At 40.1% G+C, this 60,948-nt stretch overlaps 1 protein-coding gene across 2 annotated transcripts; it reads right to left on the bottom strand.

The window, feature by feature from the left end:
* Positions 1-17,969: 17,969 nt before the first annotated feature.
* On the bottom strand, positions 17,970-19,753 carry LOC121970156 (probable protein phosphatase 2C 12). Of its 2 annotated transcripts, none has more exons than XM_042520669.1 (5): positions 19,510-19,753; positions 18,867-19,203; positions 18,692-18,769; positions 18,394-18,617; positions 17,970-18,316 (listed from the first exon to the last, which is right to left on the bottom strand). In XM_042520669.1, exons 1-5 carry the CDS (start codon positions 19,702-19,704, stop codon positions 18,113-18,115), a joined length of 1,038 nt encoding a protein of 345 aa, XP_042376603.1. In that variant the 5' UTR covers positions 19,705-19,753; the 3' UTR covers positions 17,970-18,112. The 2 variants fall into 2 exon arrangements, with proteins under 2 accessions (XP_042376603.1, XP_042376602.1); XM_042520668.1 differs by having other exon boundaries at positions 18,692-18,812; positions 18,892-19,203; positions 19,510-19,752.
* Positions 19,754-60,948: the final 41,195 nt, after the last annotated feature.

Genomic DNA, 60,948 nt, shown 5'->3' with positions numbered 1-60,948 from the left:
AATAAACACACCCAAATAGATAATTAATTAATCTCTTACTCATGGCATTGCCGCCTTGACCATATAATCAAAAAACGCATGTCTGAATTGTAAAAGATTGTAGTTCTCGAATCATTTAAATTATATACATTTAGTACATGTGATTCATGTTTAAAAGGCAAGAAAGTTACTTTTTTCTTGAAAGGATTAACGAGTTGATGAGTTACTTGGGATCGTACATACCGATGTATATGGACAAATGACAACTCATGCATTAGGAGGTTATAACTACTTCATTATTTTAATTGATGATCACTCTCATTATAGGTATGTGTATCTAATGAAATGCAAGTCTGAAGTCTTTGAAAAGTTTAGAGAATTCAGAAGTGAAGTACAGAAACAACTTGGTTAAAATATTAAGATACGTCGATCCGATCGAGGTGGTGAATATTTAAGCCAAGAGTTTCTAGATTATCTAAGAGATAATGGTATATTGTCTCAATGGACTCTGCCTTATACGCCACAACATAATGGTGTATTGGAAAGGCCTAATCGAACCTTGTTAGATATGGTTAGATCAATTATGGATCGTGCAGATCTTCTAAAGACCTTTTGGGGTTATGCACTCATGATAGCTATTTACTTGCTAAACAGAGTCCCGACGAAGGCAATCTCAACTACTCTATATGAGATATGGACTAGTAAGAAACCCCTCATATCTTATTTGAAGATATAGGGATGTCCTGCTTATATGAAGAGGACTATATCAGACAAGTTGGATGCTAAGTCTGATAAGTGTTTATTTATTAGATACCCTAAGGAAACTAAGGGTTACCAATTCTAGCACCCCCTTGGAACAAAAAGTGTTTGTTTCAAGGCATGCTACCTTCCTAGAGAAAGAATTTTTCTTATAGGAAGCAAGTAGGAGTATGGTTGAACTTGATGAAGTTTAAGATACTCTAATAAACATTAATGAGATGTCTAGTCAAGAACCACAACCGATTATGACATAACCTCCTCGTAGATTAGGTAGGACACGCAATATTCCTGAGAGATATGGATCTCTTGTAAAAGAATAAAATGATGTGTTACTCATAGTGGATCAGAAACCTACTGATTACGAAGAGACTCTGAGTAGTTTAGAAAAGGACAAGTGGCTTACAACAATAAAATTGAAAATGGATTCCATGTACGAAAACTAAGTTTGGAACTTGGTGGACCCACCTGAAAGCATTACGCCTATAGAATGCAAATGGATTTTCAAGAAAAAAATCGACATGAATGGTAATGTTATTACCTACAAGGCAAGGTTGGTGGCGAAAGACTATTGTCAAAGGTAAGACATTGACTATCATGAAACTTTCTCACCTATGGCCATGCTTAAATCCATTCGGATACTCCTGACCATATCAAGTCATCATGATTATGAGGTATGACAGATAGATGTGAAAACAACTTTCTTTAATGGAAATCTACTCGAGGATGTGTATATAACACAGCCCGAAGGCTTCACATCTGTTAACAAGAAAAAAAATATGAAAGCTTCAACGGTCCATTTATGGACTAAAGCAAGCATCCAAAAGTTGAAATATCCATTTTGATGAGGCGATCAAACAGTTTAATTTCTCACAAAATCCAAATGAACCTTGTATGTATCAAAAGGTTAGTGGGAGTGTAGTCATATTCCTAATATTATATGTTGATGACATATTATTTATAGGAAATGATTTGCCAGCTCTACATTCAATTAAAGTTTGGTTGTCCAATACGTTCTCCATGAAAGACATGGGAGAAGCAACTTACATCCTCGGGATGAAAATCTATAGAGATAGATTGAAAGGTTGCTTGATCTTTTACAAACATATATAGACAGAGTGCTAAAATGGTTTATCATGTCTGGATCTAAGAAAGGTTTCATACCTATGAGGCATGGAATTTAACTTTCGAAGTCTATGTGCCCACACACAGAAGATGAGAGGATTTACATGGATAAGATACATTGTGCATCTGCAATAAGATCTATCATGTATGTTATGTTATGTACAAAACTCGATGTATCATATGCTTTGAGTGTTACGAGAAGATACCAGTTTGATCCAGGAATGGATCAGATCATAGGGTGTTTGTCAAGATGATACTTAAGTACTTAAGAAGAAATAAGGATATGTTCTTAGTCTATGAGATGGTGATATGACCATACGCAGATATACAGATGCTAGTTTCCAGATGGACAAGGATAACTCCAAGTCCCAGTTTGGATTCATATTCATATTAAATGGAGGTGCAGTTAGTTGGAAAAGTTCCAAGCAAGATACTGTTACAAATTCTACCTGTGAGGTGGAATACATTGCAGCTTCGGAAGTAGTAAAGGAAGCGGTTTGGATCAAGAAGTTCATTACTGAACTTGAAGTGGTTCCATCTATTGTTGAAACATTACTTGTTTACTGTGACAACACTGGAGCCATTGCGCAATCAAAGGAATCAAGGTCTCATCAGCGATCAAAACATGTGCTTCACCATTATCATTTGATCAGGGAGATCATTAGTAGGAAAGAAATACAACTCAAGAAAATTTCCACTAAAAGGAATCTAGCTGATCCTTTGACAAAGACTCTACAACAAAGAAAGTTTGAGAGTCACGTCTGTACTTACAATTTAGGATACCGTGGTGATTGTCTTTAGGCCAAGTGGGAGTGTTAGAATTTTAGGGATGTTCTAAGGCAATCGCCTTACAATTTTTTCTATTTATTTGATAAGTATATATTCACTATTTGAGTACATATTATTTTTTTGATTATCTTAAATTCATTTACTGAATGCCCATAATATAATTCATAGTATAAGAGAATTTGTAATTGGATCGTAACAAGTGATTATCTCTATATGTATAATTATGAATATATTAAAAATTTTCTAGTCATCGAATTGATGCATTCAGACATCATCAATTCTGTAAGAATAGCATGGGTTATACTTCATGGCTCGGCCAAGCAACTATTTTCTCACTGGCTAAAGACATTGGGATGTCGAGAGTTAAACATGGATGCTGGTTATGGTAACTAGTTAATTGGAGTGACTCGTTATAAGACTTCATATGGCTATCTACATATGTATAGATATGTCTGTGAAGTTCTTACTGCAGCACGAGTGCAAGTTTCCTTCGACTTGAGATATACAAGTCATCTTCGTCATGAAGACTTATACTTTGACATCTTAAGTAAGCATCTCATTGAGATGTGGACTCAGGATGATTGGGTATAAATTGAAGTCCTCAAAGGTGTTTGGATAACCCACAGAGGATTCATCGCTCCTTGCGAGGAGATGTATCCCCTATAACCACTCGTTCAAATTTTACTCAAAGTCTTTGGCCAAAGCATCACATGTTAAGAGTGTGAGACTCTTGTACACATGTATGAGTAATTTGAATCTGTAGAACAAGTAAGTATTACTTGGGCTAGGTGTGACATAATCATCTAGTGGGGAGAAGATACATAGACCATGTCCTGAATCAAGTGGGTATAAGACGGGTGAAAGGAATGAAATACGACTCACTGTAGCTGCTGAATGATTTAGAATTAATTCTAAGATCAACTATGATTTTCCGACTAATTGGGGATCATGATGTACTACTAGGTACCACTCATGATCGTTCCATAATTAAGTAGTTAATTATGGACGACTAAGATAAACTGAGAACCTATTGGGTCACACGCACTAACGAGTCTCTAAAAGATGTAAAATAAGTTAAAGAATAAGATTCTTAAATCAAGAGATAAATGATTGGTTGAACCATACATAAGACAAATATAGAAATATTTGTCGTAATGGAAACGCGGATGGGACCATATTGGTCTAATCATGAATTAACCATGAACCAACTTGGTTTAGTTGTGAATCAAACTAAAGAGTTAATGGGTTAATTTTTGGTTAAGGGATAATGGGTTGAATTTGGTCTTTCTAATGCAATTCATTAATGAGGGTGATATATTGATATGGTAGAGAGAAAATTATACACATGAGTGTTGGGACCAAATATGTAGCTAAAGGGGAGGGGGGGTGAATAGCTCGTCGCGATCTCGTGCTCGTCGTTGCTTGTTTCTTAAAAGATATGCAGCGGAAAATACGAAGAAACACACACACAACGCTAACACAAGGATTTACTTGATATCCACCTCAAGAAGAGGTGACTAATCCAAGGATCCACACACTCACACATCCTCCACTATGTAAACACTCCTTTTCGGTAACTACCGAAGGCGGAGAAGCCCTACAATACTCTTAATATAACAAGAAACAAAGAGAAGCAAATACAAGGGAAAACTTACAAGATTTGTACAATGAAACCCTAACCCTAGATTCTTCTTCTTGTTGTAGACACGCCTCTTGACTTGGATGTCTCTCCAAGATCCTTCAAGAACTGGCGATGAGAGTGGAAAAATACTGTGGATAAGCTGTCGTGATCGCCTGTGGAGAAGAGAGGAAGAAGTGCGTAGAAAAGTGCTCGCCAACGGCTTTATCCGCGCCAACGGTCGAATCCCAATCGATCGGATTGCTCCCAATCGATTGGGGAGGCTTTTGGATCGATCGATCGATCGATCCAGAGTGCCTCTGTGCTCTTGGGAAATGCCTGGATCGATCGGCTGATCGATCCAGGGCTTATCGCGCAGAATCGCGACTCCCAATCGATCGCCCGATCGATTGGAGGCTCTGAATCGATCGGTCGATCGATCCAGAGCTGTTCTGTGCGATCACCACTCTCCCAATCGATCAACCGATCGATTGGGCATGAGACAATTGATCGGTTGATCGATCTAGCCCATGTGGACTTGCCCAATCAAGTCCAAGAGTCCCTAAAACCAACATCTGGTCAACCATGACCTGTTGGTACATCACGCCTAGCATCTGGTCATCCTTGACCTGCTAGGTCTCCCTCACCAAGTGTTCGGTCAATCCCTTTGACCTACTTAGATTTTTCTCCTCGTGCCAAGTGTCCAGTCATCCTTGACCACTTGGACTTATCAACACCAGATGTCTGATCAAACTTGATCCATCTGGATTTTCTGTGCCTGGCTTCACTCACCAGGACTTCTCATTTGCCTGACTTCACTCACCAGGACTTTCCATACTACCTAGCTTCACTCACTAGGTCTTTCACCTGGCTTCACTCACCAGGATTTTCCAACTGCCCGACTTCACTCACCGGGACTTTCACCTAGCTTCACTCACTAGGGTTTTTCCTTCTGGCTGGCTTTACTCACTAGAACTTTCACCTAGCTTCACTCACTAGGGTTTTTCCTTCTGCCTGACTTCACTCACCAGAACTTTCACCTAGCTTCACTCACTAGAATTTTCCTTCTGCCTAACCTCCCAGTTAAGACTTTCACCTGGCTTCACTCACCAGGATTTTCCAGTCAAGTATCCAGTCAACCTTGACCTACTTGACTCTCCTTCACAATCTCACCACATGAACAATTGCACCTGCAATATCCATGTCTTGTCTCTATGTATTGTCAAATATCGAAACTCAAACATCAAGACTCGAGCTTGACCCAATTCAAGCTCAGTCAACCAGGTCAACCTTGACCTAGGGAATATTGTACCAACAATCTCCCCCTTTTTGATGTTTGGCAATACCACTTGTAAGTTAGGCTAATCCCATAGCCTCAACTCCTTTCATGCCAATGTAAGAATGTTTGTTTTCTTCATTCTCCTCCTTTTCTAGAAGACAAACTCCCTCTTAGGTAATGAAGGCCTAATTTAACCACACATTCTCCCCCTATTGGCACACATCAAAAACTCTCCCCCTGAAGAGTTACCCAACGTTGTTGACAACTTCACTCGTTGTTCACAACACAATAACGAAGGTCTCATACCCTTCATTATTCTAAATGTTTATCCTTGAGCATATATCACTTGGTATATTCACACACGATTTAAATGAAGGTCTCATACCCTTCATTGTCATCATTTGCTCATCCGTGAGCAAACATCACTTGAATAATGAAGATATCCACTATTCATTACATTCAAATGCCCATCCTTGAGCATTTTTTCTAAAGAAGGTTAACCACCTTCCAAGGTGTATGAAAAATAAATTTTCATGTCTTTAAAGAGTAACTCCCCCTAAAGACATGCACGTAACTTCTGTCATTGCACCAATAATGACTTGGAATCCCTAAACCTTTAGGAAACCCAAATTTAGAAGTTTTGAGGTTCAAAAATTTAATATTGAAACCAAACCTCAACCTAAACCTCTACTTAGTCTCCCTTAACCAATCCATCCTTGTTTTCATCATGAAAACTCCCCCTAAATGTATACAAATGTGTCTTGAGGGGTTAGGAATGATAACCTAGACTAAAAGTGGTTCTAAGTACTAAAATCAGGCTTTCCCAGCCAAAATCAGTATCCCCAATCGATTGGAGTTGGGTCCCAATCGATTGAACTCTGTTGAATCGATCCACTGATCGATTCAGACTGCATGGATCGATCGGCTGATCGATCCAGCGAGCTTTTGCTCGCGAGAAAACTCCTCTCAATCGATCGCCCGATCGATTGAGGCACTTCAATCGATCGGGTGATAGTTTGAGGCACTGAAAAACTGAAATTCAATTTCAGTGAATTTCAGAAACCCCTAGAAAATTCTATAAAATTTAAAAAATTATGAAAATTCATGTAGACATTCCTTAGGGCATATACTATCAAGGAAAAATAGTTTTCTAAGAAAATACTTCATATTTTTCAAGATTGACACAAACTAGAAAACTTATAAAAACTTTAGTGTTTTCTTCTAGTTTGTGTTTAACTTTTCAATAATGAGTACTATCAAAAGATAGTCTTCAACAAGGTTTTCCAAAACATATTTGAAATCATTTTCAAAACCAATTTCCAACCATGTTCTTTGGGCTCAATGCACATGACTTGTACATTAGCTTTCCCAGTGATTGGAAAACACATAAGTATGTGTTTTGATGAACCTAAAACTCAAAAGAATGAACTAAATCAACATCTTGAGTTTTGTTCATCATCCTAACATCTCACTTGTATTTAATGTGTACGAAACCACATACAATTCACCTTATAGTTCTTAGTGAGATGTAAACTTTGGTTTTGCCCTAATCTAGGGATCATGCATATCTACCTAGGCATTTTGAGGTTATGAACATCCACCAAGGATGTTATTTGTTAATAAATGTCATTTGTCCTTAAATTACAAGGAATTAAAATAATGCATAATATGTTATGGCATACATCAAAAAGAAATAATTTTCAAAAGAAAGTTTCCTATAACTACATGATATATGTATGACATGACATAGTATTTTTGTGTTTTTCATAATAAGACATGAATGCAAAAATAAATATGATGTCATGGCATATGATGGGTAAATAAAGCATGACAAATTAGCATAAAAGAAATACCTAGATTATCTATCTAAGTATCCTTAACCCTTAGCTAAATTAAAATTTAACCATAGATTGCCCACTGTTTCCCAAGAAAATCTCAAAATTCAATTTTGTAATTTCTTTTAATTTTCTTAATTTTGTGTCAATTTAAATTAAGTATATTCCTCAAATTTTGACATAAATTACTCTTTTAAAGAGTAACAAATTAAAATAAGGCTTAGACTTGCCTTTAACTTCCCAATAAAATGCCAACATCCCAACTTGTCATTTCTTTAGACTTAATTTCTTGTGCCAATTAAAATTATATCCAAATACTCAAATTTTTGTCACATCTTACTCTTTCTAAGAGTAAGCCATTAATCATTATCATTTTCAAAGGTTAACAATAACCTTGAAAATGCTCTTAGAGTGCCAACTTTATCATGATTGGGTTAACTACCTTTTCAATTAGAGTTGACACTCTCTAACCCATCTAAGGGGTAGAGAAAATGCTCCTAGGAACCCAAAACCTATTGGTGCTCCTTGGATGCTCTAGGTATTCACTAGGGATAACTTCCCTAGATACCTTCCTAGTGACCTTGTTAGGCTTCTTTGAAGCCTTGGTCACATTTTCTAGGTCAACTCTAGGGATTTCTTCTCTTGTGACCTTCTTTGTGACTTTCTTGGACTTCTTAGAAGTCTTAGTAACTTTTGTTGCAAAAATACTCTTAGGAATAACCTTCCTAGTATTTTTGACTTGACCATTTGACCTAGACTCGGTTCCATAGCTATATGGAACCCTATGGTAAGAAATTACATCCTTCTTAGCCTTTGGTTTGTATCCCAAATCTCTATGGCCATTGGATGACTTTTGTTGTCCTAAACCTACGTTATGCTCATTTTGCCCTTTAAGGATATTTTCCATTCTTTTTAGGGTCTTTTTCATTTTATCAAGTCTTGACCTCAAGATTTGATTTTCTTCCCATAAATCCCTAGATTTTGATTTTTCACTAAATCCTTGAGCATTTTTGTTTCTAGGCTTATAATTAAAATCCTTATAATTCTTGCCTAAATTTTTATCTACCTTCCTAGACCTAGGTGTGATAGTCTTAGCATGGAGGGCCATATGTTTTTTTTTAAAGCTATCATGCTCCCTATTTTTGTGGTAAATAGCATTAAAATGATAAAAATTTGAATTAGCATGCTTTTTACCATTATTTAAAGGGGTAGACTCAATAAATGATACCTTTCGTTTTACCTTGGAGGCTCCCCCTTGAGTTGTGCTTCCTCCTTGATCATTGACCGCTCTCTTCCCCTTGGGGCATTGACTCTGATAATGTCCCTTTTGATTGCAAGAGAAGCACACAATGTGCTCCTTGCTCTTCTTTGTTCCGGGGATGGCCTTCTTGGGCTTCACCTTGCCCTTTAGTGCCACTTGGCCCTTCTTCTTGGCCAATTTGGGGCACTTGCTCTTGTAGTGCTCATGTTCCCTACACTCAAAACATATAATATGATTTTTATTTTTAATTGAAACATCTATACCTTCATGTGTAGGGATGACACTTGATCCTCCATTTGATTTAGCTTGACTTGTGGAGGTGGAAGCTTCTTCATCGTCTTCTTCTCTTGACCCGGATGTGGAGGCTTCTTCTTGCTCCGGTGTCAATGATCTACACTCCCCCTCAATCCTAGAGGTGGAGGCTTCTTCATCTTCATCTTGTGCATGGAACAAGGAGTATGCCCTCTCCTTGCCCTCTTCATTGCATTCCTTTGAAGATAAAACTTCTTGGACTTCTTCTTCGGAAGATGAGCATCTCTCACATTCGGAATTCTCCTCCTCTTGGTCTTGCTCCAATGAGTCACCCTCTTTGGATTTTTCTTGGATTGGTACAGTGAAGGGTTCTTCATGAAGTTTGGCCAACTTGCTCTACAATTCCTTTACATGTTCAAATTCTCCAATTTTGCAAAGAATGGTACTTGGTAATAGATTAACCAATAATTTGGTTACCTTGTCATTTGCTTCACGCCTTTGAACTTGTTCTTGGCTCCATTTGCTCTTCTTGAGAATCTTGCCCTTGGAGTTTGTTGGAGCTTCGAAACCTTCCATTAGAGCAAACCATTGCTCTATCTCCATCATAAGAAAATTCTCGATCCTTTATTTCCAAGAATCGAAACTTGTAGAAATATATAGTGGAGGCACCCTTGTGTCGAATCCAAGACCATCTTGGAATTCCATTTGAAGTTGAGCTTGATGATGAAGTCTTTGACTTGATAGAATTTGCTCCAACTTCTACACCCTTTAGCTTTGTTGCCCCTTCCGGCGATGATTCCGGTGAAGAGCGGCCTCGCTCTGATACCACTTGTTGGGACCAAATATGTAGCTAGAGGAGGGGGTGAATAGCTCGTCGCGATCTCGTGCTCGTCATTGCTTGTTTCTTCAAAGATATGCAGCGGAAAATACGAAGAAACACACACACAACGCTAACACAAGGATTTACTTGGTATCCACCTTAAGAATAGGTGACTAATCCAAGGATCCACACACTCACACACCCTCTACTATGTAAACACTCCTTTTCGGTAACTACCGAAGACGGAGAAGCCCTACAATACTCTCAATACAACAAGAAACAAAGAGAAGCAAATACAAGGAAAAACTTACAAGATTTGTACAATGAAACCCTAACCCTAGCTTCTTCTTCTTGTTGTAGACACGCCTCTTGACTTGGATGTCTCTCCAAGATCCTTCAAGAACTGGCGGTGAGAGTGGAAAAATGCTGTGGATAAGCTGTCGTGATTGCCTGTGGAGAAGAGAGGAAGAAGTGCGCAGAAAAGTGCTCACCAATGGATTTATCCGCGCCAACAGCCGAATCTCAATCGATCGGATTGCTCCCAATCGATTCGGGAGGCTTTTGGATCGCGATCGATCCAGAGCGCCTCTGTGCTCTCGGGAAATGCCTAGATCGATCCAGGGCTTATCGCGCAGAATCGCGACTCCCAATCGATCGACCGATCGATTGGAGGCTCTGAATCGATCGATCGATCGATCCAGAGCTGTTCTGTGCGATCGCCACTCTCCCAATCGATCAACCGATCGATTGGGCATGAGCCAATCGATCGGTTGATCGATCCAGCCCATGTGGACTTGCCCAATCAAGTCCAAGAGTCCCTAAAACAACATCTGGTCAACCATGACCTGTTGGTACATCACGCCTAGCATCCGGTCATCCTTGACCTGCTAGGTCTCCCTCACCAAGTGTCCGGTCAATCCCTTTGACCTACTTGGATTTTTCTCCTCGTGCCAAGTGTCTGGTCATCCTTGACCCACTTGGACTTATCAACACCAAATGTCTGATCAAACTTGATCCATCTGGATTTCCTGTGTTTGGCTTCATTCACCAGGACTTCTCATTTACCTGGCTTCACTCACCAGGATTTTCCATACTGTCTAGCTTCACTCACTAGGTCTTTCACCTAGCTTCACTCACCAAGATTTTTCAGCTGCCCGGCTTCACTCACCGGGACTTTCACCTAGCTTCACTCACTAGGGGTTTTCCTTCTATCTGGCTTCACTTACCAGTACTTTCACCTAGCTTCACTCACTAGGGTTTTTCCTTCTGTCTGGCTTCACTCACCAGAACTTTCACCTAGCTTCACTCACTAGGATTTTCCTTCTGTCTAACCTCCCAGTCTGGACTTTCACCTGGCTTCACTCACCAGAATTTCCCAGTCAAGTATCCAGTCAACATTGACCTACTTGACTCTCCTTCACAATCTCACCACATGAACAATTGCACCTGCAATCTCCATGTCTTGTTTTCATGTATTGTCAAACATCGAAACCCAAACATCAAGACTCGAGCTTGACCCAATTCAAACTCAGTCAATCAGGTCAACCTTGACCTAGGAAATATTGCACCAACAATGAGATCATTAATTGACTTGTAAGGTTTTTGGAAAACCTTAACTCAATTTCTCTTCTCCTCTCCTTCTCCCCTCTCTCTTTGCCACCGCCAACAAGGGGAAGCCCTTTCCCTTGTTGCTGTGACCACCATAAGGAAGAAATCTCTTCCTTGTGTGTTTCTCTTCCTCTTTCTCTTGATTCCTCTTCTTCGCTCGTGGCTAGTAACTTCTGAATGAGAGACTTGTACTCAAGGAGTTATCTTAAGGAGCTCAACGTGGATACGAATAGAGGCAAAGTTTAACAACGTCTCTACGGTTGATGCCCTTCTCATTACATGTCATCCGTAAGGTACACTTAGCATAAATTTACTTTCGTAAAAATTTAATTATACTATCATGTTTGGCATGTTGTATCCTTGTATGCATGTGGTGCGTGTGATGTAATAATTTAGGAATTATTATTATTTTATTTTCCACTTTGCATGTTTACAAAACATGTTTTAGCACACACCGCATTGAGCATATCCCAACAATAACAAGACAGACATATTAAATTCTGAATAACTGACTAAGAGAATATGAAGAAGAATATGAGGGAACACTTCCTCCCTTTTGGCTACACTCAAACTCTATTCCAATGACTTCACTCTTTGAGATAGGATGTGAGGTCGATCAACAAGTATATAGATGAGTTCTTCTAATTGGTTATTCGAAATGACTTATCTGAGACGAAGGAGTAGATGGTGGCACGATACCTAGGGGGTTGCACCAAATTTTACAAGATATCCTTAGTTTACATTTATTATGGACGATTTCAGAGGCCATTCAACATGCACTAGCTGCCGAAAAGCAATAAAATCATAAACCAGTGGATAGAGGAGACCAAAATAACCAACTAGTTCGCTTTTAGGATTATCGTCCTACACAGCAGCAACCACCACAAGTTAATTCTAAGACCTGTTTCAGGTGTTATCATTGTGGTGAACAGGGACATAAGGCAAACTAATGTAGGAAACCTACACCTGCTGACCAGAAAGGCAAAACTTTATTAAGCGAGGGAGATGTGGAAGAAGATACAATAGTAATTGGTGAACTAGTGTATGAAGCTGACAATATATTTTGTGGTGATGACCATGAGAATTTGGTCATTCACATGAGTCTACTGACTCCCAAGGGCGATTCAAGGAATGAATGGCTGAGAACTAATATTTTTTACACTATCTGCATCATCACGGATAAAGTCTGCAAGATGATCATCGATAACAACAGTTGTGAGAACATAGTATCCGAAGAGCTTATCTAGAAATCACAGTTGAAGATGGAACATCATCCTAAGCCTTAAGTTATCGTGGCTGAATAAAGACAGAGAAAAAATAGACAGGCGATGCTTCGTACCTTTTTCAAGTAGCAACAAATATTTTGATAGTGCTTAGTATGATATAGTGACCATGAATGTTTGTCATGTACTGTTGGGGCGGCCTTAGCAGTATGACTGCAGCATTATCCACGATGGATAGATGAATACTTATCACATTAAAGGAAAGAAGATTATATATGATAGTGTCATGGCGAGAAAAAACTACTCCAATTCCGGTAGCCAAAATTACTCATATGCTTTCTAGATCCTAGTTTTTAGATGAAATGGAGCATGGAGACATTATCGATGCTCTGATGCCTTTCCAAAATGATGTCATAGCCATAGACGTTTTCTTACTAGCCGAAGTATAGGAGTTGCTAATAGATTTTACCGAATTGATGTCAAAAGATCTTCCTACTGGGCTAACACTTATGAGAGATATCCAACAACAAATTGATCTTGTTCTAGAGTTGAGTTTTCCTAATTGACTAGCATATTGTCTCGGTCCTAAGAAAGCTAAAGAATTGCAGCATCAGGTGGTAGAGTTGCTAGAAAAGAGTCATATCCATGAGAGCATGAGCTCCTGTGTAGTTCATGCCCTACTAATGTCGAAGAAGGATGATTCATGGTGTATGTGTGTTGACAACTGAGTGATGCATCTATTTTATATAGAGATTTTGATATGTTTTGATGAATTTCTTGACCTACTTTGCATGAAAATATTTCATAGTTTCATCTCTTTATACTTCATTTTAATACATTTCCATTTTGAGATACTGCTCTTGTACATTTCTTGTGTTAAGGCAATGAATGGAGCGAAAATAAAGATTGCAAATCAAGTTGAGAGGCTTCTGGCATGGAATATGGGCGCTCATGTCCAATGGCATTACCTGTGTTCCCTTCGACTTTTGATTCAAAGTGCCTGTGCCCAGTGGCATGGGTTGTGCTCAACATCCAGTAGCTAACACGGGCGGCCATGTCCAGCGGCATGCTCTAAAGCAACCATACTTGACATGAGCACTTGTGCCTAATAACACGGCCCATGTTCGACCATGCTCTAAGGCAACTACACCCAACACGGGTACCCATGACACTGGGGATGGCTCGTGTCGGGCCTCCGCTCCAGTACCTATTTAAGTTGATCCCTCTATTTTAAAAGGGGATCTTGATCTAGGGTCATCCAAGGACCCCTAGCAAGCTTCATGAGGCAATCTTGGGTTGATCCAATGTCATCTACTCTTTAAAGAAGGGGGGGGGGGGGATTAGGAGCAACAATGAGTAAGATTCTTTGATTAAGCCTAAGCATTCTCTTTCATTTCTCTAATTTTCTAAATTTGCAATTGAATTTCTATGATTTGATCATGATTGGGATTGTAACCCCACATTTATGGGGTAAACTCTAGATTCTAGGATTATGAAGTAGTTTCATGCAATGTAAATGCTATTTCCATTCATCTATGCATGTTTGATCATTCTTATCCAGTGATATGTGATTTATGATCCGGATCTACTATGTTAATATGATCTCAATGCCAAAAACACAAGAGTCGTTTCCCATGAGGGTTTGTGGATGAGCCGAAAGGAGAATCCAATCCTCCGACCCATAGAAAATCGAGACGCTAAAAGTCGACTATGAAAGTAGATCAGTATGCTATGAGAAACCCTAGACTATCATAGAATTTAATGGATTAATCTTAATTCATCGTCACATAGTAAGAGAATGATGATTTAAGGGTCGTGGGGTCTCATGACAGGGTCCTACTTATGTTACAATCCTTAATTTTTACCGCTCCAAAAGTATGTGATAATTAAGATTAATACGCCGGTATAGTTCTAAAGTTTACACCAGACGCATAAGATAGTCTATCTACACAAGTCAACATTGAGGATACAAATTCAAATGTAAATCAAGTGTTTAATTGTATAGAAGTGAAACTGAAATTTTACAATCGCTCTTTCTCTCCCTAACTGTATCCTTTTCTGCCTTACTATTGTTTCTTTATTGCATTTCTACTGCTACACAGGTTTCCTCTGATTGGACCACTACTGCCCTTACTACCTTTCTAAGTTAGCGCTCTTTCTCTCTCTTTTCTCTTTCCGCTTTAGCTGTTAATTTTTGTGTTCATCATATCTATATAACTGATTTGGTCTGGACAATCAAGTCTGACTAGTAAGCTAGTATTCAATCACCAGTTTCCGAGGATTCAATCTTTATTACTTGATGACATAACCGTACACTTGCAGTTTGTTCACATCCTCAAGCTATCAACAAGATCATAGTAAAGTACCAATTTCCAATTCTTCGCTTGGACGACATGTTGGATCAATTATCCAGTCTAAGGTCTTCTTAAAAATTAACCTTAAAAGTGGATACAACTAGATCAAAATAAGATCAAGAGATGAATGGAAAACAACATTCCAAACACAATATGAGTTATATGAGTGGATGGTCATGCCTTTTGGACTGTCCAATGTGCCCAACATATTTATGAGGTTTATGTATAAGATCTTGTGGCCCTTTATGGGAAAGTTTATGGTTATTTACTTTGATGACATTCTCATCGACAGTCCAACATGAGCATTATACTTCAATTACCTCTGTGTCATTTTTGAAAAGCTAAAAACAAAGTGATTATTTGTTAACAAGAAGTAGTGCTCTTTCTTTACTACATCAATAGCTTTTCTTGGCTTTATTATGGCTGCTGATGGTGTGCACATAGATCAAGCAAAGATAGAAATAATCTTAGAGTGGCCTCAGCTACAGACTTTGCATGATGTCAAAAGTTTCCATAGTTTGATTTCTTTCTACCACCGGTTCATCAAAAATTTCAGCACTACTCTAATTGCTTTCATCATCGATTTGTCTCAAGGGACGAGATTTCAAGTGGTTTGGAAAAACATAGATTAGCTTTCAACTGATCAAACAGAAGATAAACGAAGCACTAGTTCTGACACTTCTTGATTTTGACAAAGTTTCGAGGTTAATTTTGATGCATCTGCATGAGTATTGAGGATGTTCTGAGTCAGTCTGGGTGTCTAATTATTTTCTTCAGTGAGAAGCTATCTGGATATAAGAAGAATTATTCTACCTATGACTTAGAGTTCATATCATTATTCAGTAATTGAAGTATTAGTGTCACTGCCTAACAAAAAAAGAGTTCATCCTGTTTACTGATCACGAAGCCTTGAGTATATCAATGGTAACACATGCTGAGTAGGTGACATGCCAAGTAGGTGGCTTACTTATAGGAGTTCATGTTTATGTAGAGACACCATGTTGGGAGCATGAACCATGTTGCAAATGCCCTGAGTCATCGCTCTTCATTACTTACTACCATAAGTACCAAAGTTGCAAGCTTCGAGATTTTTACAAATATGTAGACAGTTGACCTTTCATTTGGAAGGATAATCAAGGAGGTACATGAAGGTCGCCACCATGATTTTATTTTGAATAATGGTTACCTGTTTCATGGATTACAGTTGTGCATTCTAGATTGTTCATTAGGGTAACAGATTATTAGTGAGCTTTATAATGAGGTACACTTCAGTCATGATAAGACACTGGCTCTTATCTCTGTTGACTTTTATTAGCCTAAGTTAACCAGTGATACAACTCACTTTGTAGACCAATGTTATACATGCTAGTGGTGTAAGGGTATTCTCATTAATTAATGTGGGCTTGTACACTCCTTTATCTGTTCCTGAAACTCCTTGATTTGATGCTAGCATGTATTTTATATTAGGATTACCTCATACCTAACGAACCTCAGATTTTATTCTTGTTGTGGTTGATAGTTTTTTAAAGATAGTTCATTTTATAACTAGCATGAAAACTATGGATGCTGCCTGGATTGCTCATCTTTACTTTAAGAAGATCATGCGGTTACATGGCATTCCCCAATCCATGACTTCCGACCGTGACACAAAGCTCATTAGCAATTTCTGGAAGAGTTTATGGAGAAAACTGAAAACACAATTGAACTTTAGTTGTGCCTATCACCCCAAACAGATGGTCAGACTAATGTGGTGAATCAGAGTTTGGGCAATCTTCTGAGATGTCTAACAAGAACCGAACCGAAGTAGTGGGACTTGATGTTACCTCAAGCAGAGTTTGCCTACAACAAATCGAGAAACATGTAGGTTTGAGCCCTTTTAAGATTGTCTATGGGCGGAACTCGTCTGGGGTTCTGGACTTAGCCCCTATTCCATGTATATGATGATTTAATCCTAAAGTGGATCAAATGACAGAACATCTCCGGAGCATTCATGAGTAAGTGAAATTGATAATTCTTGAGAGCAATACCAAGCACAAGACTCGGGTTGATAATTATCATCTTTAGGTACTTTTTGAGGTTAGAGATTTTATTTGGATTGTATTAACTCGGTATCGTTTCCCTATTGTCGAGTATAATAAGTTGAAGGATTGAAAGATTGGACTGTGTGAAATACTACAGAAAATCAACGACAATGTCTATATGTTATGTTTTCCTAGTCATTTGAAGACTTCTGATGTCTTCAATATGAAGCACTTGACTCCTTTTTCTGTAGATACTGATGATACTACTACAAATTCGAGGATGAGTTCTTTTCAATTCGGGGCGACTGATATAGGACCAATATAGGAGTACCTAATCTTCAGCAGGTCATACATAACTTTTGAGTTGGGACTCAAAATCAGACTTTATCTACGCTCACACGGGCATAATTTCAAAATCTACGTTTGTTACTTAGGAACTCATAACCGTTAAGTTTTAGACACAAAAAATACCATTTATGTTCTTTTTGGAGGATTTGAATATTTGTGTATTTTTTTAAATAATTTCTATTTTATAATATTTAGGGTTTTTTGTTATGTCGAATATTTATGGATGAGGGTTTCTCTAAATAAGTGTCCTATTTAGTTATTTGAGGATGTATCCTCTATTTTTAATAATTTTTTTTTGATAAAACCTAGAGAATGATGAACTACTCTTTATTTATTATTATTATTTTTTTTTGACAATTTCTCTTTTGACATTCTCCTTAATTTTCTGCCTCATCAACTCGTAGGGAAATCATTATCTTACCCAGCATCATACATTAATTATAATCTAATTATTTAATTGATAAATTAATTCACCTTATTTTAACTTTTCCGGTTTCTACCATAATAAACATTTTCAACTATAAAATTTATTAAAACGCCAATTAAATTTATGAAAGTCATTCGGTCAGCCGATCTACTGCTAGGTAAGGGGGTCTAGCACCGGTAAACCCCAGGATTAAAATCAACTATACCCGTAAGTGAGGGTAACAAAAGTCCAAATGATACCCCCACATGACCGTGTAAATGTGATAACTAAATCAAGAAAAAAAATCATCTTCTTGTAAAATTAATTGGCGAAGTCTGAACATCTAAATTATCCCAAAAATAAAAATTCAAATGATTTGCATGTTCGAAGACTACGGCAGAAGTTGCATAACTCGTCGTCGCCGTCTCCTCTTTTTCTCTACAGAGTTTGTGGGAGCAGAAGGCCCTCTCTTCTCTCCTGGAAGAAGACGCAAGCAGCAGTGCAGTCGTCGACTTTTGCCGAAGGAAACTTGGATTTCCACCTTCTTCGTGCCACTTCCACCAGCCTTCTCGACGACTCCTCGTGGCTGCTGCTCGACCAAACGGCCGACACGACCTCTTCGTTCGTCAGCACGTCCCATACCTTCGACACCAAATTGCAGAATCAAAAACAAAATAAAATCGATCGCTGAGCATGAGCATGCATTCTATTATCCTCACCCCGTCCGTTGCAAGAACTACGAACAGATCCCTGTGCGTGAGGTTGTAACGCGAGACTTCAGGGACGGAGATGACGCCGTATTTCTTGAGGTGGAAGTCCCCGAAAGCCCGGGCCATGGCGAGCCCCGGGTAGTTCTCGTCGGGCAGCCACACGCGCTGAATGTGGGGCTCAGACTTGAGCGCGAACACACGGCCGTTGCTCTTCCTTATTCTCTCGGCTTCCCCTGCATGATTCTATTGCCGGATAAAACAGAGTCCAATCCATCAATTAACCCAATTTGGCAAGTTCAGATCTTACGTGGGACGCTGGGCTTTAGATCGGTAGTTAGTTGGATTGCCTCGAGGCGGCGGCCGTCTTCGGATACGGCCGCCAACACTGCTCTCGAATCCCCAAGATTAGCAATGACTAGATCTTTCCCCTGTAGTAATTAATATTTTGGTTATGAGTTTTTAGAAAGTTACATGGGAATTACCTGTGAAATCATGGGAATTGCCTGCCTGCTTTATGATGGAAACTGCTGTAGTTCCACTGTACGTACAATCCAATTCCAGTTTGAGCACGAGTTCTTGGTCCATCGCCCTGAACGCATTGACGCAAGCCTCATTCCACTCGTCGAGCATCTCCGTCGACGACGACGACGAGACCGAGCTTGTGTTACTGCTGCTGCCTTCGTTGGCTTGCTGGAGGGAATTGCGCTCGCCGAGCGTCAGGGAAGGTAGGTAGTCTCTGACGAACTTGCTGATAAAGTGGCCATTTCTCCCATGGCCGTCAAATACCCCGCAGAACAGTCCATCTTCATCTCCATAACCCTTCAGGCAATATCATATAGATAGATCAGGCAATATAAATTGTGAAGGGCACCTCTGTTCTTCAAATTATGTATAGATCGTGATAGATACTAAAGAACATGTCTGACAAGAAACAGCATATATATAAAGAGAGAACCTCTTCTTCTGAGCAGTGACCGAAAGATACACAGACACTTAATTTAGGAAAAGGGCGAGGTTGAAACAGCAAGAACATTGAGAAATTTATTGATCATTTTCAGCACCAAAAAAAATTGTAATTTATTGATCATTTTCAGCACCAAAAAAAAATTGTGCTAAGATAGATACCTTGCAGAGGATAGCAGCATCCTGGTTTAGGCCTTTCTTCCCTTGGAGAGAATACAGGGAAGCAATTCTTCTCCCCTTGGTGCCAGGGCTCAATTCATCATCTAGCCCCACATACACCGTGTTCTCATCACCTTCTTGTTTCCCAGCTGGAGATGCCTTCTCCCCTGCGCAATCAGAAGAGAAGCAAGTCCCCATCTCTCTATCTCCCTCTCTCTCTCCGCAAACCCTCAAATAAACAAATCTTGTTTTTCTTGTGATCGACTTTAATAATAAATTAAAGAATCGCTTTTTACTGAACACTATGTACTCAAGTTTATAAAATATCCATTCCATGTAAAAAAAAAGTTTCAAAATGACTAGATTATATATCTATTTTTAATTTTATTTTTAACAGTCGATTAATATTTTAAAATAGTTAAATTAATTTAGTTCTGTATTAAAACATTCGATTTTTAATTAAATCAGTCCATTAATTTTTTAAATCAATCGAACTTACTTTTTTTTTTATTTTTAAAATCAAAATTAATTTTAAATCAAATTTATTCATAGATCAAATAATCTTAGATTGATATGAAACTATTCCTATGTGTTTATCTATCTCTCTTGATTATATATATGTCCTCAAATGTCAATTTGACATTTAGTACATTAGTAATTTTTGTCCAAAATTGACTAATAGATCAAACGACCTCGAATTGATATGAAATAAGTTCTTATATGTTCATTTACCTCTTCTGATTTTATCTATGCCCTCAAACCTAATATATTGAGAGTAATAATTTTTTGAACATGAATATATTTAAAAAATTTAATTCATACTTAAAAAATTATTGTTCTCAATATCTTAGGTCAAATTGAAATTTGAGTACATGAATATAATCAGGAGAGGTATACGAACAGATAGGAACTAATTTCATGTCAATCTGATATCGTTTGATCAATCAATCATTTTTCCTAAAATCGATTGCTGAACTAAATGACCTCGGATTGACATGAAACAAATTCTTATATGTTCGTTTATCTCTCCTAATTATATCCACGCTCTCAAACTTCAATTTGACCTAATATATTGAGAGCAGTAATTTCTTGAATACGAATACATTTAAAAATTTTAATCCGTGTTCAAAAAATCATTGCTCTTAATATATTAGGTTAAATTGATGTTTGAGAGCATGAATATAATCAGGAGAGGTAGACGAACATATAAGAACTTGTTTCATGTCAATCCGAGGTCTTTTGATCTATCAGTCAATTTAGATAAAAATGACTAATGTACTAAATGTTAAATTGACATTTGAGGACATGGATATAATCAAGAGAGATGCACGAATATATATATGAACTAATTTTATATCAAATTGAGGTCATTTGATTTATTAATTAATTTGGTCTAAAATTAATTTTGATTAAAAAAAATTTGACTGATTTTAAAATATCAGCCGATTGATTTAATTAAAAATTATATATTTTCATATACAACTAAATCAATTCGATTATTTTAAAAAATATCAATTCAAAAACTATGAATTGATTGATAAGGATAAAATTAAAAATAAATATATGATTTAATATTTTAAAAATTATCAAATGGATAAATACGCGTCCTAATAAAAAGTTGATTAGATAAAAAATTGCTAGTTGGGTGGGCACCTTTTCCTGATAGGATTGAATGGCATGATGCCTGTCGTTTTAGAAACCTAAACATTTAACCATCAACATTGTCAGACAAGTGGATTCAGTGGCTGATGAAGGTGCGATTCCTCCTCCCCTTTTCATTCGGTGGAATGGAAAAAATGGAAGTAAAAAACATTCTCAGGCCGGCCAAAGTTGACTTGGTGATTGATTGATTGATCGATTGATAGTAGAAAACCATTTGTGCGAGAAAGAGACATACAACGGTAAAGCACGCTTCTCAATTTCTTAAATTTAATGATTGAACCCATAAATAACCCTGTAAATATTTTTTAGTTTACGCTGATAATCTATAGAAATTTTTTATAGAACCACATCAATAATTAATGGACTTAGATTGAATATATATGACGTTAACTAAAAAAATATATACAAATGAAAAAAAAAATAGTTTGTTAGAAGCTGATAGCCAACCAAATTGTTTGGTATAAGAAAAATATTACACCCACGTTCACGATTGAACAAGGTATGCCATGGTTGACTTGGTGATGTTGAGTAGGTGCAAAATTAAAGGTGTTGACTTGTTGAAATATTATATACTGATTATAAACGTGGTGGGTGACGAACTATGTTGGCTCTTGTTTGATAATTTAAGTGTGTCAATTTCATCGGATTAATTTTAAAGATAAAGATATATTTTTTTTAGTTGTCTATAAAAACACCATTTATATACACTTACAAATAGTCCTCTAAAATATTTACCCCATTTAAATTCGAGCCTTAGTTAGTTTATTAATCCTCTAAATATTTTATCAAAAAAGGTAAAAAAAAAGTGAGATGATTTTACTATTAATTTTTACACATCTATCCCGTAGTGACAACTTGATTATGTCCTAGAGACGACTATTTTACTATCAAGAAGAGAGCTTGGGCTTTCTATATTGAAAAATGATGAGAACTTCTTGTTTTTATAGAAAAACACAGGGGAAAAAAGTACGATATATCGTAGTATATTCTTTGTTTGTTTGTTTGTTTGTTTGTTTGTTTGTTGTATCATTCTTTTGTATATAGGATAGATTCAAGTTTAGTTCCATTAGTTTTTGTGTGTTTTTTATTCAATTTAGTATAGAGTAATAAGATCTTGCAACTTATGAATTGTTGGTGCAACATCCCTCAGGTCAAGGTTGACCTGGGTGACCAAGCTGAGTCTTGGTTTGAGTTTAGATGTTTGACAATAAGAAATTGATTGAAGAAGAGTCAAGTAGGTCAAGGTTGACCGGATACTTGACAGGGAAGTCCTGGTGAGTGAAGCCAAGCAGAAGGAAAACCCTAGTGAGTGAAGCTAGGTGAAAGTCCTGGTGAGTGAAGCCAGGCAGAAGGAAAACCCTAGTAAGTGAAGCTAGGTGAAAGTCCTGGTGAGTGAAGCCAGGTGAAAGCCCTAGTGAGTGAAGCTAGGCAGATGGAAAACTCTAGTGAGTGAAGCTAGGTGAAAGTCCTGGTGAGTGAAGCCAGGTGAAAGCCCTAGTGAGTGAAGCTAGGCAGATGGAAAACCCTAGTGAGTGAAGCTAAGTGAAAGTCCTGGTGAGTGAAGCCAGGCAAGGGAAAATCCAGATGGATCAAGGATGATCGGACATCCGGTGTTGGAAGTCCAAGTAGGTCAAGGGGTGACCGGATACTTGGCATGAATAGAAAAGTCTAAGTGGGTGAAGGAATCACCGCACGTTGGGAAGTCAAGTTCAAGGGTGACCGATGCTAGGCATGATGTACCAACAGGTCAAGGTTGACGGATGTTGGTTTGAGAGGTTTGGAACTTGGTTTGGGCAAAACCAAGTGTTGGATCGATCGGATCGATCAGGAAGCCTGGATCGATCGGTGGATCGATCCGGAGCTTCTAGAGCGAGCAGAGCCTCCGGATCGATCCGTGGATCGATCCAATGTTCAATCGATCGGTGGATCGATTGGGACGCTGCTGGCGATAAGCGCTGGATCGATCCGTGGATCGATCCGGTGAGTCGGAGCGCTCCACGGATCGATCCGTGGATCGATCAAAGCCTCCGATCGATTGGGAACATTCGAATCGATCGGGATCCGACCGTTGGCGTCGATAAAGGCCGCAGGCGTTCATTTCCTTCGGCATCTCTTCTCCGATTCACTCCAGATCTTCGCCAGCTCCTCCACAGCACTCTCAAAGCTCGTGATCGCCAGTTCTTGAAGGTTCTTGGAAGCTCTCCGAGTCAAGAGGCGGATCAAAGGCAAGAAGAGAAGCTAGGGTTAGGGTTTTCTGCATTCATTGTAAGCTTTGTGCTTGTATTTTGTTTCCCTTTCCTTCTTCTTGTACCGAGAGTCTTGTAGGGCTTCTCCGCCCTCGGTAGTTACCGAAAAGGAGTGTTTCATAGTGGAGGGTGCGTGCGTGGTGTAGATCCTTGGATTAGTCACCTCCTTTGGATGTGGATACCAAGTAAACCAACCGTGTTAGCGTTGTGTGATTGTTTCTTTGTATTTCCGCTGCACATCTTTGAAGGAACAAGCAACGCCGAGCAACGAGCGAACGCGACGAGCTATTCACCCCCCCTCTAGCTACTTTTGGTCCTAACAAGTGGTATCAGAGCGAGGCCGCTCTTCACCGGAATCATCGCCGGAAGGGTCAAGCATAACAAGAAAAGCTAGAGGGGTGAAGAAGTTGGAGCAAATTCTTCAAGTTCAAGATTTTATCAAGCTCAACTTCAAGATGCAATTCCAAGATGGACTTGGATTTGACACAAGGGTGGCTCCACCATATTCATCTACAAGCTTCGATTCTTGGAAATCAAGAATCGAAAATTTTCTTATGATGGAGATAGAGCAATGGTTTGCTCTCATGGAAGGTTTTGAAGCTCCCACAAATTCCAAGGGCAAAGTACTCAAAAGGAGCAAGTGGAGCAAAGACCAAATCCAAAGATGTGAGGCCAATGACAAAGTGACCAAGCTTTTGGTCAATTTATTGCCAAGCAACATCTTGGAACAAATTGGAGAGTTTGAAGATGCCAAGGAGCTTTGGAGCAAATTGGCAAGAATTCATGAGATCCCCTCCACTGTACTAGATCAAGGAGAATCCAAAGAGGGCGACTCATTGGATCAAGACCAAGAGGAGGACTCTGAGGTTGAGAGATGCTCAACCTCCGAAGAAGAAGTTCAAGAAGAAGCTTCATCTTCAAGGGAATGCAACGAAGGGAACAAGGAGGGAGCATACTCCTTGTTTCATATTCAAGATGATGAAGCCTCCACCTCTAGGATTGAGGAGGAGCAATCCTTGGTGACACCGGATCAAGAAGAAGGAGAAGCTTCTACATCCGGGTCAAGAGATGAAGAGATTGAAGAAGCTTCTACCTCCACGAGTCAAGAAAAATCAAATGGAGGAGAATCAAGATCGGATCAAGAGGAAGCTTCTACCTCCGGATCCAAAGGAAAAGATGCCACCCCTACAAGCAAAGGTATAAATATTTCAATTAAAAATAAAAATCATATTATATGCTTTGAGTGTAGGGAACATGGGCACTACAAGAGCAAGTGCCCTAAATTGGCCAAGAAGAAGGGCCAAGTGGCACAAAAGGGCAAGGCGAAGCCCAAGGAGATCATCCCCAACACAAAGAAGAGCAAGGAGCATATTATATGCTTCTCTTGCAATCAAAAGGGGCATTACCGAAGTCAATGCCCCAAGGGGAAGAAGGTGGTCAAGGCTCAAGGAGGCACTAGTCAAGGGGGAGCCTCCAAGGTAAAGAAGAAGGTAACATTTATTGAGCCTACCCCTTTACATTATGGTAAAAAGCATGATAGTTCTAACTTATATCATTTTAATGCTATTTACCATGAAAATAGAAAGCATGATAGTGTTAAAGAAAAACATATAGCTTTTCATGCTAAAACCACTACACCTAAGGCTAGGAATGTAGGTAAAAGTCTAGGCAAGAACTCTAAGGATTTTAGATACAAGCCCAAGAACAAATATGCTCATGAATCAAATGAAAAATCTAAAACTAAGGACTTAGTGATAGAAAATCAAGTCTTGAGGTCAAGGCTTGATAAAATGGAAAGGACCCTAAAAAGGATGGAAAATATCCTAAAAGGGCAAAATGAGCATAACCTAGGTCTAGGAGCACAAAGGTCATCTAATGGCCATAGAGGTTTAGGATACAAACCAAAGGCTAAGAAGGATGTGCCCTCTTACCATAGAGTTCCATATAGTTATGGAACAAACCCTAGGTCTAGTGGTCAAGCCAAGAATACTAGGGAAGTCATCCCTAAGAGTATTTTTGCAATAAATGTGACTAAGACTTCTAAGAAGTCTAAGAAAGTCACAAAGAAGGTTACAAGGGAAGCTATCCCTAGAGTTGACCTAGAAAATGTGACCAAGGCTTCTAAGAAGCCCAACAAGGTCACTAGGAAGGTATCTAGGGAAGTTATCCCTAGTGAGTACCTAGAGCATCCAAGGAGCACCAATAGGTGTTGGGTTCCTAGGAGCATCTTCTACACCCATAGATGGGTTAGAGAGTGTCAACTCCGATTAGAAGGGTAGTTAACCCAACTTTGAGGAAATTGACACTCAAGGAGCATTTTCAAGGTTTTAGTTAACCTTTGAAAATGAAATGGAATTATTGATTACTCCTTGAAAGAGTAAAATGTGTCTAATGGTGAAAAATTGATTTTATCTTAAAATGACACAAATTGGGAAAACCTTGAGAAATACCAAGTTGGGATTTTGGTATTCTCTTGGAAATTTAAGGCAATCCGGGCCTTAATTTATGTAATTACTCTTGAGGAAAAATGGAATATGCCAACATTTGAGGACATGTTTATTTTCAATTGGCATACATTAAATCAAGGAAATTAGAAATGCCAATTTAGGCTTTGGCATTCTCTTGTAGCACTTTAGGGCAATCTAGGTTTAAGGTGTAAGTTTAGCTAAGACTTTAAGGATACTTAGATAGTTAATCTAGGTATATTTTATTTATGCTAAATCTTGCCATGATTGTTTGCCCATCATATGCCTGACATCATGTCTAGTTTTGCATTCATGTTTTATTATGAAAAATCCAAAAATACCATGTCATGACATTCATACATCATGTAGTAATAGGATATTTTCTTTTGAAAATTATTTTCTTTTGATGTATGCCATAACATAATCTTGCATTAAGTTTAATTCCTTGTAATTAAGGACGAATGACATTTAACAACACTTATTGACAAGTGACATCCTAGGTGGATGTCTAATAACTCTAGAATGCCTAGATAGATATGCATGATCCCTAGATTAGGGAAAAATCAAAATCCCACATCTCACAAAGACTATAAGGTGACTTGTATGTGATTAGTGCACATTAGATACAAGTGAGATGTTAGGAAGATGAACAAAACTCAAGATGTTGATTTAGTGCATTCTTTTGAGTTTTAGGTTCATCAAAACACATAGTTATGTGTTTTCCCATCATTGGGAAAGCTAATGTACAAGTCATGTGCATTATGCCCAAGGAACATGATGGGATATTGGTTTTGAAAATGTTTTTAAAATGTTTTTGGAAAACCTTGGTGAAGGCTATCTTTTGATAGTAATCACCATTGAATAGTTAGACACAAACTTGAAGAAAAACACTAAAGTTTTTGCAAGTTTTCAAGTTTGTGTCAATCTTTGAAAATATGATGTATTTTCATAGAAATCTAGTTTTCCATGATTAAGTATGCCCTAAATAATGTCTACACGAAATTTCATGATTTTTGAATTTTTGTAGAATTTTCTAGGGGTTTCTGAAGTTGACTGAAATGGAATTTCAGCAACTATCAGAGCTCCGATCGATCCATGGATCGATTGGAGTGCCCGAATCGATCCGTGGATTGATTCAGAAGGGAAGCTCGCTGGATCGATCAGCCGATCGATCCAGGTAGTCTGAATCGATCAGTGGATCGATTCAGAAAGGTTCAATCGATTGGATCCCAACTCCAATCGATCCAAGTTGCTGATTTTGGCTGGGAAGGCCTGATTTTAGCATCTTTGAACCATGGTTAGTCTATGCAACCATTCCAAACCCCTAAAATACATTTGTATACAATACAAGGGTGTTTTCATGTTGAAAACAAGGATGGATTGGTTAACGAAGACTAAGTAGAAGTTTAGATTGAGGTTGTTTCAAATATTGAACATTTAAACCTCAAAACTTCTAAATTTGGGTTTCCTAAAGGTTTAGGGATTCCAAGTCATTGTTGGTGCAATGACAGAAGTCACCACCATGTCTTTAGGGGGATGGACTCTTTAAAGACATGAAAAATTACTTTTCATGAACCTTGGAAGGTGGTTAACCTTCTGTAAAGAAAATGCTCATGTATGAGCTTTTGAACTTGAAATGGGGAGTGGATATCCTCATTATTTCAAGTGGGAACTCAAGTGGTTAGATAATGCTCAAGGTTGGGTATTTGTCTACATTGAGGGAGAAGTTAAGGATAAATGAAGGGTATGAGACCTTCATTATCGTGTTGATCACAACGAGTGATGTTGTGAACAATGATGAGTAACTCTTCAGGGGGAGAGTCGTCAACAAATGGATTTGTTGATGTGTACCCAAAATTGGGGCATGGGTTGATGTGTGCCCAAAGATGGGTTGATGTGTGCCAATAGGGGGAGAATGAAAGGACCTATGAATAGGTGTAAGTTAGACTTTTATTACCTAGAGGGAGTGTGCCCTCGTAGGGGGAGAATGAAGAGCTTAATTTATATGTTCATTACCTAGTGGCATGAAGATTGAGGCTATAGGATTAGCCTAACTTACATGTGGTATTGTAAGTGTTATTGTGGTATTGTCAAACATCAAAAAGGGGGAGATTGTTGGTGCAGCATCCCTCAGGTCAAGGTTGACCTGGGTGACCAAGCTGAGTCTTGGTTTGAGTTTAGATGTTTGACAATAAGAAATTGATTGAAGAAGAGTCAAGTAGGTCAAGGTTGACCGGATACTTGACAGGGAAGTCCTGGTGAGTGAAGCCAGGCAGAAGGAAAACCCTAGTGAGTGAAGCTAGGTGAAAGTCCTGGTGAGTGAAGCCAGGCAGAAGGAAAACCCTAGTAAGTGAAGCTAGGCGAAAGTCCTGGTGAGTGAAGCCAGGTGAAAGCCCTAGTGAGTGAAGCTAGGCAGATGGAAAACCCTAGTGAGTGAAGCTAGGTGAAAGTCCTGGTGAGTGAAGCCAGGTGAAAACCCTAGTGAGTGAAGCTAGGCAGATGGAAAACCCTAGTGAGTGAAGCTAGGTGAAAGTCCTGGTGAGTGAAGCCAGGCAAGGGAAAATCCAGATGGATCAAGGATGATCGGACATCTGGTGTTGGGAAGTCCAAGTAGGTCAAGGGAGTGACGGATACTTGGCATGAATAGAAAAGTCTAAGTGGGTCAAAGGAATTGACCGACACTTGGTGGGAAGTCCTAGCGGTCAAAGGAGTGACCGGATGCTAGGCGTGATGTACCAACAGTCAAGGTTGACCGGATGTTGGTTTGAGAGGCTTGGAACTTGGTTTGGGCAAAAACCAAGTGTTGGATCGATCGGTGGATCGATCAGGCTTCTCCTGCGAACAGAGCCTCGGATCGATCCGTGGATCGATCCAGATGTTCCAATCGATCGGTGGCGCGGCTGCTTCGAGCGATAAGCGCTGGATCGATCCGTGGATCGATCCAGCGCTTTCGAGCGCAGGCGCTCCGGATCGATCCGTGGATCGATCCAAAGCCTCCCGATCGATGGGAACATTTGAATCGATCGGGATCCGACCGCTGGCGTCGATAAAGGCCGCAGGCGCATTTCCTTCGACATCTCTTCACCGTTTCATCTCGGATCTTCGACTCCTCCACGGCACTCTCAAAGCTCGTGATCGCCAGTTCTTGAAGGTTCTTGGAAGCTCTCCGAGTCAAGAGGCGGATCAAAGGCAAGAAGAGAAGCTAGGGTTAGGGTTTTCTGCATTCATTGTAAGCTTTGTGCTTGTATTTTGTTTCCTTTTCCTTCTTCTTGTACCGAGAGTTTTGTAGGGCTTCTCCGCCCTCGGTAGTTACCGAAAAGGAGTGTTTCATAGTGGAGGGTGCGTGCGTGGTGTGGATCCTTGGATTAGTCACCTCCTTTGGAGGTGGATACCAAGTAAACCAACCGTGTTAGCATTGTGTGATTGTTTCTTTGTATTTCCGCTGCACATCTTTGAAGGAACAAGCAACGCCGAGCAACGAGCGAACGCGACGAGCTATTCCCCCCCCCCCCCCCCCTCTCTAGCTACTTTTGGTCCTAACATGAATGACTGCTAGTTCAATTGGCTTAGAACTTTAAACTTTTCAAAAATTAGGCTTTTTAGACCTAGACTTCCAATCCCTAACTAGAGAAATTATTACTTTGGATAATCATAAATATAATTGTTACTTACAAACTAAGACATATAATCTATATATTGATAATTCACACTTAAACATCCTTACATATCTACTCCTCAGTATAGGAACTACACTAAAATCTCAATAAGAACAAACTACACATATATTATAACAAGTAATAACTACTTTAACCCAACACTCACAAATACCAAGGGATTTAAAAAAAAACATAGATTTCTTAAAGGACGCACAAGACTTTTTAAATAAAAGATTTAGCCAGCTCAATCTACTCATTATTCCTACCAAGAAAGAAATTCTACGTCTTTTAAAATTGATAGAAGAAAACAAACCTAAAAACTTTGAACTACAATCCAAACAATTTAACTTTAGGCTAAAACGGTTTTAATACAAATAAAAGACTTAATTACAACACAAATAGCTGGTGATCTTAAAAATATACATACTATAGTTGAAGACATTAAATATAAATGAACAAACTAAATTTCAAAAATACATATTACGAAGTCTTAGAATTTTCTAAATAATATTCAAAAAAATTAAGAAAATGGTTATAGTAAACTTGAATTTACTAGACAAGGAGATTTAGTTTTAATTCAACAAAACAATACCATACTAGCACTATTAGCATCATTACACCGTAGACTCACACTACTAGAGAACAAACTATTCCAAGTAGAAATACAAATACAAAAAATAACCAAACCGTCAGAGTGGAGAGAAAGCATAAAGAACTTAACAAAAGACTTAAGCAAGTTATCCATAGGAAACATAATCCTCATATGACAACCCATAACTTATTCCTTCCTAACCTATTAGATGCAATGAGCCTGATAAGAACTTAAACTGAATATTTAAAGGCCCCTCATGAACAATGAAAGGACATACAGAAATAAATACCACTTCATAGTTATATAACATTATTACAAGACAATGAAATAATACATGTACTTATCAATTAGAAGAACTAATTGATGTTGAAAGAAACATAATAACATTCTCAAATGAATAATAATTAAATTCATTTAATCCAAGAAAATTATATAATCAAGGGATCTTATCCTTCTCAACATAACTTTATAGGCATCATAGGACACAACTTCTTCACCTTCCTAACAGAGGAGAAGAAAAACTAAACCTTATGACTAAAGAGTTAGGAAGAGCACTCTCACAAAGTAGACACAATTATATCCATCTTGGACCTTTCAACCCCTATGGCAGTCCATACTGCTACTACAACAACCACCACATTAGCTTTAACTACCACTTTGGCCTATGATTCTTGCCAATGTTCTCCTAATAAGAAATGTTTTGGCTCTTGCTCTATAGTTTTGCAAGACTTACTGGAAAACTAGTCATACTTGGTTGTACATGCCCAAACCTGGAAGTCTTTAAGGAAGACTTAGGTAATAATCTAGAGAATCCAGAAGACTTACTCTCCTTAACATATCTACTTCAGCTAATAACTGCACAACCAGATATAGAGTCTCTAATTTCAAGATTAGAAAAGATAGAAATTATAAGAAATAATCCTATAAAATATTGGGAACGAGACAAGATATATTGTCGACAGAAAATAATAAACACATATCTCACAATCAAAGCACAAGACTTGAGATATACAAATTGATAAACAGAAGAATGAAAAAAATCATATTAAACAACTACTAAGCCTAAGAGTTATTCAGAGATCCACCTCTAAAATAAAAGCCCAGCTTTTATAGTCAATAAAGGATCTAAACAAAAATGAGGACAGTCGAGGATGGTTTTCAATTACAAAAGACTAAATGATAATTGTCAAAAATATAATTATAAAATTCCTAACAAAGATCAACTTCATAATAAAATACAAGACTCGAGATGGTACTTAAAGTTTGACATGAAATCAAGAATCTAACAAGTTAAAATGCACCCTGAGTCAATATAATAGACAACTTTTTCAAGTCTCGAATGACATTTTGAATGGGTAGTCATGCCTTTTGAACTTAAAGTAGCACCATAGATCTTTTAGTGAAAAATGGATAACATTTTTAGAGACATCTCTAAATTTACATTGACACATTGATGATATTTTAGTTTCCTCTAAAACAAAAGAAGAATACTATGCACATCTACATCTAGTGTTTAACCTATTTGAGAAACATGGATTGATAGTTTCTCGAAGTAAGATAAAACTAACAATGAAACACATAAAATTTTTGGTAGCATAAATTGGACAAGGGAAAATTGCTCTTCGACCATATATCACTTCTAAAATACTTAAGTCCCCTAATAAAAGGGAAGATACCAAAACTCTTAGAGCTTTTCTCATATTACTTAGTTATGCTAGACACTACCTTAAAGACATAGGAAAAGTAAGTGAACCATTCTATAACAAAACTTTGATACAGGACAATAATATTTTAATCAACAGGATGTTGAATTAGTCAAACAAATCAAAGAAAGGGTTAGACATATCCCAATTCTAAACCTTCCCCTTGCCTCTAATTACCTAGTCATTGAAACAAATGGTTGCAAAACTAGATCGGGAAGTATTTTATTTAGAAAACCCTCAAACTATGACCCCAAATTAGTAGAAGACTTATGTAGATATGCTTCTGGAAAATACAAGGAAAAGGGTCATTTGATTTCTTTAGATTATGAAATTCTAGTAGTAATATATTGTCTTGATGTCTTCATGTTATTCATTTATATCAAACACAAAATTACTATTAGAACATGCTTTGAAGACATTATAAAATATAATTGATATAGGTTATGATAAGCTGGCCTGTCGGACAATGCGAAGGTCGTGGTTGAGAGAGAAAGGAGAGGCTCATAGCTGGGTGAATGTATGATTAGTAGGGTAATGACTGACCAAATGAAAGGTTTTCCATAGGCGCTTGGTTAGGTGATGCCTAATCGAGATTAGAAGCGTTCAACCTTATGAAAGCTTCTGGTATATAATTGACCGAACGAAGGTCGAATGAGCACAAGTGTGCCTATAAACGCTCGAATGAGCAAAGCCTGATCAAACATAAGGGCACTCAACCTTATGAAAGCTCCTAGTATATGATCGGTCGAGCGAAGGTCGATCGAGCACAAATATACTTATATGCGCTCGGTGTTGGTGCAATATCCCTCAGGTCAAGGCTGACCTGGTTGACCAAGCTTGAGTCTTGGTTTGAGTTTCGATGTTTGACAATGCAGTTGTTCATTTGGGGAGATTGTTTGGTGCAATTCCCCTCTGATCAGGGTTTGATCAGGTTGGTTGAAGAAGAGTCAAGTAGGTCAAGGTTGACCAGATACTTGACTGGGAAGTCCTAACTGGGATGTTAGGCAGAAGGGAAATCCCGGTGAGTGAAGCCAGGTGAAAGACCTAGTGAGTGAAGCTAGGCAGAAGAGAAGTCCTGGTGAGTGAAGCCAGGTGAAAGACCTAGTGAGTGAAGCCAGGTAGAAGAGAAGTCCTAGTGAGTGAAGCTAGACAGAATGGAAGTCCTGGTGAGTGAAGCCAGACACGGGAAAAATCCAGATGGGTCAAGGTTGACCAGACATCTGGTGAAAGTCCAAGTAGGTCAAGGGAATGACCGGATACTTGGCACGATGAGGAAAAGTCCAAGTAGGTCAAGGGAGTGACCGGATACTTGGCACGATGAGGAAAAGTCCAAGTGAGTCAAAGGGATTGGCCGGACACTTGGTGAGAGAGTCCTAACAGGTCAAGGGTGACCGGATGCTAGGCGTGATGAACCAACAGGTCATGGATTGATCGGATGTTGGTTTGGGGGCTTGGGACTTGGTTTTGGGCAAAAACCAATAGTTGGATCTATCAGCCGATCGATTGGTTGGAGTCCAATCCATCGGCCAATCAATTGAGGTGTCCCCGCAAGAAACCATCATCCAAATCGATCAGTGGATCGATTGGGAGGAAGTTGCGAGCGCACAGAACGCCTCTGGATCGATCAGCTGATCGATCCAGAGGTCCTAATCGATTAGTGGATCGATTGGGAAGGTGTGTTTTGTCGCGATAAGCCCTGGATCGATCAGCCGATAGATCCAGGCAAATTCCTAGAGCACAGAGGCGCTCTAGATCGATCAGCTGATCGATCCAAAGCCTCCCCGATCGGTTGGGAGCAATCCAATCGATCGGGATCCGACCGTTGGCGTCGTATTTAGCAGCAGGCGTTCGATTCCTTCTGTAGAACTCATGACATTCATCTCAGATCTTCACCAGCGACTCCACAGTATCTCTTGAGGTTCAGATCGCCAGTTCTTGAAGGATCTTGGAGAGACATCCAAGTCAAGAGGCGAGAACACAAGAAGAAAGAAAAGCTAGGGTTAGGGTTTTTAGCTGTAAAACCTATAAGAGTTCTTGTATTTGTTATTCCCTTTGCTTTCTTCTTGTATTGAGAGATTGTAGGGCTTCTCCACCTTTGGTAGTTACCATAAAGGAGTGTTATTCATAGTGGAGGGTGTGTGAGTGTGTGGATCCTTGGATTAGTCACCTCCTTTGGAGGTGGATACCAAGTAAATCTACTTGTTAGCGTTGTGTGAGTTGTTTCTTGTTCATTTCCGCTGCACATCGTCAAAGAAACAAGCAACGGTGACCACGAGCACGCGACGAGCTATTCACCCCCCTCCCCCCCTCTAGCTACTTTTCGATCCCAACAAATGGTATCAGAGCGAGGTAGCTCTTCACCGGAATCATCGTCGGAAGGGGCAAACAAAACAAGCAAAGCTAGAGGGTAAAGAAGTTGGAGCAAATTTATCAAAAGTCAAAGATTTCAAGAAGCTCAACTTCAAGATGCAATTCCAAGATGGACTTGGATTTGACACAAGGGTGGCTCCACCGTACACATCCACAAGCTTCGATTCTTGGAGATCAAGAATCGAAAATTTTCTTATGATGGAGATATAGCAATGGTTTGCTCTTATGGAAGGCTTCGAAGCTCCAACGAACTCAAAGGGAAAAGTCCTCAAGAAAAGCAAATGGAGCAAAGAGCAAATTCAAAGGAGCGAGGCAAATGATAAAGTGACCAAGCTTTTGGTCAACTTATTGCCTAGCCACATTTTGGCTCAAATCAGAGAATTCAACGATGCCAAGGAGCTTTGGAGCAAATTAGCAACAATCCATGAAGAACCCTCCACTGTACCAAATCAAGAGGAATCCAAAGAGGGCGACTCATTGGAGCAAGATCAAGAGGAAGAGGACTCCGAAGTTGAGAGATGCTCAACTTCTGAAGAAGAAGAAGTCCAAGAAACATCATCCTCAAAGGAGCACAACCAAAAGAACAAGGAAGGAGCATATTCCTTGTTTAATGTGCAAGAGGATGAAGAAGAAGAAGAAGCCTCCACCTCTAGGATTGAGGGAGAGCAAATTTCGGTGACACCGGATCAAGGAGAAGAAGAAGCCTCCACATCCGGGTCAAAAGAAGAAGAGGATGAAGAAGCTTCCACCTCCATAAGTCAAGCTAAATCAAATGGAGGAGCATCACTATCGGATCAAGAGGAAGCCTCTACATCCACATCACATGGAGGACCAAGTGTCATCCCTACATATGAAGGTATAAATATTTCAATTAAAAATAAAAATCATATTATATTTTTTGAGTGTAGGGAGAATGGGCACTACAAGAGCAAGTGTCCCAACTTGGCCAAGAAGAAGGGCCAAGTGGCACCCAAGGGCAAGGAGAAGCCCAAGGAGACCATTCCCACAATAAAGAAGAGCAAGGAGCACATTGTGTGCTTCTTATGCCAACAAAGAGGGCATTACCGAAGTCAATGCCCTAAGGGGAAGATGGTGGTCAAGGCTCAAGGAGGAAGCTCAATTCAAGGGGGAGCCTCCAAGGTAAAAAGAAAGGTATCTTTTATTGAGCCTACCCCTTTAAATTATGGTAAAAAGCATAATAATTCTAATTTATATCATTTCAATGCTATTTATCATGAAAATAGGAGGCATGATAAAATTAAGGAAAGTCATATAGCTTTTCATGCTAAAACCACTACACCTAGGGCTAGGAATGTAGATAAAAATCTAGGCAAGAACACTAAGGTCAATAACTATAAGCCTAGAAATAAAAACGTTCAAGGATTAAATAGAAAACCTAAATCTAGGGATTTATGGGAAGAAAATCAAGTCTTGAGGTCAAGACTTGATAAAATGGAAAAGACCCTAAAAAGGATGGAAAATATCCTAATAGGGCAAAATGAGCAAAATCTAGGGCTAGGAGTATCAAAGCCATCCAATGGCCATAAAGGTTTGGGATACAAACCAAAGGTCAAGAAGGATGTAATTTCCTACCATAGAGTTCCATATAGTTATGGAACAAACCCTAGGTCTAGTGGTCAAGTCAAGAATACTAGGGAGGTTATCCCTAAGAGTATTTTTGCAACATGTGACTAAGACTTCTAAGAAGTCTAAGAAAGTCTCAAAGAAGGTCACAAGGGAAGCAATCCCTAGGGTTGACCTAGAAAATGTGACTAAGGCCTCTGAGAAACCAAACAAGGTCACTAGGAAGGTACCTAGGGAAGTTATCCCTAGTAAATACCTAGAGCATCCAAGGAGCACCAATAGGTTTTGGGTTCCTAGGAGCATTTTCTCTACCCCATAGATGGGTTAGAAAGTGTCAACTCTAAAAAGAAGGGTAGTTAACCCAACTTTGAAGAAATTGACACTTAAGGAGTATTTTCAAGGTTATTATTAACTTTTGAAAATGAAATAGATTTATGAATTTACTCTTTGGAAGAGTAAAATGTGCCAAATTTGAGAAGTATTGATCTTATTTTAAAATGACACATATTGGGAAAACATAAGGAAATACCAAGTTGGGATATTGGTATTTTCTTAGTGCTACTCTTGTGGAAAAATAAAATATGTCAATATTTGCGGAATAAGTTTAATTTAAATTGGCATAGATTAATCAAGAGAATTAGAAATGTCAATTTAGGTTTTGACATTTACTTGACACGTTTAGAGGGCAATCTAGGTTAGATTTTAAGTTAGCTAAGATTAAGGATACTTAGATAGGTAATCTAGGTATTTTATTTATGCTAACTTGCCATGATTTGCTTGCCCATTATATGCCATGACATCATGATTATTTTTGTATTCATGACTTACTATGAAAAACACAAAAATACCATGTCATGACATACATACATCATGTAGTTATAGGAAATTTTCTTTTGAAAATTATTTCTTTTTGATGTATGCCATAACATTATCATACATTATGTTTATTCCTTAAAATTAAGGGCAAAAGGCATTTATCAACAAGTATCAATAGTGGTAACAAGTGGTACAAGTGTATCAACAAGTGACATCTTAGGTGGATGTTCACATCTACAAAATGTCTAGATAGATATGCATGATCCCTAGATTAGGGCAAAATAAACTTTTACATCTCACAAAGACCTATAAGATGACTTGTATGTGTTTTATACACAATAGATACAAGTGAGATGTTAGGATGATGAACAAAACTCAACATGCTGATTTAGTGCATTCTTTTGAGTTTTAAATTCATCAAAATACATAGTTATGTGTTTTTCCATCATTGGGAAAGTTAATGTACAAGTCATGTGCATTAAGCCCAAGGAACATGGTGGGATATTGGTTTTGAAAATATTTTTAAAATGCTTTTGGAAAACCTTGGTGAAGGCTATCTTTTGATAGTAATCATCATTGAATAGTTAGACACAAAACTTGAAGAAAACACTAAAGTTTTTGCAAGTTTTCAAGTTTATGTCAATCTTTGAAAATATGATGTATTTTCAAAGAAAACTATTTTTCCATGATAAAGTATACCCTAAATAATATCTACACAAATTTTCACGATTTTTAGAATTTTGTAGAATTTTATAGAATTTTATAGGGGTTTCTGAAGTTGACTGAAATGAAATTTCAACAACTATCAGACTTCAATCGATCACCCGATCGATTGAAGGGTCTCAATCGATCGGGCGATCGATTGTGAACAGGCTTCTCGCGAATAGAAGCCGTCTGGATCGATCCACCGATCGATCCAACCCTCCTGAATCGATCAGTGGATCGATTCAGCATGGTCCAATCGATTGGGACTCAACTCCAATCGATCGAAGTTGCTGATTTTGGCTGGTAAAGCCTGATTTCAGCATTTTTGAACCATGGTTAGTCTAGGTAACCATTCCAAACCCTTAAAAATACATTTGTATACATAAAAAGGGTGTTTTCATGTTGAAAATAAGGATGGATTGGTTAAGGGAGACTAAGTAGAAGTTTAGGTTGAGGTTTGCTTCAAATATTGAATATTTGAACTTCAAAACTTCTAAATTTGGGTTTCCTAAAGGTTTAGGGATTCAAGTCATTGTTGGTACAATGATAGAAGTTATCACCATGTCTTTAGGGGGAGAGACTCTTTAAAGACATGAAAACTATTTTTTCATGAACCTTGGAAGGTGGCCAACCTTCTTTTCAGACCATGCTCAAGGTTGAGCGTTTGAACTTTAATGGGGAGTGGATATCCTCATTGTTCAAGTGGTTTAAGTTAAAAATGCTCAAGGATGGGCATTTTGACTACATTAATGGGAGAATGTAGGGTTAAGGATAATGAAGGGTATGAGACTTTCATTATCGTGTTGATCACAACGAGTGAAGTTGTGAACAACGATGAGCAACTCTTCAGGGGGAGAGTCTCAAAGGGGAGAGTATTCAACAAGTGAATTTATTGATGTGTGCCCAAAGATGGGGCATTTGTTGATGTGTGTCAATAGGGGGAGAATGAAGAGTTTAAGTTAGGACTTCATTACCAAGAGGGAGTTTGCCCTCTTAGGAGGAGAATGAAGGGTTTAACTTATGCCTTTATTACCTAGTGGCATGAAGGAGGTTGAGGCTATGGGATTAGCCTAACTTAAATATGGTATTGTCAAATATCAAAAAGGGGGAGATTGTTGGTGCAATATCCCTCAGGTCAAGCCTGACCTGGTTGACCAAGCTTGAGTCTTGGTTTGGGTTTCGATGTTTGACAATGCAGTTGTTCATTTGGGGAGATTGTTTGGTGCAATTCCCCTCTGATCAGGGTCTGATCAGGTTGGTTGAAGAAGAGTCAAGTAGGTCAAGGTTGACCAGATACTTGACTGGGAAGTCCTAACTGGGATGTTAGGCAGAAGGGAAATCCTAGTGAATGAAGCCAGGTGAAAGACCTAGTGAGTGAAGATAGGCAGAAGAGAAGTCCTGGTTAGTGAAGCCAGGTGAAAGACCTAGTGAGTGAAGCCAGGCAGAAGAGAAGTCCTAATGAGTGAAGCTAGGCAGAATGGAAGTCCTGGTGAGTGAAGCCAGGCACGGGGAAAATCCAGATGGGTCAAGGTTGACTAGACATCTGGTGAAAGTCCAAGTAGGTCAAGGGAGTGACCGGATACTTGGCACGATGAGGAAAAGTCCAAGTAGGTCAAGGGAGTGACCAGATACTTGGCACGATGAGGAAAAGTCCAAGTAGGTCAAGGGAGTGATCGGATACTTAGCACGATGAGGAAAAGTCCAAGTGGGTCAAAGGGATTGACCGGACACTTGGTGAGGGAGTCCTAGCAGGTCAAGGGTGACCGGATGCTAGGCGTGATGAACCAACAGGTCATGGATTGACCGGATGTTGGTTTGGGAGCTTGGGACTTGGTTTTGGGCAAAAACCAGCAGCTGGATCGATCAGCCGATCGATTAGCTGGAGTCCAATCGATCGGTCAATCGATTGGGGTGTCCCCACGAGAAGCCATCGTCCAAATTGATCAGTGGATCGATTGGGAGGAAGTTGTGAGCACACAGAACGCCTCTGGATCGATAAGCCGATCAATCCAGAGGTCTCAATCGATCAGTGGATCGATTGGGAATCTGCGTTTTGTCACGATAAGCCCTGGATCGATCAGTCGGTCGATCCAGGCAAATTCCTAGAGCACAGAGGGGCTCTGGATCGATCAGCTGATCGATCCAAAGCCTCCCCGATCGATTGGGAGCAATCCAATCGATCGGGATCCGACCGTTAGCGTCGTATTTAGCAGCAGGCGCTCGATTCCTTCTGTAGAACTCACAACATTCATCTCAGATCTTCACCAGTGACTCCACAACATCTCTTGAGGTTCAGATCGCCAGTTCTTGAAGGATCTTGGAGGGACATCCAAGTCAAGAGGTGAGAACACAAGAAGAAAGAAAAGCTAGGGTTAGGGTTTTTAGCTGTAAAACCTGTAAGATTTCTTGTATTTGTTGTTCCCTTTGCTTTCTTCTTGTATTGAGAGATTGTAGGGCTTCTCCGCCTTTGGTAGTTACCATAAAGGAGTGTTATTCATAGTGGAGGGTGTGTGAGTGTGTGGATCCTTGGATTAGTCACCTCCTTTGGAGGTGGATACCAAGTAAATCTACTTGTTAGCGTTGTGTGAGTTGTTTCTTGTTCATTTCCGCTGCACATCGTCAAAGAAACAAGCAATGTCGACCATGATCACGCGACGAGTTATTCACCCCCCCTCTAGCTACTTTTCGATCTCAACACTCGGTCGGGCAGAGCTTGACCGATCTTAAAGACACTTAGCCTTATATACTTTTCAGTTATGACTGGTCGAGTGAAGGCCAGGCGAACACTACTGTGCCCATATATGCTCGGATGAGCAAAACCCGGCTGAGTTTAAAGGCACTTAGTCTTATATATAGCTTTCAGTATATGACCGGCCGAGTAAAGGTTGAGCTAGCGCAAGTATGCTTATATGCGCTCGGCCGGGTAGAGCCCGACCGAGCTTAAAGGCACTTAGCCTTATATAACTTTCAGTATATGACTGACCGAGTGAATGCCAGACGAGCACCAACGTGCTCATATACGCTCGGATGGGCAAAGCCTGGCCGAGCTTAAAGGCATTTAGCCTTATAAAACTTTTAGTATATTACCGGCCGAGTAAAGGCCGAGTGAGCACAAGTATGCTTATATGCGCTCGGCTGGGCAAAGCCTAACCGATCTTAAAGACACTTAGCCTTATATAAATTTTAGTATATTATCGGCCGAGTGAAGGACGAGCGAGCACAAGTGTGTTTATATGCGCTCAATCAGACAAAACTTGATCGAGCTTAAAGACACTTAGCCTTATATAGCTTTCAGTATATTACCAGCCGAGTGAAGGATGAGCGAGCACAAGTGTGCTTATATGCGCTCGGCCGGGCAAAGCCCGACCGAGCTTAAAGGCACTTAGCCTTATATAGCTTTCAGTATATTACCGGCCGAGTGAAGGATGAGTGAGCACAAGTATGCTTATATGAGCTCGACCGGATAAAGCCCGACTGAGCTTAAAGACACTTAGCCTTATATAGCTTTCAGTATATTACCGGCCGAGTGACGAATGAGTGAGCACAAGTGTGCTTATATACGCTTAGTCGGGCAAAGCTTGACCGAGCTTAAAGGCACTTAGCCTTATATAGCTTTCAATATATTACTAGTCAAAACACGCTTAATAGAAGGTATTCTCAATATATATATATATATGATCGACTTGAATGATTGGCTGAGACATACTTAACAGAGGATGGTGTACAAGTAGTAAACAACTTTATGACCAATTTGGTGGAAAATATTCTCTAGAAGTTTCTTCAGTTACATGGGCATATTCTTATTCATATTTCATCAGAAATATGAGTCATAAATGACAAAAGAGTTACATCTAGGGTGCAAAAAAGATTTTTTAAAGGATTATTGCAAGAAGCCTAAAGTGGTACTTCATCTTCTAACAAACTTTAACAAATTGGGGACCGCCTCATGACTACGGAGGTTATATGAGGTAGTATAAAAAGGGAGATCCTCTCCGTTGACAAGGTATGCAACTCTAGCATCCAAAACTCTACTTCTTAGTACTTTCATTACTGTACTTTTTCTTCTTCTTCTTCCACCTTCAAGAGAGAGAACTGACTTGAGCGTCAGATGACCTAGCCAGAGATTCCCACCCTGGTCTTGGGTTACTAATACTTTGTTAGCTCGTCTCATTGTGCGCAGGATCGTTGAGGAGCTCTTTTGGATCTCTAGGAGTTCATCTTCCTTGGAATCATCGTTCATCATGATCAACCTACCTTCTCATAGATTTCAGATAGGATCAAATTTGACGCCATCTATGGAATTCTTCACCTGGATCTGAAGCTATGAGATGGAAGAAGCTAGAAAACTTAATACCATAATCATGACACACGAAGATCTAGAGCTACTCATTAATGCTAGAGTGCAGAAGCTATTGCAACAACAACAAGTTAATACTGGTGGTATATTGCCTGTGGCTCTAAATCTGGCAATATCGACAACTTCTTATCAAAAGGAAAGGGGAGGTGAGGAGGATGATCCTGCTCGCTTGCTTCCCGCTCCTCTCTCCCCAACCCGACATCCTCGAGCATTTTTTTGTGCACCTTTTGAACAAGGAGGACAAAGGGAAGCCCTCTGAGAATCTTCGGGAGAAGCACCTATATGAGATAAGCATAAAGGGAAGATCATAGCCAGTAATAGCTCCCCTGAGAGGATCGTTACTCCGTTCTCTCAACGGGTGCTAGATGATCCTTTGCTGAAGCATGATCAAAACTTAAATATCAGAGAATATTTGGGGATAACCGATCCAAAAGATCATCTTCTTAAATTCGAGAATGATGCTCTCCTACAATAATTTACTAATGGTGTTAAGTGCCAGATGTTCCTCACTACATTTGGAGGGGTAGCTTAAAGATGGTTCAAGAGGTTGCCAAATAACTCTCTTCATCGTTTTAAGGACTTCCGTAACGTATTTCTCCATCATTTTTCTAGTAATCGACAGTATCACAACCCCCTTGAGTCTTTTTTTTTTCAATCAAGCAGGGGCCCAAGGAAAGCATCAAGGCTTATATTAAGAGATTTAATCAAGTAACTATAGATGTTCCTATGACTATTACGGAGATTTTGGTAAGTGTCTTTTCTCAAGGACTTAATGATAATGATTTCTTTAAAGATTTAGTCAGAAATCCTCCCACCAACTTTGATCTATTAATCGAACGAGCAATTGAGTTCATTAATGTGGAGGAAACTCAAGCTGATTGAAGGAAAGAAGTTGCTCCCACTCTCTCTCCAAATGTGGATCGTCAGTGGTGCCTGCTCAACCACCCAGAGGGCCTCGCACAGTTCCTCATAATGACACTCTAAACAACGACATTAAGTTGTTCAACACGTGGAAGTCCCTCAAGAGATTCCACAAAGATGGTGCACATACCATCAAATGAATACTCATAGTATAGAAAATTGTTATACTATGAGGAATCAACAAGCTCGTAACCCTCGATATCGGCGAGGTTCTCCAGCCCCAAATCGTCGATAGTATTCAAGGAAAAATAGCCCGCTCAAGCTGGAATATCGGACGACTGAATTACAAGCAGGAGTTTTACCGCTCCCGGCCGGGCAAGCTCAAGCACCCGATCAGGCGCAACAAGAAATAACATCTGTTCGACAAGAAAAAATCACAGTAATACCACTCGGGGTAATATATTAACATGATAGCTGGAGGACCGACGGATGGTGATTCTAACCGGACAAGGAAATCACATGCTCGGCGATTGGAGATTTACGCTGTTGGGTGTAGCACAGAGAAGGCAGCCGAGGCAGAAATTAGTTTCGGACCCAGAGATCTAGAGGGATTAGAAGTGCCCCATGATGATGCATTAATAATCAAGGTTGTTATAGACAATTACAATATTTCTTGTACCTTTATTGATACTGGAAGTTCAGTTAATATTATTTTCAAACAAGCTTTTTATCAGTTGTAGATAGATCTGAGCGAGCTGCAACCCATGGTAACTCCTCTATATGGGTTCACGGGAAATGAAGTTCAACCATTGGGTCAGATAAAATTGGCTATATCTTTAGGGGAGGATCCCCTAATAAGGACACACTGGTTGTATTTCATGGTGATGGATGTACCCTCTGTATATAATATTATCTTGGATCGACTGGCCTTATATGAATTCTGGGTGGTCGTATCAATTTTTTATTAAAAGATAAAATTTTCCATGGATGATCAAGTAGGGGAGGTAAAAGGAGATCAACTGGTAGCACGCAAGTGCTACGTGGAGATAGTCAAGGCGGATGCCAATGCCGCACAGAAAATCTAAAGAATGGAAGTTAATGTCATCCAGAAAGGGCCGCCCGCCTTGGTGTATGAAGAAAAAGAGGAGTTGTAGATTCAAATTGGTCGATCGGAAGCTATTACTCATGTAGCATCAAATTTGGAGCTGGAACTGAAGTTAAGCTGATACAATGTTTAATACAAAATAGTGATGTATGTGCTTGGACGCCCAAGGAAGTCCCCTATGGTTATGGAGCACACACTTCATGTGTATCCTGATACCCGACCGGTCAAACAGAGGAAGCGATATTTTGGAGCTTATCAGAACAAAATTATCAAGGAAGAGGTGGACAAGTTACCGGAAGCTGGTTATATTCGAGAGGTACAATTCCCTAACTGGTTGGCCAATGTGGTCATGATCTCCAAGCCTAGAAATAAATGGTGAGTGTGCATAGACTTTCGGGATCTCAATAAAGTCTGCCCAAAGGATTATTATCCCTTACCTCGCATCGACCAAGTGGTGGATTCTACTACTGGATGTGAGTTTATCTGCATGTTAGATGCTTATCAGGGATATCATCAAGTCCCGCTCGCTAAGGAGGATCAAGAAAAGGTTAGTTTTATAATTGTCAGGGGCACTTATTGTTATAATGTTATGCCTTTCGGACTAAAGAATGCAGGATTTACTTATCAAAGGCTTATGAATAAAGTCTTTCAAAAGCAGATCGGGAGAAATATAGAAGTTTATGTGGTTGATATCCTTATCAAATCTCTGCAAGCCTTAGATTTATGTGTGGATATAGAAAGAACTTGTGAAACTCTGAGGTAATATGGACTTAAGCTCAACTCTTGTAAGTGTTTATTTGGAGCTAAAAGTGAAAATTTTCTGGGATACATCGTGACTAAACGGGGAATAAAAGTCAATCCTAGCAAAGCACGAGCACTCCAAGATATGGCTTTACCATGTGATATGGGTTAGGTTTTATGGGTCTCCGGATGAGGAAAGAAAAGGAAGAAAGAATCAAAGGAGGTAGGCCAATAACGGCCGAGACATACTTTCAGAACAATGATAGGCCAATATCGGTCGATACATGTCTGCCGAATGAAGGTAAGCCAATATCGGTCGATACATGTCTGCCGAATGAAGGTAAGCCAATATCGGTCGGGACATACCTTCATAGCAAAGGTGGGCCAATATCGGTCGATACATGTCTGCCGAATGAAGGTAAGTCAATATCGGTCGGGACATACCTTCATAGCAAAGGTGGGCCAATATCGGTCGATACATGCCTGCCGTATGAAGGTAAGCCAATATTGGTCGGGACATACTTTCAGAGCAAAGATAGACCAATATCGGTCGATACATGCCTGCCGTATGAAGGTAAGCCAATATCGGTCGGGATATACCTTCAGAGCAAAGATAGACCAATATCGGTCGATACATGCCTGCCGTATGAAGGTAAGCCAATATCGGTCGAGACATACCTTCAGAGCAAAGATAGACCAATATCAGTCGATACATGCCTGCCGTATGAAGGTAAGCCAATATCGGTCGAGACATACCTTCAGAGCAAAGATAGACCAATATCGGTCGATACATGCCTGCCGTATGAAGGTAAGCCAATATCGGTCGGGACATACCTTCAGAGCAAAGATAGGCCAATATCGGTCAAGAGGGTTCTTTCGAGCAAAGAACCCACACAGTTCCTTCAATGAATACCTTAGAAACATGTTGAATAAAATATTATTTTTTGACACGACAAAGATACAAATAGAAGTCGCAGGAAGAAGAATCATGCATGAATATATCGAATAGAATAATTCATGATAGAGAATATATATTTTGGCGGGAAATATGCTTTCAGATTGTCTTGCAGGCACTAAACGACAAAGAAGGTACATCTGGGGTACAAAAAAGATTCCTTAAAAATCATTCTCCCCAAGTACGCAGCTGATGTCATAACGAAATCTAACAAACCGGGGTCCACTTCATGACTGCGGAGGTTATATGAAGTGGTATAAAAGGGGGAATCCTCTCCGTTGGCTAGGTAAGTTCACATCATCGTGTACTTTCACAACCCTAATTTTCGGACTACTGTTCATTTTCTTTCTTCTTCTTCTTTCTTTATATCAAGAGAGATCACTAACTTGAGCGTTGGAGGGCCTAGCCAGGGATTCCCACCCCGGTCTTAGGTCACTGACAATAGTGTTGGCTGGTCTCTTGTGTGCAGGGGGCCTCGAAGCTGGGGAGTTTGGTTTCTCTCCCCTTTTGGATTACGATTTCTTCCTGCTTATCATATTACTTTCAGTGATCCTGGTTTTCTTTCGATCCGCTTTGGGTTTCTCGGATCGAGGTTCTATCGAAATCGTTCTTCCTCGGTACATTGGGTTCCTTTCTTCCGGATCTCCGTCACGGTCAGCTTCTCAGACAGGATCAAATTTGGCGCCGTCTGTGGGAAACTTCACCTGAATCTGAGACTACGTGATGGAAGAAGCTGGGAAGTCGAACCTACTTACTATCAATCGCGAGGATTTGGATCTCCTCATTAATTCTCATGTTCAGAAAGCCCTACAACAACAGCAACAACAACTGTAAGCTCATACAGGGGCTACTCTGCCGACGGCTCACCATCCAGCGATATCAACCACTGAGCACCGGAAAGGGAAGGAGCTAGAAGAAGAAGAACATTTGTATTTTCCTCCATCTACTGTTTCTCCGACCAGACGACCACGAGCCTTCCTTCGCACCCCTTTGGATCCAGGGGGTAAGAGGCTGGTGTTCCAAGAGTCCTCTGGTGAAGCACCGGACAGAGAAAAGCGTAAGATCAAGATGATAACTAGTGATAGTTCACCAGAGAAGGTCATCTCCCCATTCTCACAAAGTGTATTAGATGACCCACTCCCTAAACGATATCAAAATCTTCAAATTGGAGAATATACCGGGACTACAGATCCAGAAGATCACTTGTTGAAATTTGAGAATGTAGCCTTGTTGCAACAATTCCCCGATGGAGTGAAGTGTCGGATGTTTCTCACTACTCTGGGGGGAGCAGCACAACGCTGGTTCAAAAGGTTACCTGAGAAGTCTATCAGAAAATTCAAGGATTTCAAGAAAGTCTTTCTACATCATTTCTCCAGCAACAAAAGATATCATAAGACCCCATGGAGTCTATTTTCAATTAAGCAAACGTCTAAAGAATCCATCCGGGCATATATCAAAAGGTTCAATCAGGTAGCTATAGATGTACCTAATGCTACTACTGAAATATTAGTAAGTGCTTTCTCTCAGGGTTTAAATGATAATGATTTCTTTAAAGATTTGGTAAGAAATCCTCCTATTAATTTTGATTCCTTAATTGAACGGGCTACTGAGTTCATCAATGTAGAAGAAGCCCAAGCTGCTCGTAGGAAAGAAGGTGTTCCCTCTTCCCCTACTCATACTAAGGAGAAGGCTCCGACCCCCGTGCCCCCACCAAGAGGGCCTAGAATGACTCATCCACCTCATCGACAACCGGATTATCGTCCGCAAGCTGTACAACATGTAGAGGTGCAGCCAGAGGCACTAAGAAGATGGTGCACTTATCATAAAACTAGCAGTCATCATACTGACGACTGTTTTGTTTTGAGGAATAGACGAGTTAATAAAGAGCGATATCAGAGGCAGAACTATTACCGACAGCAGTACCCCAGGCAGCAGAGTCCGCCCAAACCGGAGTACCACCTGGAGGGAAACCGTCAAGAAGCAATACCAGTCCCGACGGGTACCAGCCAAGTATCAGAAAAAGCACCTTCGGAAACCACAATGACCCGTCAGGAAGAGAATAGAAACAATGCGGCTCGGGGCAATATTAACATGATTACGGGCGGACCCACTGATGGGGATTCTAACAGAGCCAGGAAAGCACATGCCCGAAGATTGGAGATTCATGCAGTAGGGTGCAGCATGGAAAGAGCGGCCGATCCTAAAATAAGCTTCGGGCCCAAAGATCTGGAGGGGGTAGAGATACCTCATGACGACGCATTGATCATCAAAGCTGTGATAGCTAACTACGCCATCGCTCGTACCTTCATAGACACGGGCAACTCTGTCAACATTATATTCAAGAAGGCTTTTGATCAGCTGCAAATTGATCCAAGCGAGCTTCAACTGATTGCTACTCCTCTGTATGGATTCACAGGCAATAAGGTACAACCTTTAGGTCAAATGAAGTTGGTCATTTCTCTAGGGGAGGAACCTTTGATGAGAACCAGGAGATCTTATTTCATGGTGGTAGACGCTCTATCCTCTTATAATGTAATACTGGGTCGGCCCGCCTTGAATGAGTTTAGGGCGGTCGCTTCTACTTTTTGTCAGAAGATTAAGTTTCCTGTGGAGGACCAAGTCGGAGAGGTGCGAGGCGATCAGAAGACAACCCGCAAATGTTACGTAGAAATCATTCGGACTGAGGCTAACACCGCTCGGAAAATTCAAAGAATGGAAGTTAATGCCATTCGGGAAAAGCAGCCCGTCCTGGTTTATGAAGAAAAGGAAGAAGTTCATATCCAAACTGGACGGCCAGAAGCTACCACCTATGTTGCGGCCGATCTTGATCCTGATCTTAAAGCTGCACTGGTGCAATGCCTGAAGAATAACAATGATGTATTTGCCTGGACTCCCAAAGAAGTTTCGGGCATTTCTCCTGCTTCATGGAACATTCCTTGCATGTCTTCCCAGATGCCCGCCCGGTCATGCAAAGAAAAAGGAGTTTTAGTGCAGAACAAAATCAAATCATCAAAGAAGAGATTACCAAACTTATGGAGGCAGGATACATTAGAGAAGTACAGTTCCCAAGTTGGTTAGCTAATGTGGTGTTAGTTTCTAAACCAGGAAATAAATGGCGAGTCTGCATTGACTTCCGGGATCTCAACAAAGCTTACCCGAAGGATTATTATCCGTTACCTATAATTGATCAGCTTGTTGACTCCACCGCCGGATGCGAATATATCTCTATGTTGGACGCCTATCAAGGTTATCATCAAGTTCCTTTGGCCAAAGAGGATCAAAAAAAGGTCAGTTTTATAACATCTGAAGGTACTTATTGCTATAATGTTATGCCCTTTGGACTAAAAAATGCAGGAGCAACTTATCAAAGGCTTATGAATAAGGTTTTCCAGAAGCAGATTGGTAGAAATATGGAAGTATATGTTGATGACATCTTAATTAAATCTCTTTAAGCTGCTGATCTATGCAGGGATATAGAGGAAACTTGCAAGACTCTGAGATAATATGTGCTCAAGTTGAATCCCAGCAAATGTTTATTCGGCGCGAAGGGAGGAAAGTTCCTGGGATACATGGTGTCCGAACGGGGGATAGAGGCCAACCCGAGCAAAGTCAAGGCACTACAGAACATGGAGCCACCCCGCAACATGAGGGAAGCTCAAAGATTGACAGGCCGAATCACAGCCTTGTCTAGATTTATTTCTAGATCAGCCGATCGTAGTTTCCATTTCTTTAAAATACTCAGAAAGGCTAATAAGTTTCAGTGGAATGAAGAATGTGATAAGGCTTTCCAAGAATTGAAAGATTATCTGGCTACCCTCCCTGTATTGGCTAAACCTATAGTAGGAGAGACTCTGTGGGTATATTTGTCGGCTAATGAAAATGCTGTGGGCTCTATGTTAGTCAAGCAAGAAGGAACAGAGCAATAACCTGTATACTTTTCTAGTCATTTATTAAAAGGAGCAGAGTGTAGATACACTACACTAGAAAAATTAGCTTATGCTCTAATATTGGCTGCTCGGAGGTTACGCCCATATTTCTTAGCACATGAGATTATTGTCTTAACCAATAGCACTCTGGGACGGGTGTTACTCAACCCAGAGGCATCGGGACGGTTAATCAAATGAACGACCGAGCTTGGGGAATATGACATTCAGTATCAACCCCGCTCGGCCATCAAGGCGCAAGGTCTAGCAGATTTCATCATAGAGGTTCAAGGCCCAGAAGAAGAAGATATCTGGAAGATTTATGTAGATGGCTCTTCAACTAGACAAGGCAGTGGAATTGGTATCCTCCTTATATCCCCAAAAGAAGACAGACTTCAACTCTCCATCAGGTTAAATTACAGAGCTACCAACAATGAGGCTGAATATGAAGCTCTAATAGCCGGCTTGCAAGCTGCTCGGCATGTAGGGGCAGCTCGAGTCCTTATATATTCTGATTCTCAGTTAGTAGCCCAACAATTATCAGGTAATTTCAAAATCAATAATGACAGGCTTAAGTTATATGCTGAAGCATTTGATAAATTGAAGGCTCAATTTCAAGATGTGAGCATACAAAAAATTCCCCGATCTGAGAATCAGGTGGCAGATGAGTTATCTAAATTAGCCTCTGCTGTAGTGCCGTGGAATCTTGATTGACCAGTGGAACAGACTCTGTTAATCTCTTGTATTGAAAGACAAACCGATATAGAAATTTAGGGTGATTGGCGAGCTCAAATCATATTATATTTACAACAGGGTCTTCTTCCGAAAGATACAGAACAAGCCAGGGTATTTAAGAAACGAGCTGCTCAATATACTATGGTAGGAGAGCAATTATATAAAAGAGCTTTTTCCAGACCTTTGCTCAAGTGTGTGGGTACAGAAGATACACAATTTATTTTACAGGAGGTGCATCAAGGTTCCTGTGGTAGTCATATAGGGGGAAGATCTTTGGCCCGTAAAATTCTATTAGCAGGATATTTTTGGCCCACTTTACATGAAGATGCCAACAAGCTGGTGAGAACTTGTGTTTCTTGTCAAAAGTATCAAAATATCTCACATCATCCTACACAGTTATTGAGAACCTCTATAGTGGCATGTCCCTTTGATCAGTGGGGCATGGACATAGTAGGACCGTTTCCTATGGCAGCTGCACAGAGAAAATTTTTATTGGTAGCAGTGGATTATTTTTCTAAATGGGTAGAGGCAGAACCACTTGCTCGAATTACTGAAGATGCATTTATTAAATTTTTATGGAAAAATATAATCTGCAGGTTTGACATTCCTCATAAATTGGTCTCTGATAATGGAAGACAATTCCAAGGGGATAGGATTTTAGACTGGTGCAACAGTTATGGGATTACCCAGGCCTTCACCTCCGTGGCTTACCCGCAAAGCAATGGTCAAGCAGAGGTAACTAATAGGGAGATTATTAGAGGCCTGAAAACTAAGCTGGATCATGTCAGAGGTAGCTGGGTAGATGAGTTACCCAGTGTTCTTTGGGCATATCGTACTACGCCTCGTGAAGCTACAGGAATTACTCCTTTCCAGTTAGTCTATGGAGGAGAAGCAATAATCCCCATTGAGGTAGGAGTAGAATCGGACAGAAGACAATTGTATGATGAGGATAATAGAGACCGACGACTTATGGAGCTGGACCTGATTGGGGAAATAAGAGATAAAGCGGCTACTCGTCTTATATCATATCGACAGCGGATGAGATAAAACTATAACAAAAGAGTCATCCCCAGATTTTTCCAAGTAGGAGATTTGGTATGGAAGCGAGTTAAGCCTGTGGGGGATGTCAGGAAGTTGGCACCACAGTGGGGAGGACCTTATAAAGTAATAGAAAAACTCGCATCAGGCTCGTACTATCTCCAAGATGCTGAAGGAAGAATTTTGGAGCGCCCTTGGAGCGCTAATCATTTGCAACCTTATCGAGCCTGATTTGATCATATTATTTTAAATGTGTTCACAATTATTGGAAATCCTAGGAAATAAATACGGTTCATGCAAATTGATAAACATCAGAAGAATCCTTCTTTTTCTATTTTCAAGCAGTAAAATAAGGGGAAATCCTAAGAGTCATATTCAGCTCCCCTCAAGGAAGTGTGAGCCAACACGAGGTTAGCCTAAAATATTATATTTCCATAAATAAAAGTCGATCGGGGAAATCCTATGAAGTAACCCGGTCGGGTCTTCATAGGAGAAACCGGAGACTATAAACCAAGATAAATCAAAGTCGATCGGGAAATTCTATGAAGTAACTCGGTCGGGTCTTCATAGGAGGAACCGGAGACTCTAAACTATTCCAAAGCAAAAGTCGTTCGGGAAATTCTATGAAGTAACTCGGTCGGGTCTTCATAGGAGGAACCGGAGACTCTAAATTATTCCAAAGCAAAAGTCGATCGGGAAATTCTATGAAGTAACTCGGTCGGGTCTTCATAGGAGGAACCGGAGACTCTAAACTATTCCAAAGCAAAAGTCGATCGGGAAATTCTATAAAGTAACTCGGTCGCATCTTCATAGGAGGAACCGGAGACTCTAAACTATTCCAAAGCAAAAGTTGATCGGGAAATTCTATGAAGTAACTCGGTCGGGTCTTCATAGGAGGAACCGGAGGCTCTAAACTATTCCAAAGCAAAAGTCGATTGGGAAATTCTATGAAGTAACTCGGTCGGGTCTTCATAGGAGGAACCGGAGACTCTAAATTATTCCAAAGCAAAAGTCGATTGGGAAATTCTATGAAGTAACTCGGTCGGGTCTTCATAGGAGGAACCGGAGACTCTAAACTATTCCAAAGCAAAAGTCGATCGGGAAATTCTATGAAGTAACTCGGTCGGGTCTTCATAGGAGGAACCGGAGACTCTAAACTATTCCAAATCAAAAGTCGATCGGGCAAATTCTATGAAGTAACTCGGTCGGATCTTCATAGGAGGGATCGGAGATTCTAAACTATTCCAGAGCAAAAGTCGATCGAGAAATTCTATGAAGTAACTCGGTCGGGTCTTCATAGGAGGAACCGGAGACTCTAAACTATTCCAGAACAAAAGTCGATCGGGAAATTCTATGAAGTAACTCGGTCGGGTCTTCATAGGAGGAACCGGAGACTCTAAACTATTCCAGAGCAAAAATTGATCGGGAAATTCTATGAAGTAACTCGGTCGGGTCTTCATAGGAGGAACCCGAGACTCTAAACTATTCCAGAACAAAAGTCGATCGGGAAATTCTATGAAGTAACTCGGTCGGGTCTTCATAGGAGGAACCGGAGACTCTAAACTATTCCAGAGCAAAAGTCGATCGGGAAATTCTATGAAGTAACTCGGTCGGATCTTCATAGGAGGATCCGAAGACTCTAAACTATTCCAGAGCAAAATCGATCGGGAAATCCTATGAAGTAACTCGGTCGGGTCTTCATAGGGGGAACCGGAGACTATAAATCAGAGCCAATTGAGAAATTCTATGAAATACATCAGGTGAGTTTTCACAGAAGAAGTCAGAGATTCTAAGCCCGCGCAAAGTATAATTAAGCAGGGGATCTCCAGGCTTCGAAGCCTAATTAACCAGGAATCAAGAGGGGATTCTATAGGGGAGTCCGGATATTTTCAACTAAGATTATTCATCCATGGGGAAATACGTAGCACGCTGGATGTTACTTAAAAAAGAACTCATCAAGATAAGGCTCAGCTTTGAAAGATGAACAAAGGATTTTTAAAATAAAGTTTATATTCAGCAATCAAGAGTATTCCATAAGGGGTATTCTCAAACTAGCATAAAGAAGAAGCAAGTAAGTGTTAAAATTTTCTTATACCTTGCAAATACTTAATCATTCGGTATCAACTGCACCTTTTTCTCATTGTCAGTTCTTACTTTATAAGTTTTTATGAATAAGTTCCTTAAACATTCGGAAAAGGGCCTTTCAAATCTGAGGGTAGTTCTTCATTAAGCCTGCGGCGACTTATGAAAGAAAGGGGAGGTTCCCTGGGTAGATATCCACCCTCTCGCAGCTGTTGAAGAACTCCTGATATGGAATGATTTAGAGCACCCACTATCCTGCAAACAAATTCCTGGGCAAAGGCTGAAGATTTTAAGTAAGCCTGCCGCCACTCTTCCCACCGACTCTTTTCCTGCTCCTTATAGCTTTGGAAGTCAGCTTGCAGTTTGGTGTTTTGTTCTCTTAAAACATCCTTCTCCGATCTCAGCTGTTCCAATTTCTTCTGGAGCAGTGATAACTCGTGATCTTGAGCTTTCCTCTTCTCTTGTTCCTGTAGAATAGCGAAATCATGAGAAGCCAGGTCTTGAGCTTGGTCAGAAAGACAGGCATTATGAAGCTTCTCTACTTTCTCTAAAATAAGACTTTTCTGAGAAGCATCTAAAAGAGCTTTCTCTTTTAAAGCAATCTCTAGTCGAAGACCGGAATGCAGTCGATCCACTTGTAACTCTAAAGTTTTCCCAGCCAGCTCTTTATCTTTTAATAATTGCTGGCACTCTTCCAACTCTTGTTTTAGGATCCCCAACTGTTGATCCTGTAGGACCACCTTCTCTTGTAATTGAGTCAGGTCACTATTAAAAGAAGGAGACGCGACCCTCAATGTTTCCAGTTGAGTTTTTAACTTCTGGTTATCCTGATCTTTAGTTACGAGCAGCTGGTCAATTTGTAAACTTGAGGCAAGTAACTAAACAAAAAGGCAAGGTAATTAGGAATCAGTAGACACAATTGATAGCATATAACTAGAAATGCTTACCGCTATTGCCTGGCGACTATGACGATCAGCTCGATGAGGAAGACTAAGGCCCCTTAGCTGCTCTTGACCTTGTGACCAAGATTCAGCTAATAAGCCCTGTAGTTGTAACGAGCCATAGCTAGACGGTTCAGAGGGCCGTCCCAATTGAGAAGGAAGACCCAGAGCTTGTCTGAACAAAGGTCGGGGAATGGAGGACACAGGAGGTAAAGAAGAAGACGTGATAGGAGGAAAAGAAGAAACAAGAGGAGCAGAAAAAGAAGTAGATGGAATCGATGGTAAGACATGGGAGGGGGATTCAACAGCTGAAGGGCTAATATTTGGAGAGGATCTCCGACAAGGCGTCCGTTTGGCTCGAGACCTAGAGGTCAAGGGGGACAAGGCCAATGCCAAAGGAGCAGAAAACGCAGGAGGGATATCATCCTTCCCAGGAGCAGAAATCGGAGGAGCTAAAACAATAGAAGAAGAAGGGATAAGCAGGCCGGGTCTCATCATCCTAAGAGCAGGATTAGAGATAAGATGAGTGGGAGCTGTCGGGGCCTTACCTCTCTCAAGAGAGATGGGTGCTGGGACAAGAGGAGCTTGCACAAAAGTACCGAAGAAATCACTAAAAGGAGAAGTCTTAGTAAGGTTTGGCTTCTAAACCAAGGTAACAAAAGGCTCTTCTTCCTCCTCTTTGGCAAGTGAGGCAGCCTCTGCCTGTCGTTCTTCCTCTGAAAACAATCCTAAAGTAGAAGGATTAGGATCGAATCAGCGGGTATGTAACCATTCTTCCCCAAGGTTATTGATAAAAGATTTAGTCATAGCAGAATTTTTGTACATGAAGGGCGGAAGAAGAGCATCAGCTGCAATACAGAGAGCAAACACCATTATCAAAAAGGATATGCTAATTATCATAGGTAAGACAAAATAATTATACCTACCAAAGGAACTGTCCAAGGGAGTGTCAATGGGGCCTATCCCGAAAGGAAACATCAAACCCTCTTCAATCAGATGCGGCAAACTGAACTTTGCCCCTCGCAGTTTAGGCAGAACAGAGGCAACAGAGGGATCATTGAGAAGACCGTGAGTGCCAGGAAGCGGGGGCAGATCATGTATCCATTGAATAGGAAATGGAGGAGGAGAGGGAAGACGCATATAAATTTTTTTTTTATTCCATTCACCTTGAGGGGGAATGCGATTAAATAGAATGGCTTTGGGACGAGACTGAAACTTAAAAACACCAACATCTACCCGACGAGGGATAAAGAAGTGATGGAAAAGACGAGAAGACAGTGGGAAATCTAACAGTTTGGATACTCCAATGAAGCCCATCAGAATGAAAAAGGATTGAGGGACGAACTGGTTTAGCGGGATAGCAAAATAACGGCTAACCTCACAGAAGAAAGGGTGAAGGGGAAATCTGAAACCCTACAAGACTTGATCCTTGAAGATGGAGATACAACCTAAGGGAGGAAGGTGAGGACCCTCATGAGGAGCAGGACGGACAATATAAGAGGGAAAACCATAGGTTGCCTGCAAATCCACTTCTTTTGTATCTGTGAGGTCGGAAGAACACGAGAGGAACCACGCCGGAGAGGAAACCGCCATAAGGAGAAGTGGTCAGAAGAAAAGGAATTGAGAAGCGAAATGATAGACGGAAGAAAGCAGAGGAAGACTCTGTAAACCCTTGTCCCTCTTCTAGTCCTGTGCTAAAACCTCTAAACAGAAGAGACGAAAGGGAAGAGGAGGATAAAAGGTGCTTAGAATGTCAATCGTCATAAATAGGTAATAATATTATAGAATAAACTCAAGGGAAAAGAGATAAAATCAAATAAACTACCTCGGAAAAGGTGTAAAGTTTCCCTAGAAATAATTTTTGAAGAGACTTGATGAGGATGAAGCAAAATTTAGTATTGTAAATATAGGTTCAAAGCATGGGTGTAGTAAAATATGAGTCAAGCATCGAATATTGATCAATAGATGAAACTTGGTTAAATTGAGCCATCCTGATAGATCGACCGGGACAAAAGTAACCCAGATCTGTTGACTAAAGACTCATCATAATCGGTCACATAGGACGTGTAATATTAATACCCATGAGACCTGACAAGGAGGTAAATCGGTCGAATAAAATAAATCGACCGATATCGGAAGTTCCATCGAAATATCGAGCGATACTTATATATCGGCCGGGTCATTGAAGAATGAGTCGCAGGGTAAAGATCGAGCATTGACGAGCCAAGTAGCATTTGGTACATTTACATGAAATAGATAAATTATTCGGATATAGAGTAAGATTAGCAATTAAAAGATACCATTCAGAACCAAGTAAGTTTGTAGGAGGATCATTGTAAAGTCTCAATCCCCCTTCTTTACAATAACTGAAAATTAAGTTAGAGTTAGTTTTGGGTACAGATCAGGAGGTTTTTCCTCAATGAGTCTACGACGGTTCAGGAAATTAATAGGAGGAACGTGAGCTAAGTAGCCCTCCTCTTCCAATTGTCAAACTGCTCCTTTGGCCCCTGCGGTAAAAGCAGACAAGATGGATCTCACAATCGGTCTGTTGAACTTAGTAGACCCGATCATGGCGGTGGCTCGTTCTTTGTAACGAACATCTTCATGATCTTTATAGATCACCATCGCCATCTGAGAGGTTTTCAGTTCGTTTTCCCTAGCGGCAACCTCGGCTTTGGTTAAATTAAGGGAATTGTTTAGAGATGCCACCTCATTTTCTTTCAGTTGCAAGGCCTTCAACTTTTCACTCAATTCTGCTTCATAATTATCTTTTAATTCACCAAGTTTGGAGGTCAGCTCTTGATTGAGGTCCGTGACAAATTTGAATCGGGCCTCAAGACTCTCAATTTGAGTTTCAAGTTGCTTCTTGGCGGCAGCAGAAAACTCAGCAGAAGATAGTTCAGTAACTTGTCGTTGCAGCCTCTTATTCTCCGACTTCAATTTTTCGTTCTCAGTGTATAGGTTATGTAATAGTCGGGAGAAACCCATATTCTCTAGCCACCATTAGAAAACAGGAGTCTATAAACATACCTTATTCTCTTTATGAGAAAAGCGTTCAATTGCCTCAGGAAGGGAAAGCTCCTCAAAAAGAGGACGAACCTCATCCCAAGAGCTAGCAAAAGAACCCCCCCCAGTAATATGGGGAGGACAGGAATGGTAGAAGAGCCAGCTGAGAAGGAAGAAGTAGGGATAGATGGTGGAGCAAAAACCAAATAAGAAGAAGGCGAAGAGGGTAAAGATCCTGAAGTCGGAATAGACAAAGGAAAAGTAAAAGAGACGTCACCGAAAGTATTAGTTTTAGGAAAAGGAGGGGTAGGAAAATTCAAGGAAGGATAAAGTTCTGCTAATGTTGGCTCATCGGAAAGAAGGCCAGTTGACACAAAATCTTCTAAAGCTAGCCCATCGGTAGGTAGAACGAGCCTCCTTTTTGAGGGAGGAGCCCGGGTTAGTTTGCGTCCTGGACGCTTGCCTGCGGAGACTTCAACTATCAATTTACCCGAGCTACCAGGAGACGTTGGCTCAATTAAAGGAAGAGAGGCAGATGAGGAGACAGCAGCAACCACTGGAGAGGTAACAGTGGGTATAGGATGGGGAATGATCTCTACAGCAGGGTCCTCACGAGCCCCTGACGAGCTAGGTACTTCGGCTAAGGAAGCCGACACTTCAATTGAGGGTGGAGGGGCGATAGCGGCCAGAAATTCGGCCTCCTTGGCACGAAGCAATTCTTCTTCCACACGTATTTCTTCGTCAATCAAAGCATCATAAAAACTCTCCACTGTATAGAAAGAGAAATAGTTTAGTCAGTTATAAGCAAAAAGAAAGGAACAAGACGTTACCTAAGGAAATGTGGGTATCAGGTCTGACGGGGCTTAAACCAAATAGGTACAGAAGCTTGACCTTCAACCACTTCGGGATCGAGAGTCGGTGACCTAATAACTTCTCACAATAAGTAGGAAAAGAGGGAAGAAGATGAAACTCTCTAACGTCGGGCAAGGGAGGCAAGAAAGATTTCCAAGCATGAGACCAAGGAATAGGTCCCGGAAACTTTAAAAAGAAAAAAACGAGATTTCCAGGCTTTGAGAGACGACGACATATCCCCAAAAAGGACCATTTTAGTTCGCGACTGGAATAAGAAGACATCAGGTTCCGAACACTTGGGATAGGAAAACATGAAGAAATTTTGAGGAGTAGGAGGAATATCTCGTAGACGAAACAACATGTAAGTACCGCACAAATAGCGAAATGCATTAGGGGCAAACTGCTGCAAAGGAATATCAAAATACCTACTTATCTCAATCAAGAAAGGAGGAATGGGGAACCTTAAGCCCCCTATCAATTGATCATTGAAAAAAGTCACGCAGTTATTAGGAGGATGATGAGGTCGATCATTCGGTGTTGGGAGTATGATTCTATATTCCTTAGGAATTTCATATTGACGACGGATGGATAATCTAGCATTCTTATCAAAGACAGAAGACATATGGACATACCAAGGAGCAATTGCTTCCTCAGCCATGAGCAAAGGTATAGGCTAGGGAAACAATGGATTATTTACTGGAGACAAGAAAGGGGATCGTCGTGAAACGGTGAGCACGAGGACTGGTTGAAAGCAGCAACAGGAAAAGAACTCTAGAGAAGGAAAAAGGAAGGACGAGGTTTAAAAAGAAGACGAAAGGTTTAGGGTTTGAAAAATGCACGACTGTCGTCAGATCAAGACATTGGTATCTCAGCATACGCTAAGGATCGCAATAGAAAGGCAAAAGACCTATGTGACGTGGCAGTCAGAAAAAGTATGTGTCATACCATCATAAAAACATTCACATCGGATGCGATAGGTCTGATCATTCTGGGGTTGATAACGTCTCGGGGTACGTTTCTAAACACTCTCTCACCTGAAGGAGAACCAATCACTAGCCAAGAAGCTTCGAAAGAAGATGTACATAACTGGGTATAATAAAATAAAAGGGATTGAACTTTTGACTAAGCCCAGGTTAAAGACAAAAGTATTTAAGGATTAAGATTTAGGTGAAGAATAGATTTCAAAATTAACGCCCTTATGAAATACAAACTAGTATTTGATCGAAATAATGTTGTATTAGCCAATATGATTTTAAAATTAGTCGTGATATGCCCATAGTTAAGACAGCCTCAGTCATGATTGCAGCATTACATTTACTCTTGTAAATTACAGAAAGGTTCCATAGAATCATTTAATTCAATACAAGAGTCCATTGTTACATTTAGAATCTGATCAAATACATAACGATACATTTTCCCTTAGAACAGTAAGCCTCAGGCAAATAACCAAGTTCACAAACACAAGTTCTCACAACACTTTGAAAATGTCAGTCCCACCAGATTCAAACTTACCATGGAGCAGAGATGGAAATATCCCACTTCTCCTATGCTTGTCAAGGCTCATAAGTGACAATGTTTTGCCCGGGACGAAGAAAGCAACAAAAACAGAAAAGCTCAAGGGTGACGAGACAGGGAAACATTTATTCATTCCATGATGGAAAAGTAAATGTAAGAGCCACTTCCCCTCTCAAGCCCTTAAGCTCGGCTAATGAAGCAACCAAGTATAGCCCAGGGGTAACATGTGTTGTGCCCTTCACACAGCACCCCTGGGTCATTTGGCTGCCCCTCTATAAGTAGTAAAAATTTCTTTGAAGATTCTTGGGTCCTTCAGAGCGCCTGCATATTTGGATAGAAGATTTGAACTGTGAAGCTTCCTCTCTTAAGACGATCCCTTGAACCCCCGGAGTAGCCGAAGCAAAAATCCCAATAAACTCATATATAGATCTCACCTGGTCCAACAAAAGTTGCCTCCAAAAAGGAGGATCCACGACCATGGCCTTAGCAACAAAAAGTGGCAAGGAAGAAAAAGAACTGAGAGGGGTTGTGGGTGAAGAGAAGGTTGTAGCCCTATTTAAAGGAGAAAAAGGCTCACAGGATTGCTATACTTAATTTATTAAGACAGTGGTACACAAAATCTGTGAGGTCATTTCAAAATCATGAGCAGAGTCACGGGTAGGAAAAGACAAGACCATACTTATGTCTAGTCAGTCGTCTACACCTCCTTCGACTAAACTTAAGGGAAAGGCTAGTGATATGGGTTAGGTTTTATGGGTCTCCGGATGAGGAAAGAAAAGGAAGAAAGAATCAAAGGAGGTAGGCCAATAACGATCGAGACATACTTTCAGAACAAAGATAGGCCAATATCGGTCGATACATGTCTGCCGAATGAAGGTAAGCCAATATCGGTCGATACATGTCTGCCGAATGAAGGTAAGCCAATATCGGTCGGGCCATACCTTCATAGCAAAGGTGGGCCAATATCGGTCGATACATGTCTGCCGAATGAAGGTAAGCCAATATCGGTCGGGACATACCTTCATAGCAAATGTCACGCCCCCAGAGGAGACCCTGTCCGAGAAAATTTCGGCAGCATCTCCCCTGTACGGTGGACAATCTGAAACTTTTCTACATCTCATATACCTTAGCCACAGGCGGCTGGAATAATAACAAGAAATAAAAAACAATCACCACGCAGTTTATATATATATTCAGCCTCTGGCTGTCACAACCACGCAGTATATAATAGTAAACAACAATAGTACTCTGACTCGAAATCCACCCTACTCAACTACACTCGTAAAGCTCAAAACCGACGAACTCACCTCTTATGCCGTCCAGGCAGGCATGTAGTAGATTAAATCCAAAATCCAAATCCATCGATATAATAAAATCTATACCATGTCCATAAGTAAATAAATCCAGAACATAACAAGTGCAAACAGTCTAGAACAGAAAAGGAAACCAAACGAAAACCCAATCACATCCTCGAGGTCTGCAGGGACCAAAAACTGGAACTCTCTCCGAACATCAACCTGAAAATATCAACA

Source organism: Zingiber officinale, chromosome 4A, assembly GCF_018446385.1.
Source record: "Zingiber officinale cultivar Zhangliang chromosome 4A, Zo_v1.1, whole genome shotgun sequence".
Taxonomy (NCBI): Eukaryota; Viridiplantae; Streptophyta; class Magnoliopsida; order Zingiberales; family Zingiberaceae; genus Zingiber; species Zingiber officinale.
Note: the sequence above shows the minus strand (reverse complement) of the source record. Positions and strands in the feature narration are given on the sequence as shown.

Coding starts and splice junctions, on each gene's coding strand:
- LOC121970156 (XM_042520668.1), bottom strand. CDS start 19,704: ATGGGGACTTGCTTCTCTTCTGATTGCGCAGGGGAGAAGGCATCTCCA. Junction 18,618..18,691: donor TCTAAAGCCCAGCGTCCCAC/GTAAGATCTGAA, acceptor AGAATCATGCAG/GGGAAGCCGAGAGAATAAGG. Junction 18,317..18,393: donor TAGTTCTTGCAACGGACGGG/GTGAGGATAATA, acceptor TTGGTGTCGAAG/GTATGGGACGTGCTGACGAA.